This window comes from Aegilops tauschii, chromosome 3, assembly GCF_002575655.3.
Source record: "Aegilops tauschii subsp. strangulata cultivar AL8/78 chromosome 3, Aet v6.0, whole genome shotgun sequence".
NCBI classification, from domain to species: domain Eukaryota; kingdom Viridiplantae; phylum Streptophyta; class Magnoliopsida; order Poales; family Poaceae; genus Aegilops; species Aegilops tauschii.
The window spans coordinates 151719501-151791589 of record NC_053037.3 but is presented as its reverse complement, the minus strand read 5'-3'; the positions used below and the strand labels follow the sequence as shown (position 1 = coordinate 151791589).

At 45.4% G+C, this 72089-nt stretch overlaps 1 long non-coding RNA gene across 11 annotated transcripts; it reads left to right on the top strand.

Moving 5' to 3' along the window:
* The first annotated feature begins 33145 nt into the window (after nt 1-33145).
* LOC109749768 (uncharacterized) lies at nt 33146-41001 on the top strand. 11 transcript variants are annotated; one of them, XR_012204544.1, is made up of 7 exons: nt 33146-33850; nt 33940-34192; nt 34643-34757; nt 36905-38501; nt 38584-38725; nt 38954-39165; nt 39274-41001. It is a non-coding gene; the product is annotated as an uncharacterized lncRNA (long non-coding RNA). The 11 variants fall into 11 exon arrangements; XR_012204547.1 differs by lacking the exon at nt 33146-33850 and having other exon boundaries at nt 33857-34192; nt 39274-39773; nt 39943-41001; XR_012204545.1 differs by lacking the exon at nt 33146-33850 and adding an exon at nt 34457-34551 and having other exon boundaries at nt 33857-34192.
* Nucleotides 41002-72089: the final 31088 nt, after the last annotated feature.

Here is a 72089-nt window from a genome sequence, read left to right as displayed (position 1 = left end):
TGCATGTCTCTGTAGTAGGGGTCGATAATGGCCTCGGCAAGGTGAACCAGTGAGTCCTTCTCATGCTCCTTGCTACCCCAAATCTTGTATTGGCCCTGGATGTCGACAAGATTCTGGCAGGCGATGCCCGAATTCTCGAGCGCCTTTACATCGTTGGTGATGTCCACCGTAGCGAACATGTAGTGGGGGCTGTAGACAAACCTGACGAAATGCTCGCAAGGCCTTGTGGCCAGGCAGTAGTGGTAGACGAGGACATGGTGGCACACACACATCTGGGCGCCGGCGACCTTGGGACGAGACCCGGCACGAGCGCGGGTGTACTCGAGGTCGAACCCGACCACCTTGTACTTCTCCGTGGCAAGCAACAGCTCCATGATGTGGATGGAGTGCTCCACCCATACCGGGTCGTTGGTGTACACAAGCGAGAGGTCCATGAACCTTCTATGGGTGTCCACCACGGCATGCATGGTGAACTGCTGCTCGTCGTTGGCAGCCGCTCGGTGCGCCATTGGAGCCGCGCAGGATACCCTCTAAGAATTTCTCGTGGTGGGTGTGCTTCTTGCAATGGTGGGGCGCGATGGTTGAAGAGACACAAGGGCTAAATGGCCGCTGTAATAAATGGGGGCCGACCGGCCTGTAATTGTCACGTCTTGTCACGGTGTTCATAGCGGAGGACTCCAGTGCACGCTTGACAACACCGCACCGCACGCGTGGGCTCGAAGAGGCACCAAATGTATCATCGATGAGCCTGTTCCCGCGCTACCGCGCTGGTTACTACGCAAGCTTCCCGCCCGGCTAGTTTGGCCACGCGTCGGCTAGAAGAGGGACAAATCATGGGCGTTTATTGGCAAAAAGCTTTGTAAAAACGAAGTGTGTGGAATGACTTCGGTTATAAGTTTACCCTTGGGTGATGAGGTCAAAGTTACACAGAAGGGTGATGATGGATGATACGTCTCCATTGTATCTACTTTTCCAAACACTTTTGCCCTTGTTTTGGGCTCTAACTTGCATGATTTGAATGGAACTAACCCGGACTGACGCTGTTTTCAGCACAATTACAATGGTGTTATTTTTGTGCAGAAACAAAAGTTATCGGAATGACCTAAAACTTCACGGAGATTTTTTTGGAAATAATAAAAAAATACTGGCGAAAGAATCAAGGCCAGGGGGCCCACACCCTGTCCACGAGGGTGGGGGCACGCCGCCCTGCCTCGTGGCCCCCTGGTGCTCCACCGACCTCAACTCCAACTCTATATATTCGTGTTCGGGGAGAGAAAAATCTGAGACAAGGATTCATCACGTTTTACGATACAGAGCCGCCGCCAAGCCCTAATCTCTCTCGGGAGGGCTGATCTGGAGTCCGTTCGGGGCTCTGGAGAGGGGAATCCATCGCCATTGTCATCATCAACCATCCTCCATCACCAATTTCATGATGCTCACCGCAGTGCGTGAGTAATTTCATCGTAGGCTTGCTGGACGGTGATGGGTTGGATGAGATTTATCATGTAATCGAGTTAGTTTTGTTAGGGTTTGATCCCTAGTATCCACTATGTTCTGAGATTGATGTTGCTATGACTTTGCTATGCTTAATGCTTGTCACTAGGGCCCGAGTGCCATGATTTCAGATCTGAACCTATTATGTTTTCATGAATATATATGAGTTCTTGATCCTATCTTGCAAGTCATTAGTCACCTACTATGTGTTATGATCCGGCAACCCCGAAGTGACAATAATCGGGACCACTCCCAGTGTTAACCATAGTTTGAGGAGTTCATGTATTCACTACATGTTAATGCTTTGGTCCGGTACTCTATTAAAAGGAGGCCTTAATATCCCTTAGTTTCCAATAGGACCCCGCTGCCACGGGAGGGTAGGAAAAAAGATGTCATGCAAGTTCTTTTCCATAAGCATGTATGACTATATTCGGAATACATGCCTACATTACATTGATGAATTGGAGCTAGTTCTCTGTCACCCTATGTTATAACTGTTGCATTAATAATCGCATCCGGCATAATTCTCAATCACCGATCCAATGCCTACCAGCTTTCCACATATTGTTCTTCGCTTAGTTACTTTTCTGTTGCTACTGTTACAATCGCTACAAAACTATCACTGTTACTTTTGCCACCGTTACCGCTACTATCATACTACTTTGCTACTAAATACTTTGCTGCAGATATTAAGTTATCCAGGTGTGGTTGAATTGACAACTCAACTGCTAATACTTGAGAATATTCTTTGGCTCCCCTTGTGTCGAATCAATAAATTTGGGTTGAATACTCTACCCTCGAAAACTGTTGCGATCCCCTATACTTGTGGGTTATCAAGACTATTTTCTGGCGCCGTTGCCGGGGAGCATAGCTCTATTCTTTGAGTCACTTGGGATTTATATCTTCTGGTCACTATGAAGAACTTGAAAGACAAGAAAACCAAAATTTATCCATCAACTACGAGGGGAGGTAAGGAACTGCCATCTAGCTCTGCACTTGATTCACCTTCTGTTTTGAGTAAGCTTGCGACACCTAAACCTGCTTCTGCTATTAATTCTGATATGTCGCATGTTATTGATGATGCCACTTCTGCTATGCATGATACTTATGATGAAACTACTTCTATGCTTGATACTATCGTGCCACTTGGTGAATTTCTTGATGAACAACTTGCTAGGGCTAGAGAGAATGAAACTATTGAAACTGATAATATTGGTGAAAGTGATGATGAAGATTCTCCCCCTAGATATGAATTGCCTGTTGTGCCTGAGGGTTATGTTATGGATGAAGAAACTGCTAGAGACTTTCTTGCTTGCAATGATAGGAGTGATCTAAAGAAATTATTAGCTAAGCTGAAAGAAAAATCTCTGAATGCTAGAATGAAATATGATCCTGCTTATGCTACTTCACCTATCATTGTTACTGATAAAGATTATGATTTCTCTGTCGATCCTGATATAATTACTTTGGTTGAATCTGATCCTTTTTATGGCTATGAATCTGAAACTGTTGTGGCACATCTTACTAAATTAAATGATACAGCCACCCTGTTCACTAATGATGAGAAAAGTCGCTACTATTATATCCTTAAATTATTTCCGTTCTCATTAAAGGGTGATGCTAAGACATGGTTTAATTCTCTTGATCCGGGTTGTGTGCATAGTCCCCAGGATATGATTTAGTACTTCTCTGCTAAATATTTCCCTGCTCATAAGAAACAAGCTGCTTTAAGGGAAATATATAATTTTGTGCAAATCGAAGAAGAGAGTCTCCCACAAGCTTGGGGGAGGCTTCTCCAATTACTTAATGCTTTGCTTGATCATCCTCTCAAGAAAAATGAAATACTTGATATCTTTTATAATGGACTAACTGATGCTTCCAGAGACCACCTGGATAGTTGTGCTGGTTGTGTTTTCAGGGAAAGAATAGTTGATCAAGCTGAAATTCTATTGAATAATATGTTGACCAATGAAAATAATTGGACACTTCCTGAACCAACTCCTAAGCCAACTCCGAAGAAAAGGGGTATTCTATTTCTCAGTCCTGAAGATATGCAAGAGGTAAAGAGATCTATGAAAGAAAAAGGTATTAAAGCTGAAGATGTCAAGAATTTACCTCATGTTGAAGAAATACATGGTCTTAATTTACCACCTATCGAAGAAATACACGGCCTCGATAACCCGACACAGGTAGTAAAGGTAAATTCTCTCTATAGATATGATAAAGCTGAAATCCCGCCTACTAAGTTTGCTAGCCAATGTTTGGATGAGTTTGATAATTTTATGGTTAAGCAAGAAGATTTTAATGCTTATTTTGGTAGACAATTAAAACGCAATGCTTATATGATTGAACACTTGAGTGATTACATGTCTAGAGTTAAAGGTGAACTTAAACTCATTAGTAAACATGCTTCTATGGTTACCACTCAAGTCGAACAAGTACTTAAAGCTCAGAACGATTTGCTCAATGAATTAAATAATAAGAATAATGATTTTGCTGTTAGAGTTGCAACTAGAGGGGGTAAAGTGACTCAGGAACCTTTGTATCATGAGGGCCACCCTAAGAGAATTGAGCAAGATTCTCAGAGAGCTAATGTAGATGCACCTAGTCCTTCTAAAAAGAAGAAAAAGAAAATTGATAGGAATTTGCATGCTTCTAGTGAACCTGTTGTAGACACACCTGAGAATCCCAATGATATTTCTATCTCTGATGCTGAAACAAAATCTGGTGATGAAAATGAACCTAGTGATAATGTTAATGTTCATGTTCATGTTGATGCTCAACCTAGCAATGATAATGATGTAGAAATTGAACCTGCTGTCGATCTTGATAACCCACAATCAAAGAATCAATGTTATGATAAGAGAGACTTTGTTGCTAGGAAGCACGGTAAAGAAAGGGAACCATGGGTTCAGAAACCCATGCCTTTTCCTCCTAAACCATCCAAGAAAAAGGATGATGAGGATTTTGAGCGCTTTGCTGAAATGATTAGACCTATCTTCTTGCGTATGCGTTTGACTGATATGCTTAAAATGAATCCTTATGCTAAGTATACGAAAGATATTGTTACTAATAAGAGAAAGATACCGGAAGCTGAAATTTCCACCATGCTTGCTAATTATACTTTTAAGGGTGGAGTACCTAAGAAACTTGGAGATCCAGGAGTACCAACTATACCATGCTCCATTAAAAGAAACTATGTTAGAACTGCTTTATGTGATCTTGGAGCCGGTGTTAGTGTTATGCCTCTCTCTTTATATCGTAGACTTGATTTGAATAAGTTGACACCTACTGAAATATCTTTGCAAATGGCTGATAAGTCAACTGCTATACATGTCGGTATTTGTGAGGATGTGCCTGTTGTGGTTGCAAACGTTACTATTTTAACGGACTTTGTTATTCTTGATATTCCCGAGGACGATAGTATGTCTATTATTCTTGGAAGACCCTTTTTGAATACTGCAGGGGATGTTATTGACTGCAACAAAGGCAATGTCACTTTTCATGTTAATGGTAATGACCATACGGTACACTTTCCGAGGAAACAACCTCAAGTCCACAGTATCAACTCTATTGGAAAATTCCATCGATTACTATTGGAGGTTTTGAATTTCCTCTTCCTACTGTCAAGAAGAAATATGATATTCTTATTATTGGGGACGTGCATATCCCCGTTGAGGTAACATAGTGTTATTCGAAATTTCTCCGGTTCCATGTTATTCGGAATGAGTTTGTTAACAAGACCTGATCAACCTTGTTAGTGGATTCCTTTTGATGAGCATGAGATGGATGAAGTTAGAAAGCACAACCTTCTGTACCCTCCTTTTACTTTTTGTTATTTATATTAAATAAAGCAAAATTAGTATATTCTGTCTGTTTTCTGAATTATCCATGCAATAAAAAATACCCCGAAAATAAAAGTTCTCCAAATGCCTCGAAATTGAAATATGATTTTTTCTGGAATATTTGAGAATATCTGGCACTGAGGACACAACAAGGGGAGTAAGCACCTGGCCACGAGGGTCCAGGGCGCCCACCCCCTGGGCGCGCCCCCTGCCTCGTGGGCCCATGGTGGCTCCCCTACACTTATTCCAGCCACCACACACTTCTTCTTACTCCCAAAAAAATCACCAACCAGCTCAAGCACGAGTTCTAGCTCATTTTGCTGCGATTTTCGATCTCCTAGCTCAAAGCTCCACTCACAAAACTGCTTTGGGGGATTGTTCTTCGAGGAAGAAATATGTTTAGGTAAATGTACCAAGGTGGTTCTTCAAGGAAGCAAGGACCCAGGCCCGCAATACGCGATGCGGACGATGAACCACCAAGAGAAGCTCAAGTGCGGCCTTGTGAATGGCCGTCAGAAAACTTCATGATCCGAGCCGGAATTAAAGAGGAATTTGACGCATATGTGTGTAACACTGATCTTGAGAGCTTCGAGGCAGATAAGTGCCGTCAGTACCACTATCTCACTGATTCCTTTGTGAGAAGGTTTGAATTTTCATCATCACGCAATTCTCAAACTGTCCTGATTGATCTTTATGAAAATTCTTATACTATGGACTTAGAGGATTTTAATACTGCCTACAAACTTCCACAATGGGGTAGCCCTAGTGAGCCTCGCAAATCTGAGTTTAGAGATCTTCTTGCTAGTATAACTGTGGGGGAGTCTAGAGATATTACACAAGCTACCATAGGGAGCATTCATTTTCCTGCTATACATTATTTTGCTCTCTTCATAGGTAGGTGCATAAATGGTAAGGATGAAGCATGTCACATGTGTGTCCCTGACCTCATGTTCTTAGGAGTGCTGTATTAGGAGATAAACATTATAATTTGGGAGCCATTGTTGCACGTAGGTTGCATAATAATAGAATTAATGGAGATTTCTTTGGAGGAATTTATGCAACCCGTCTAGCCAATTTTCTTGATATACCCATACGTGAGTATGATATTGAGTTGCCTCCTGTTTATTTAGATTATGAGGCTATGGTTCGTCATCAGTTTGTTGAGAGGAACGATCAGTTCCTCCAGTACCGACTAATCTTTGGCAGACGACGCACCTATCACGTCGCTCTCCCTGCTCCTACTTTCTTTGACTTTCAGGCAAAAGGGAGAGATGTTATAACCAGGGAGGAGGCAAATGAGTACGAGAGGAGGACTGAGACAGCTCGCCTCCAAGCTGCAACCCACGATGCAATAGCCGCTGCATCTCAGTACGACCCCAACTACAACTTTGGATATCTGCCAGGCCAGCCGTGGCAATAGACCAACTTAGGCCAAAAGCCTAAGCTTGGGGGAGTACGTATTTCTCACCGACATTACATTTATGTTCACACACTCATGCTAGTTCTCGGTGTTCGTACTTTTTCACTGTAATATCCATGCTAGTTTATTTTCCTTTTTCTAGCCTTCTTCTTGTGTGTTTGAAAAACCTTAAGAAAAAAATAGTTGTAGTGAAAGCACAAGTGCTCCCTGGGTGATTTTGGTAATTAATGTCAACATATCTCTTGATGGACTAATACTTCTACCTAGTATGCTTCAGATAAGTTCAACAATGGAGTGGCATGGACTAGAGGATGTGGAACCCCTTCAAAATGCTGAAGACAAAGGATTGGCTCAAGCTCAAAGCTCAGGACTCTACATTTTCTATTTTAGTGATCCAAGATCACATTGAGTCCATAGGAAAGCCAATACTATTAAGAGGGGATGAGGTGTTGCTTAATGGCTTGCTTGCTCAAAGTGCTTAGTGATACGCTCCAAAGCCCTCAACCACTTTCTCACATCCACATATGTCCCAAACCAAAAGTCAAACTCGGCACCACCGAAACTTTCTATCCGGCGCCACCGAGTTCAATTGACATAGCCACTGCCAGAAACCCTAACCATTTCGGTCTCACCGATGGGATCTCGGTCTCACCGAGATGGGCTTGCAAAAACTCTCTGTTGCCTATTGCAATAATTTCGGTCCCACCGAGACATGCAATCGGCCCCACCGAGTTTGCTTGGCCAACTCTCTGATTTGCTTATACCCAAATCGGTCCCACCGAGTTTGAGTAATCGGTCAAACCGAGATGAGGATTTACCCTAACCCTAGCACATCGGTCCCACCGAGTTGATCCATCCGGTCCCACCGAAATGCCTAACGGTCACATTTTGAACTAAATCGGTCTGATCGAGTTTCATGATTCGGTCGCACCGAGTTTGGTGATTTGTGTGTAACGGTTAGATTTTGTGTGGAGGCTATATTTACCCCTCCACCCACTCTTCATTCATGGAGAGAGCCATCAGAACATGCCTACACTTCCAACATACATTTTCTGAAAGAGAACCACCTACACTTGTGTTGAGGTCAAGATATTCCATTCCAACCACATAAATCTTGATCTCTAGCCTTCCCCAAGTTGCTTTCCACTCAAATCATCTTTCCACCAAATCCTATCCTATGAGAGAGAGTGGAGTGTTGGGGAGACTATCGTTTGAAGCACAAGAGCAAGGATTTCATCATCAACACACCATTTGTTACCTCTTGGAGAGTGGTGTCTCCTAGATTGGTTAGGTGTCACTTGGGAGCCTCCGTCGAGATTGTGGAGTTGAACCAAGGAGTTTGTAAGGGCAAGGAGATCGCCTACTTCGTGAAGATCTACTCAAGTGAGGCAAGTCCTTCGTGGGCGACGGCCATGGTGGGATAGACAAGGTTGCTTCTTCGTGGATCCTCCGTGGGTGGAGCCCTCCATGGACTCGCGCAACCGTTACCCTTCGTGGGTTGAAGTCTCCATCAACGTGGATGTACGATAGCACCACCTATCAGAACCACGGATAAAAAATCTCCGTGTCTCCAAATTGCGTTTGCACACTCCAATCCCATCCCTTTACATTCTTGCAACTTGCATGCTTTACTTTCCTCTGCTCATATACTATTGTCATGCTTGCTTGATATGTATTGTGAATGTTTAAAATTGTGCCAAAACTCCACAACAACTTAAGGAAATTAATAGTTGCAACTTTTCTTCTTAGAGTCTATTCACCCCCCCCCCCCTAGACGCCTCTTCTCGATCCTTTCAATTGGTATCATAGCTTTGGTCTCCATTGCTTTGGTTTAAACACCATTGGAGGAAGATGGATGAGTCTATGTTGGGGAGTCTTAGATGTAGAGTACCTATTCTTGATGGAGAATACTTTCATGAGTGGAAAAATGAGATGCTTGAGATTTTCAATGAATATCGTTTGAACAAGTACATTACTAGCCCTTGTGCACCTCATGTTGATCCTTTGCATCCTACCCTTGATGAGTCTATTGACATGATCCGCAACCTTAGAACTATTAATCTTATCACTAGAGGCTTGCCTAGAAACTTGATTGGATGTTTGCCTACTCTTGAGTGTGCCTACACTATATGGAGATTTCTTGAGGAAAGATTTCCAAATTATTCTTTGCAAAACTTAGATGAAATTCTCCACAAGTTGATTGCCTTGAGTAAGATGAGTACTAGTGATCCTAAGTTTGATGTTTGTCTATTTGAGCTTCGTGATCTCATGCGTGCCAAAGGAGATGTTGGAATTATTAGCAATATCATTTCCGAAGCTATTAGAATTCATAAAGATGACCATTGTGATGATCATTTATCTAATGAATTACCCTCTCTAGGAGTTGATCAATCACAAGACGATGTTGAACATGGATACTATGATGAGGACGATGATAGTGACTATGATCTTGATGATGCAATGAGACACTTTGGTCTTATGGCTAATCTTCGCGGCTACATGGCTGGAGGAAAGGAATGGGTCCTTGATAGTGGATGTACTGATCATATGACCGGAGACAAAGATATGTTTTGTGAGCTTGCTGAAAACGACGGCCCTCGAAAATATGTCACGTTTGGTGATAACTCAAAGGGTAAGGTGGTTGGCCTCGGTAAGGTGGACATCTCACATGATAGCTCCATACAAAATGTCATGCTCATTGAATCTCTTGGGTAAAATTTACTTTCAGTATCTAGACTTGCTGATTTCGGTTTCAATGTCCTATTTACTGAAGTAGATTGCCAAGTGTTTCGAAGAGACAATCATAAAATGGTCTTTACCGGTATACGTAGAGGTGATCTTTACATTGTTGATTTCACTAAAGAGGCTCAACCTAGAACTTGCTTAATTGCTAAATCTTCTAAAGGCTGGTTGTGGCATAGAAGGCTAGGTCATGTGGGCATGCGAAATCTTGATAAGCTTATTAAAGGCGATCATATCCTTGGAGTAAAACATGTCATATTTGACAAGGATAGACTTTGTAGTGCTTGTCAGGCAGGAAAACAAGTTGGAGGGAGTCACCCGTGAAGAAAATCATGACCACGAGAAGACCACTCGAGCTACTTCACATGGATCTCTTTGGTCCCAATGCCTACAAGAGTCTCAGTGGTAACTCATTTGGTCTAGTCATAGTCGATGATTTTTCAAGATTTACGTGGGTGTTCTTTCTTGATGATAAATCGCAGGTCCAAAAGATCTTCAAAAACTTTGCTAGGAAGGCCCAAAATCAATTTGACGTGAAGATCAAGAAGGTTCGGAGCGACAACGGAACGGAGTTCAAGAACGCAAATGTGGATACCTTTCTTGACGAAGAAGGGATTTCGCACGAGTTCTCGGCTACGTACACGCCTCAACAAAATGGAGTTGTTGAGAGGAAGAACCGGACTCTTATTGAGATAGCAAGAACGATGCTTGATGAGTACAAGACTCCAAAACACTGTTGGGCGGAAGCGTTTGAGACAGCTTGTCATGCAACAAATCGCTTGTATCTTCACAAGATACTCGGCAAGACGGCATACTAGCTCCTCACCGGTAACAAACCCCAAGTTGGATACTTTCAAGTATTCGGCTCAAAGTGCTACATTCTTGATAAGCATCGTCGTTCTAAATTTGCTCCTAAATCTCATGAAGGTTCCCTACTTGGTTATGGCTCAAACTCTCACACTTACCGTGTCAACAACAATTTCACCCGAAAGGTTGAAGAGACGGTAGATGTGAAGTTTGATGAATCTAACGGCTCGCAAGTAGAGCAATTGCCAATTGATGTAGGAGACAAAGACCCTTCGGAAGCAATCCAAGACTTGTCTATTGGCAAGATTCGTCCAACGGAGGTGAAGGAGAGTACCTCGTCCGTCCAAGTAGAAGCTTCCACCTCACGACAAGGTGAACCAAGAGTTGATACGGAAGCATCCACAAGTGGGACACACCAAGATGAAGAAAACGAGGAAGTACACCAAGATGAACATCAACAACCTCCTTCTCCACCACGACAAGAGAACGACAACGTCAACAATGAAGAAGGCCAAGAAGAAGAACAAGATGATGAGGATGTTCCACCTCGAGCCAAGCAAAAGCTCCCATGAATTCGAGCGAGAGTCGCCAAAGACCATCCCGTCGAGCAAATCTACAATGATATTCAAACCGGGAGAATCACTCGCTCTAAAACTCGTTTGGCTAATTTTTGTGAACATTATTCATTCATCTCTTGCATTGAACCTATGAAGGTTGAAGAAGCATTGGAAGATCCGGATTGGATAAACGCTATGCATGAAGAGCTACACAACTTTGAGAGAAACCAAGTATGGACATCGGTCGAGAAGCCCGACAACAACCACAACATCATTGGTACCAAATGGGTGTTTCGCAACAAGCAAGATGAAGATGGTCAAGTCGTCCGCAACAAAGCACGTCTAGTAGCCCAAGGATACACTCAAATCGAAGGTATGGACTATGGTGAGACATATGCCCTCGTTGCTAGACTTGAGTCCATTCGCATCTTACTTGCCTATGCTAATCACCATGATATCACCTTGTACCAAATGGACATTAAAAGTGCTTTTCTAAATGGTGAAATTGAGGAGGAAGTTTATGCTAAGCAACCTCCCGGCTTTCTCAACCCTAAAGCTCTTTATGGTCTTAAACAAGCTCCTAGAGCGTGGTATAAATGCTTCCAAGTTCCTTATTGAAAAAGGCTTTGAAATTGGAAAAATAGATTCTACTCTTTTTACTAAAAGGGTTAATGGAGAACTATTTGTGTGCCAAATTTATGTTGATGATATCATATTTGGTTCGGCTAACCCTCATTTTAGTGAGAAGTTTGGAAAGCTAATGTCGGAGAAGTTTGAGATGTCTATGATGAGTGAACTCAAATTCTTTCTTGGTTTGCAAATCAAGCAAACTAAGGAAGGTACCTTTGTCTCTCAAACAAACTACACCAAGGACTTATTCAAGAAGTTCAGTATGCAAGAATGCAAAGGTATGACTACACCCATGCCTACTAGTGGACATCTTGATTTGACCAAAGATGGTGAACCGGTTGATCAAAAAGTTTACCATTCTATGATTGGTTCATTGTTATATCTATGTGCCCCTCGTCCCGATATTATGTTAAGTGTGTGCATGTGTGCACGATATCAAGCGGCCCCTAAAGAGTGTCATCTTAAGGCTGTGAAAAGGATAGTGAGATACTTAATACACACACCAAATTTTGGCATTTGGTATCCTAAGAGGTCTTCTTTCGATCTTGTTGGTTACTCCGATTCGGACTATGCCGGAGACAAGGTTGATAGAAATTCCACTTCAGGTACTTGTCAATTTCTTGGTAGATCTCTTGTGTCTTGGTCCTCCAAGAAACAAAACTCGGTATCCTTATCCACCACTGAAGCGGAATACATAGCCGCTGGTTCATGTTGTGCTCAATTACTTTGGATGACCCAAACTCTTAAAGATTATGGGATATATGTGAAACATGTTCCATTGCTTTGTGACAATGAAAGTGCTATCAAGATTTCTCACAATCCCGTGCAACATTCTTGAACTAAGCATATTGAAGTTCGTCATCATTTCATTCGAGATCACGTTGCCAAAGGGGAGATTGATCTTAAGCATGTTCATACCGATAAGCAATTGGCGGATATTTTCACCAAACCGCTTGATGAGAAAGTCTTTTGCCGTTTGAGAGGAGAATTGAACATCATTGATGCTTCAAACTTGGAGTAGGAACTCCATTTGGATACATGCAAGGCATGATCCGTTGACTAATCCTTGATATTTCTTTCATATTGCTATTTATATGTCTTGGATATATTTGCACCCTTGCATGCTATCTAACCCTTGTAGGTACTTGGATGAATCTAAATCCATGAGATTGCAATTCATTCATATCTTGAGCAATCTCTACATCACCAAGTCTCTACACAATGGTGGTTGAAAACAAGGAAGCACAAAACCCGTCAAACATATCCTTTGACAAATTTTATGTTAAGTTTTATGATCGTCATTTTGGACACACAAGTGCTCTTCCTTGCAAAAGTAACCCATGTAGGTAGATGAACTCAAACTTCAAGTGGTGCTCCCAACTCTTGATGAGCTACATCAACCTTGAGCAACCCACACAAGTTCAACTACATGATCAAGATCAACACCACCACCCAAGGTATGTTATTCCATCTTAGAGAAGCTTTACTCAAAGACATGAGTCAAAGCAACTCAACAAGATGTGAATACATCAAGATGCTTAAACGAAAAATGGTAACCCCATTTTGAGCTTAAACGATGAGTATGACCTATGATCAAGTGCCCTCACTTGACTCCTAAGTCAATATACTCTAACATAGGTGACTTTGTCGCCGCCCAATTCTAGATGAAGTTCTCTTGTGTTTCTCCGTGCTCTTGCATTTGTCTCGTGCATATTTATTTTCCCTTTCATCTAGATTCCTTTTCTGTTTATTTGTGTTCTGCATTCCCTGCATCCAATTCATTGCAAATCTTTCAGCTAATTCCTTGCAAATTCTTGTGAGATCTAAATTGCCTAGTGAGCTGAGGTGACAAGTGTTTTCTCTGTGATGGACTCGGTCACACCGGTTTGTTTCCTTCGATCCAACCGAATTATTTCCGTGCAACCGAAGCACACAACTCGGTGCCACCGATTTCACTATAGGAAAGACAGCTTGCCACATATTCCTGCATTCTATTTGCTCCAGCTCCACTCAATGATTCTTGTCCTCTACCAGCATCACATTCGACTTGCTACTTTGCTTTGTGACTCAAGGACCAAACCCATTTGTAATAACAATCCAGAAGAGACCTTCTTGGAAATTGATGTCAAAGGGGGAGAGAGAGATCACATCAAAGCTTAAGCTTAATCATTTCTATAGGGGAGAGCACACTCAGGGGGAGAGTGTAAGAAAGCCCAGATGCTTGGTATTCAAGAGGAGAGAAGTCACATGTCTTCAAGAGGGGAAAGACATGTTCATATTTGATTGTTTGCATTAGCTCTGTTTCTTTTCTTTGCTCTGATTTTCTGTTCCCTATCTTCTCCCAATATCCCATGCAAGATTCAGGGGGAGCAAGACATCTCAGGGGAGGAAATCCTTGAATTCATTGCATATCTTTACCTTTGGGGACATGTCTATATCCAATAGAGTACTCAGTACTCACTCTCTACATGTTATCCCAGTCTTGGTACTCTTGTGGTTTCTTTTGTTTGCTCTGGCTAGTAGATGTATCTGTGTTATCTAACCTTGTTTACGCAGGTTCATTCCTTCCTAAGCCAACTCAAGACCACAAGGTAAGTATATGCATCACAGTCATGTGCATGAGTATTTCTTGCTGATGTACATATTGTTTGCAAGAAGAACTCATGAGCATGAAGGTACATTTCCTATATTCACATCATTTGCTCTGATGCATATAGCCAATATACATGTAACACATGGCTTACTCTGTCATGCTTATGCATTCACATGCTCCTATGTTCCATATTTACATGATTGCATACATGTAGGGGCAGCCTATGCATGTTATATGTCTTTCTAAAGCTTTACTTGTTATTCTCTATATCTTTATCTAAAGCTTTGATGTATGTTGTCATCAATTACCAAAAAGGGGGAGATTGAAAGCACAAGTGCTCCCTGGGTGATTTTGGTAATTAATGTCAACATATCTATTGTTGGACTAATACTTCTACCTAGTATGCTTCAGATAAGTTCAACAATGGAGTGGCATGGACTAGAGGATGTGGAACCCCTTCAAAATGCTGAAGACAAAGGATTGGCTCAAGCTCAAAGCTCAGGACTCTACATTTTCTATTTTAGTGATCCAAGATCACATTGAGTCCATAGGAAAGCCAATACTATTAAGAGGGGATGAGGTGTTGCTTAATGGCTTGCTTGCTCAAAGTTCTTAGTGATATGCTCCAAAGCCCTCAACCCATTTCTCACATCCACATATGTCCCAAACCAAAAGTCAAACTCGGCCCCACCGAAACTTTATATCCGACGCCACCGAGTTCAATTGACATAGCCACTGCCAGAAACCCTAACCAATTCGGTCTCACCGATGGGATCTCGGTCTCACCGAGATGGGCTTGCAAACTCTCTGTTGCCTATTGCAATAATTTCGGTCCCACCGAGACATGCAATCGGCCCCACCGAGTTTTCTTGGCCAACTCTCTGTTTCGCTTATTACCCAAATCGGTCCCACCAAGTTTGAGTAATCGGTCAAACCGAGATGAGGATTTACCCTAACCCTAGCACATCGGTCCCACCGAGTTGATCCATTCGGTCCCACCGAAATGCCTAACGGTCACATTTTGAACTAAATCGGTCTGACCGAGTTACATGATTCGGTCCCACCGAGTTTGGTGATTTGTGTGTAACGGTTAGATTTTGTGTGGAGGCTACATATACCCCTCCACCCACTCTTTATTCGTGGAGAGAGCCATCAGAACATGCCTACACTTCCAACATACATTTTCTGAAAGAGAACCACCTACACTTGTGTTGAGGTCAAGATATTCCATTCCAACCACATAAATCTTGATCTCTAGCCTTCCCCAAGTTGCTTTCCACTCAAATCTTCTTTCCACCAAATCCTATCCTATGAGAGAGAGTTGAGTGTTGGGGAGACTATCATTTGAAGCACAAGAGCAAGGAGTACATCATCAACACACCATTTGTTACCTCTTGGAGAGTGGTTTCTCCTAGATTGGTTAGGTGTCACTTGGGAGCCTCCGTCAAGATTGTGGAGTTGAACCAAGGAGTTTGTAAGGGCAAGGAGATCGCCTACTTCATGAAGATCTACCCGAGTGAGGCAAGTCCTTCGTGGGCGACGGCCATGGTGGGATAGACAAGGTTGCTTCTTCGTGGACCCTCCGTGGGTGGAGCCCTCCGTGGACTCGCGCAACCGTTTCCCTTCGTGGGTTGAAGTCTCCATCAACGTGGATGTATCGATAGCACCACCTATTGGAACCATGGATAAAAAATCTCCGTGTATCCAAATTGCGTTTGCACACTCCAATCCCATCCCTTTACATTCTTGCAACTTGCATGCTTTACTTTCCGCTGCTCATATACTCTTGTCATGCTTTCTTGATATGTATTGTGAATGTTTAAAATTGTGCCAAAACTCCACAACAACTTAAGGAAATTAAAAACTGCAACTTTTCTTCTTAGAGTCTATTCACCCCCCTCTAGACGCCTCTTCTCGATCCTTTCATGTAGCTTTTAGCTAGTTTACTTTTCATCCTGTAGTAGTAATAATTAAAAGAAAACCCAAAAAGATTTCATGTTCTTCTTTTGTTTGTTGGGAGCTTTCCCATGTAAATAGTTTTGTTTCTTTTCTTTTCTTTGGGGGTCGAGAGGAGAAGACCATAATGCAAATGTTGAAGTGGCTCTTATATGCATTATTGTTGATTTAACCAAGAGCCCATATTGCCTTGTCTTCTCCTGTTTATTGAATGCCTGCAGATCCAGCTTAGTTCAATGCACGTGCACTATTATTCACATCGTTCGGTTGTGCAAGTGAAAGGCAATAATGACGATATATGATGGACTGATTGAGATGAGGGAAGCTGGTATGAACTCGACCTCTCTTGTTTTTGTAAATATGATTAGTTCATCGTTCCTGATTCAGCCTATTATGAATAAACATGTTTGCAATGACAATTAGAGATTATAGTTGCTTATGCCATGCTTAATTAGCTAGGAGTTTATAATGGTTTACCCTGCATTCCAACATGCTTTTAAAATGGTTGTGATGTGGTATAGTAGGGTGGTATACTCCTTTGAATGATTCAAGTGACTTGACTTGGCACATGTTCACACATGTAGTTGAAACAAAATCAACATAGCCTCCACGATATTTATGTTCATGGTGGATTATATCCTACTCATGCTTGCACTCAATGTTTATTAATTTTAATGCATGTTCATGACTGTTGTCGCTCTCTAGTTGGTCGCTTCCCAGTCTTTTTTCTAGCCTTCACTTGTACTAAGCGGGAATACTGCTTGTGCATCCAATCCCTTAAAACCCAAAGTTATTCCATATGAGTCCACCATACCTTTCTATATGCGGTATCTACCTGTCGTTCCAAGTAAATTTGTATGTGCCAAACTCTAAATCTTCAAATAAAATTCTGTTTTGTATGCTCGAATAGCTCATGTATCAACTAGGGCTGTCTGTATCTTCCATGCTAGGCGGGTTATTCTCAAGAGGAGTGGACTCCGCTCCTCACTAACGAGAAAATGGCTGGTCACCGGGATGCCCAGTCCCATGCTTTATGCAAATCAAATCAAAATAATTGCAAACAAAACTCCCCTGGGACTCTTGTTAGTTGGAGGCACTCGTTGTTTCGAGCAAGCCATGGATTGATGCTTGTTGATGGAGGGGGAGTATAAACTTTACTATTTTGTTTGGGAACCGCCTATAACGTAAGTAGCATGGAAGATATCGAGATCTCTCGGTTGTTACATTGACAATGAAAGTATACCGCTCAAAATATTATTTGTCTCTATTTCAAAAACCGAGCTCTAGCACCTCTATAAATCCCTGCTTCCCTCTGCGAAGGGCCTATCTATTTACTTTTATGTCGAGTCATCACCCTCTTATTAAAAAGCACCAGCTGGAGAGCACCACTGTCATTTGCATCCATTACTATTAATTTATATTGAGTATGACTATGACTGGATCTCTTTTACCATGAATTACAATGTTTAGTCAGTCCTTGATCTTCAAAGGTGCTCTGCATTTATGTTTTGCGGTCTCAGAAAGGGCTAGCGAGATACCATCTTGTTATATCATATCATGATTGTTTTGAGAAAGTGTTGTCATCTGAGATTTATTATTATTGCTCGCTAGTTGATTATGCCATTGATATGTGTAAACATGAGACCTAAGTGTTATTGCGAATATGATTAGTCATAATCTTTGCTGAAAACTTGAATGCCAGCTTTACATATTTACAACAACAAGAGCAAACAGAGTTTGTAAAAGTTTTTCTTTATCACTTTCAGTTTATCAACTGAATTGCTTGAGGACAAGCAAAGGTTTAAGCTTGGGGGAGTTGATACGTCTCCATCGTATCTACTTTTCCAAACACTTTTGCCCTTGTTTTGGACTCTAACTTGCATGATTTGAATGGGACTAACCCGGACTGACGCTGTTTTTAGCAGAATTACCATGGTGTTATTTTTGTGCAGAAACAAAAGTTCTCGGAATGACCTAAAACTTCACGGAGATTATTTTTGGAAATAATAAAAAAAAATACTGGCGAAAGAATCAAGGCCAAGGGGCCCACACCCTGTACACGAGGGTGGGGGGCGCGCCTGCCCCCCTGGGCGCGCCCCCCTGCCTCGTGGGCCCCCTGGTTCTCCACCGACCTCAACTCCAACTCTATATATTCATGTTCGGGGAGAAAAAAATCAGAGAGAAGGATTCATCGCGTTTTACGATACGGAGCCGCTGCCAAGCCCTAATCTCTCGGGAGGGCTGATCTGGAGTCCGTTCGGGGCTCCGGAGAGGGGAATCCGTCGCCATCATCATCATCAACCATCCTCCATCACCAATTTCATGATGCTCACCGCTGTGCGTGAGTAATTTCATCGTAGGCTTGCTGGATGGTGATGGGTTGGATGAGATTTATCATGTAATCGAGTTAGTTTTGTTAGGGTTTGATCCCTAGTATCGACTATGTTCTGAGATTGATGTTGCTATGACTTTGCTATGCTTAATGCTTGTCACTAGGGCCCGAGTGCCATGATTTCAGATCTGAACCTATTATGTTTTCATGAATATATGTGAGTTCTTGATCCTATCTTGCAAGTCATTAGTCACCTACTATGTGTTATGATCCGGCAACCCCGAAGTGACAATAATCGGGACCACTCCCGGTGATGACCATAGTTTGAGGAGTTCATGTATTCACTATGTGTTAATGCTTTGGTCTGGTACTCTATTAAAAGGAGGCCTTAATATCCCTTAGTTTCCAATAGGACCCCGCTGCCACGGGAGGGTAGGACAAAAGATGTCATGGAAATTCTTTTCCATAAGCACGTATGACTATATTCGGAATACATGCCTACATTACATTGATGAATTGGAGCTAGTTCTGTGTCACCCTATGTTATAACTGTTGCATGAATAATCGCATCCGGCATAATTCTCCATCACAGATCCAATGCCTACGAGCTTTTCACATATTGTTCTTCGCTTAGTTACTTTTCCGTTGCTACTGTTACAAGCGCTACAAAACTATCACTGTTACTTTTGCCACCGTTACTGCTACTATCATACTACTTTGCTACTAAATACTTTGCTGCAGATATTAAGTTATCCAGGTGTGGTTGAATTGACAACTCAACTGCTAATACTTGAGAATATTCTTTGGCTCCCCTTGTGTCGAATCAATAAATTTGGGTTGAATACTCTGCCCTCGAAAACTGTTGCGACCCCTATACTTGTGGGTTATCAATGGACACTCGAATGCGATAATTAATTCTGCGCTCTAGAGTGCACACGGTGGAAGAAACTAACTATGTGCAATAATGTCGAAGATCGCAGTCGAGTTAGCTATACAGATCGTGTGCTGTGAGATCGACAAGGTAAACTGATTCCAGAATGGTTAATAAAATCTAAGACCATTGCATATTAAGGTCAAAATAGTGCTAGCAATATACGAGTCTCATACGATGCCATTTAAACGATTGTACCACAAAAGCTCGAAATGTTACAAGGTTCAAATTCCAGAGTTATATGGCTCAAATTCAAAGATTACAAGGTTCAAACTGATATTTGAAATGAAATTCAGCTCATCAGCTGCAAACGCTCCCGCTGATCCGCTGAACATGGATATCAGAGAGGTTCAAACTATCATCGCTTCTAAGTCTGGTTTCGAAACCTCACAATTTCTGCAAAGGGGTCAGCCACTGAGAAGTCATGTATGGGGTTGACACAATGACTTCCTATTACTCTGTCATATGAAGTTCCAAAATGAAATTCAGCATTTTTGGAGCCTACTCTATTCTGCCGCAGGCGCCAGCGCTGATCAACAAACCATTCATTTTTGCGAAATAAATGTAGGGCAAACCTCATTTCCTTCAGCACCCTTGCTATGAGAACAAAGAACCTGGAGAATATAATCTCCGGTAAGGTCCCTCGGTAGTTCTTCAAAGTAATTTTTGAGAGATGCAGATCTAGGCATTCGACGTGATTGTTATATTGTATCACATTATCCACCACTGGGCCTAATCTTATCTGCAAAAGAAGAGAACGTGTTAGTGCCTACATGCAGTTTTGAACATTACGACAGGCCTATTTGGTTTGCAGGATTTGTAAAATGCACTAACATGCCATCTTTGATCTGACATGATTAACATGTGCATTTGGTTACATTCTAGAAAAATGTGGCCTTCTTCACAAGAGGTTGGAGTGGATGAAAAGTTCCCTAAGAAAACTAGTACAGATGAATCCAAAGGAGAAATGCTTATTGATTGTAACCATATGGATCAAGCAACCAATATGGGGGGATATGTATGTACTGAAATCCTCCAAAAGAACCTTCAGAAATCGTAGTACGTTGTCATTGTAAACTTGGAAAAAGGTGTCACAAATTGAACTCCCTTATGGTTAACATTTAATAGGAAAGGAACATCACCTCAATATATAGCTTCTCCAGGCACGGAAAGCATCTCAGGAAACTGACAACTTGCTCCAGGTCGGGGCCGATAGATTCTAGTGCCAAGACCTTCACTGTGCGTAGTTTCGGGGTCAAGCTTGTCGGAATCATTTTCTGAATGACAGACGAACAAACATCTTCAAAATTAGAAATAATTTTAATTTGTAGAAGGAGAGGTAGAAGGCGGCTGTTGTACCTGAACGGGTGTGGATCCAATAACAAGTTCGGAGTATTTGTCAGACGAGTATCCCACCACTGTCAATTTCGGCGCAGAAATGACACTGATTCTTGGTGGACCTTCTTGATCAGCTACAAGTAATCTCTCAAGTGCAGGTGTGTCCTCAGTGACCATACCGTGGTACACATCTTGTGATGTCTTCCTGCCGCACCAGCACCACACATAAATAGTCCGAAGAGTCATGGAGGTGATGTGGAAGGTAGTCAACCCATTGATCACCTGAAGACGAAGGTACTTGAGTGAAGTACAGCCACGGAGCAGGCGCTCCATGTCACCCTTTGAGAGGCAGACGGCGACGAGCTCGAGGTGCTTCAGTCGTGGTAGAATAAGAGCGGGCGCGTCATTAAGGGGCGGGAAATGGCAGTTCCTGAACTTGGCGACGCGCAGCGTGGGCGCGAGGCGGAGTGTGGACGTTGGCAGCAACCGCATATGCCCATCATCAAAAGTGAGCTTCTCGAGCTGATCTAGGGCGGGGGATCGGAACTAGTCGTCAAGCTTGGCTCGGTCCTTGCCGTTGGAACGGAACTTGCCCATTCTAAGGCCTTTGGTTGGGCCAAGGTGACTGCCGAGGATCTTGGAGAACGCATCCAAGCTTTTGCGATAGCCATGGCAGAGCTCGTGGGTGTCGATGAGGTCGAGAGGGCTGGAGTTCCATAGGGGGCGCCACCGCCGGTAAAGGAGGGTTGTCCGTGCCCCATATTTGATTGGGAGGAGGGATATGATGACTCTCAACATATCATCGGGGAGGCTGCTGATGAAGTCTAGGCCTGCTGGAGTCGCTTGCGGTTCTAGCTCGCCCCGCCTCCGCTTGTTGGCAGCCCCATTCTCCACCTCTGGAGTCTCCTTGTCAGCGTCGCTTCTGATAGAAATGGGAGTACAGGGAATATTTAGTTAAAACAGGGCAATAGAAAAGTGTATTAGTAACTAGAAGTTATTAGGTAGGAATATAGTAAGAAAAGGGAATAACAATTTGTTGCTTAAGTACTACACAATTCATTTGACATTGCTGGGTAAGTCAACATGCAGATAGTTGAAAAGAAAACTTACTTCGAACAAAGTCTGGACGGATGATTTTGTCAGGGAAGTTAGCATATATCTCATGACCAGGCCCTTTTATGTGCAGTGCAATTTTAGTGCCAGCTTTCAGTACATAAAACTTTGCAATTTATTTCCAAAAGCCAGTGCCAAAATAGGAGTCACCACGTTCATCAAGTCTTACAGTAGCAACGATTGTAAATCCATGGTTTGTGTGCAGTATGACATCCGTGGAGCCTTGATCTATGTAAAGGGAAAAATTGTGCACTACATAATCTGTTGCATAGCAAGGGATGTTCTGCAGAAAATTGTCGGATTGTTAAAGAAAATATGGTAACATGCAAATATGGGCCCAAATTGAAAGAACTGTACAACCGTTGAAATCGAAGGACAAAAATCTATAATTAAACAGATGGGGTAAACATGATGTCATGGAAATATGAGAGTAATCAAAAGAACAATACATCATTAATTTGCCTAATATAGAAAGAAGAGGGGAAAATCCCCTTTGACGTATATGGTGCATGCGGCACCTTTTATCCAAATGTAGCAATATTTACAATATGTTCAGGAAAGTAGGCTGCCAACCGATTTAGGGTGAGATTGAACATACCGCGTGCGTCCTCAAGTTTTATGGTACGGTGAGATGGAATTGCTGGCGGCGGTCACAAAGTCCTAAAGTGTCGGTGCACTGTACATTCTATGAATGAAAGAAAACCATCCAATCAACTCGAATAAAAATGAATTCACGGCGATTTCCGCGGGGTGATTAAAGGAGGCAGATGAACTGGGATAAGAGATGAGATAATATCTCGTTAAATTAGTTACCTTGTCGTCCATGAGAAAGAACCCTCAGTACGGCAGATTCCCCAACCGAGCGGAGCTGGGTCGACTGCGAGTAGCATCGACAAAGTCGATGGCGATAGGCGGCGACAAGCGGAAGTGGCGAAATGCGGTGGGCTTTGTCGGCAGCCTGGCGGCGGCGGTAGGCGTCGAGCTAAATGTTTACCGCCACGATAGGCGGTGCCATGGCATAGACGCGGAGGAGCTTGTGCAGGTGTGAATGGGGAAAGTACCGGAGGGGCTGAGGGGGTGGCCGGCGGGGTGAGGGTTTTTGTGACGTGGGGATGGTGAGGTTTTTCTTTTTTGAATTGGGTGGTGAGGGTTTTCTGTCCCACAAAGAATTTTGGGGGCGACGGTTTACTAGAGCGAACCGTGCGTGATTGACGCAGCAGGCAAAATGAAAGTCATTGCACCTGGTTCCAATTTTGGGAACCGTGCGTGATTGACGTACTACCTCCGTCCTAGTTTATTGGTCCCCTTTTGTAATTTGTACCAAATCTTGACGAAATATTTAACATACTCAGACATAGATAATAAGCGTACACGTACATAAGCATAGTTCAACCATAAGTACATAGTTCAACCGTCATTAAGCATACTCAAGCGTACATAGTTCGATCCATCCCACATCTCATGTCACATGCGGCCGACACGATCCTAAAGCTTCTCCAGGTTCTCGGCGTACGCACCGTGCGCCACCCTGCGAGAATACTTCTACTTGAAGGAGCCAACGGCCCGTCCTCTTGCATGCGCCAGAACACTTAGATGTGTGTCATGAAGCTTGTGGTTGCAAAATGGGCATCCATAGCCGCTGTTCCAGGTCCTAATACGTCTGTTATGCATTCCCGCATAAAGCTCCCTCAAGATTCGCCTCTTGTACCTCCTCTGGGCATCTTCATCCTCGCGGTCCACATCGTCAGACAACACCTATACAAATAGTAAAACAAATTTGGCATCAAATCACTGATTACATGCCGTGAAGTAGGATTAGGAATTTATGGCTATTTATCTATACATATCCAGAGATTATGGTTTGATTTTTAAGCACAGTCGTCTATGTACAGACCAATCTTGAAGAAAATAATGGCACAAACATATGTAGGTCATTCAAAATCAATTTTCAAGTCCTGGCTAGGAATTATTAGCACGAACACTAACCCTAGTCAGATTACTAGCAGAAATCATTTGCACAGATGAAACAACTAATCACTTATCACATGTACCATTCAAACAATCAATACACTACACGGATCTAATGAAACTTACTCAGATTTCATGGATTGGGAGAACATAACCACATGATTTCTATTCCAAAAAGGGGGAGGCAGGAGTAACCAGAGAAACCCTATGATCTATTTGATACATAAATGGGTATAGATGACTAACCGGCTGTCTGTCGTCGTCGGAGTCGTCGCCGGAGTGGTCGTCGGAGTCATCGCCGGAGTGGTCGTCGGAGTCGGTGTGGAACTCCGCCTCCGGCTGTGGAAGCTCGACGCCGTCGACGACGTCAGGGTGCACCGATAAGTCACCGGCGGTGACGGCAACCTCTGTCTCCATCTCCACGCCGTGCTCCGGTGCTTTAGCAGCCCCGGCGTCGCCACTCCCTCTGATGGGGCGCTTCAGCGGCATCCTCATACACTGACGGCTTTGAGGACTGAGAGCGGTGTCGAGGATGCAAGCGGAGAGAGAGGATTGTGTGTGTGGCGAGGATGGGAGTGTAGCCGCTCGAGCGCACCATTAATATGGAGTAGTGGGAGTTGTGGGAGAGAGGCGGGCGGCGGTCAAACCGATGGCTCGCCTCCCGGTGAGCCTACGCACTGGACTGCTGGCATGCCTACCAAAGTTTCACACAGCTACTCGCACGCCTCCCGATGACACTGCGCAGCGAGCACGCCTCCGTCAATTCACACACCTGCACGCATGCCTCCCCGTCTGCCTGCGCGGCGGATTGCTCGCATGCGTCCCGTCAACTCACGCCTGCTCACATGGCACACGGGTCGCGCGGCGGCACGTTTATTGTTTTCCTATTTGGATGATTAATGTTGCCGCTTTATTGCTTAACCGAAGCATGGCACGTATCCATTGTTGGTCTAACGGTCACGATTCGAATAAATAATCCGTTTGGGATATTGGTTCCCAATTATTAATAATCTCCTGTCTGTAATTAGATAAAGATTACATCAAAACTGGTCTCAAATTTGACAAAAAAGTACAATGCCACTTTGTATTGGTGTCCATATGACAACATGATAAGTTTCATGAACTTCAAATAATTTTTGGATGTACTAGAATTTAAAAATCAAGATTCTCAATGTTTGAAATTTGTTGCACAGGGAGTAAACATGCACCCAGTGAGACACATGTGTTTTTGCAATCCATTTAGGTGCACTGTCACGTGTTTATGTAGCTCAAATTTTATTTTTGCACATTATATCCATAGAAAATCAATCAATTAATGTACTAAAACGTCTTAATGATCTCTATGATTTTTTTTGAAATTAAAAAGTCCCTCCTTTGGTAACATATATGTTCACCACGGGATAATTAATTTAACATGCATCGTAGTTGAGGTGGATTCGCGGTGTGTGTGTGGGTGTGTGCGTCTGGGGGTGGCCGGTGGCTCGCAGTACACTACGAGTTGTGAGCCACCGTGTGAGTTGGCCGTTTTGTTAGGCAGGCCGGTTCCACATCAGAGTCATGAAATCGTTATTTAAAACATTAGACAACCCTTTCATACACACATGTTTTGGCCACATGCAGTCGATGGTTGTCCTACACAACACTCGATACTCGCGTGTGACGCTTTCTGTGGGCCCGTGAGGTCGTCGTCCATCACTTTGATGAACAGCCGGCAGTGAGGTTAATTTGACCAGCAAGGTAGAATCTTTTTTGTTTGTGTTATGGTGGTAGGGGACTAGCATATATATTATACGTACGTGTCCGTGCACAAGTACACCTCACTCTGTGTCGGGACTTTTTGGTTTCCGAGGCACGTGCCACATCAAAATTGTGAAATTGGCTATTCAAACATCACACAACCCCTTTTTGGGCCACATGCATATCCTAGCTAGGACACTCACGTGTGACGCTTCCATCTGTGGGCCCATGAGGCCATCGTCGACGCATGCATGCATCACTTACCTTCATCGGGAGAGGTTAATTAATTTCACCATCGATGAGGATTCTTTTGGGTTGTACATATATTATGGCAGGAGCATATAGTATGAAGTAAAGAGGGGGGAAGGGGACCATCATATGTAGTATGCTTGATGAACCTCGCTCTGTGTGGGTGCATGGTTTACGGTTTTTGAGGCATGTGGCACATCAAAGTTGTGCATTTTGGGTATTCAACATATATATGTTTGGCCCACATGCAAAGCGGTGGTGGTTGACCTCTCGCACCCACTTAAGCGGTTATCAGCGATATCGATACTTTCCATCTGTGGGCCCGCTTGGTCCATCACTACTTTTTGCTTGACAACAAGAGAGGTTAATTTGACTTAGGAGGAGATTATTACTTTTGCTCTCGGATGACATGCATGATACAGTTTGAGCACACACACATGCATGTGTACGCATGAATCCCTCCCATCGAGTCGAAGTGGCTAGTACAACGACACATCATGAACCGATCTCGCTCTGTGTGGGGAGCTAGTGTACGATTTTTGACGCACGCGCCACATCAATGTTGTGTATTCAAACATGCATGCATGCATCACCTCCATACATATGCATGTAGTGGTTGCCTTCGAACGGTACACTCCCTCGACTGGTTATCGGCGACAAGCCTATATATTCGTGGGCCTACTTGGACATCCATGATCACCTTGACCAACAACAAGATAGGTTACCATGGCGCATTCTTCATTTGGTTCGTGTTATCATAGTATAGTTCATGGTGAGATTCAGACCTTAAGTTTGAGCGCATATACTATGCACGCATGCATGCATGCATGAATCCCCGTCGTTGGCTTGAAGTGTGGTGTAACATACATATGCATCGTCAACCTAACCCTCACTCAGTGTTGGGATTTCTAGTTCGAAATCACGGTGCCACATCAAAGTTGTTCCATTGTTACTCAAAAACACACCTCTCCTACATATGATTGGGCCACATGCATATAGTGGTTGTCTTCGGGGACTAGCTACTTGCATGATTATTGGCGAGCTAGCCCATCTCCGGGGTCACATGGACGGCCATCACTTTGACCAACAATAAGAGAGAGGTTGTACGACCAAGGTGGATTATTCTTGGTCCGTTTTACGATCCATCTTGGTGAGATATGCCTCTCTGGCCCGCCGACTGAATGTGTGTGTGGGGGGGTTGCTACTTCGCACTTTGCTGAGTGAACCTCGGTTGGGGGGGCATGCATTCATAGCTTAGGATTCCCTTCGTGGAGACACGAGGGGGGGCTGCTAGCTACTTCGCACTTTGCTAGGTGAACCTCGATTGGGGGGAGGGGCATGCATTCATAGATTAGGATTCCCTTCGTGCCGACATGAGGGGGTGGGGGCTGCTAGCTACTTCGCACTTTGCTAGGTGAACCTCGGTTGGGGGGGCATGCATTCATAGCTTAGGATTCCCTTCGTGCCAACACAAGGGAGGGGGGCTGCTAGCTACTTCGCACTTTGCTAGGTGAACCTCAGTTGGGGGCATGCATTCATAGCTTAGGATTCCCTTCGTGCCGACACGAGGGAGGGGGGCTGCTAGCTACTTTGCACTTTGCTACGGTGAACCTTGGTTGGGGGGCATGCATTCATATCTTAGGATTCCCTTCATGCCGACACGAGGGAGGGGGAGGGGCTGCTAGCTACTTCACACTTTGCTAGGGTGAACCTCGGTTGGGGGCATGCATTCATAGCTTAGGATTCCCTTCGTGCCGACACAAGGGAGGGGGATGCTAGCTACTTCGCACTTTGCTAGGTGAATGAACCTCGGTTGGGGGGGCATGCATTCATAGCTTAGGATTCCCTTCGTGCCGACACGAGGGAGGAGGGGGGCTTCTAGCTACTTCGCACTTTGCTAGGTGAACCTCGGTTGGGGGGAAGGGGGCATGCATCATAGCTTAGGATTCCCTTCATGCCGACATGAGGGGGGTGTGGGGCCAAGCAATACCGTGCGCTTTGCGAGAGAGGTGCCACATCGAAGTTGCATTTGGTATTTGAAAATCAAACCATCCTTTTGATACATAAATTTGGTCCACATGCAAGTGTGTTCGTGTTCTGACCCTCTCCTGCATCATTTTTCGCCAAATTTATGAACATTAGACAAGTCGGATAACGCAACAGACACGGTCCACTCAAACAAACCGTGTGCCACACCGGTGCACCTGTCACACACACATCTACACAGTACATTAGGCTCCGCGAGGCTCCCCCTCTCAAAAATATCTGCCCGCCTCGAGGGTTTTCTATTTCATAACACACGGTTGTTATCTCTGGACCGTGTGCGATGTTTCTTGTTCCGAGTCCCGCCTGCATCCCTAGAAAATATCTACCCGCCTCGAGGGTTTTTCTGTTTCATAACACACGGTTGTTATCTCCGGACCGTGTGCGATGTTTCTTTTTCCCAATCCCGCCTGCATCTCTAGAAAATATTTGCCCGCCTCGAGGGTTTTTCTGTTTCCTAACACACGGTTGTTATCTCTGGACCGTGTGCGATGCACTATCATCAAAATTATCAATAGCCTAGCATTTCACTCCCGCGTTTGACTCCCGCGTAGTAAATTTTTTAGTACCCACATCATTTCCTCAAACACCCCCCTCCACACACACACACACAACACACACACACACACACCAAAACCTCCTCGGGCGTGCGCGCATACACACACCCACCCCCTCCCTCGCTTGAAACCCTAGCAAGGTCCCCGCCGCCGCTGCCGCCACCGCCGCAAGGCCTCCATGGTCAACATCTGCCAGTTTTCACGTGCAGCTTACCCACCGATCTCCATACCCAGGCTGCCCTGAGTTTCTTAGATGACGCCTGCCAAACGCCCCCTTTCCCACAGATCCCCATCCCCACCCCCCACTCCAGAGCGTCGCAGCCTAAGCCCGGCTACGCTTCCCATGGAGCTCGAGGAGTGACTGGCCCAAAAGAGATGTATAGCGGTCTCTTCGCCTGACGTCACCAAGGAAGCTGACGACCATTACTGGCGGCAGGCACTCAAGCAGCGGGCTAGAGCAGGCGGGCATGTCTCGGCCGCCGGCTGTGACATCGAGGTCATCGACAGCGACGACCTGAGGCGGGCTGTGTCACAGGTTAAGTGGCCCACCCCCAACCCCTCGGGTTCAACCGCCGTCGATCTCATCCATGGCCCCGCCCCTGATCTCCTCTGGCTCGCTGTCAACAATTTGCCATTCTACATTGCCATCGAGCCCCTTTTGTCATTTCTGAAGGACAAGTTCTGCGACGCTGGCTTGGGATCCACAGCTTCCAAGTCAGACCTCATCGACGGCGACCACGAGGAGGGCACCCTCTCTGGCTCTTCTAAGGGGAAAGAGCCCATCTGCTCTTCCAAGGGGAAAGCGCCCGTCGGCAACATCAGGGAGGGCACCCTACAGCCGTGCTCTTCCAAGGGGAAGGATCCCATCTGCGGCAACATGAAGCGCATCCAGGGTTCGTGCTCTTCCCACGGGAACGAGCCCATCTGTGACAAGTGAGGAAACCCATGATTTGTTGCTATGCCTCTTCACAGGGGGAAATCCATGATTTGTTTTGTCGAGTCCCTTTTGTAGCGTAGTGAGAATATGTCCAGTTTTAATTGCTATCTCTGTTTGTTTGCAGTATGCCTTCTTTATTTCAGTTGTTCACGATGTGATGCTCTATATGTGCAATTATCACTACAAAAAAAAGACACATCCGTGACATTTTGGGCCGAACAATTTTTTTTCTGTCATACTTATGACACTTCTATGACGATAATTGTGACAAAACCCGGTATCATCATAGATGTGGTGGGGTCCTACTTCTATGACAAAAAATCATGACAGAAAATGGGCTTTTCGTCCTGGGCGGGCCGGAGACGCAGATGCATGACATTCTTTGGGCCGTCCATGACGGAAAAACCATGGTAGAAGTCAGGGCGAGGAGAATATCGGGGTGTTCCCGGTTACGGTGGGTGGTCGGGGCTGAGCGATGCGCGTTTCTCTCATACACGCACGCGCATGGGTGCGAGGTGTTGGGCTCTAACTGAACCCGAGCGAGGCGTTGGGCTCGAACTGAACCTGAGCGATTGCACTGCAGGTTACGCGTTACTGAACCCGAGCGATCGATCGATGGCTGTTAATTGAACCCGATCGAGCAATTCCTTCGCTATTGCTGCTAACTGAGGCCGATCGATGCTGCCTCTGGATGAACAGTGAGCGTTGCTGGGGGGGTTTGGATGAACAGTTCTCGGTGAGGGTGGATGAACAGGACCCCGTGGTGTTGCCTTTGGATGAACAGGACCCTGTGGTGTTGCCTTTGGATGAACAGGACCCCGATCGATCGAGCCGGTTGGGGCTGGATGAACAGGACCCCGTGGAGGGCAGGATGAACAGGACCACCCCGTGAAGGGCAGGATGAACAATAGACGGTGTAGGGCTGGATGAACAGTAGCCCGTGGAGGGGTGGTTGAACAGGAGCCCGTGGAGAGGGCTGGTTGAACAGTAGCCGGTGGAGTAGCGCGCGGTGGAGGCTGAATAAACAGGAGCCCGTGGATGAACAGTCGCTGGTGGAGGCAGGAGGAGGTCGACGGTGGATGAACAGTAGCCCGTGGAGGCTGGAGGGGGTCGACGATGGAGATGAACAGTATCCCGTGGAGTCCCGTTTTGCGGTACGCCACACCCCTCCCGATGAACAGGACCCCCGTTTCGACCGTAGCGCTCCAACACAAGTCCGTTTCCTCCGTTTTGCGGTATGCCACACCCCTCCCGATCAACAGGACCCCCGTTTCGACCGTAGGTGGTCCGTTTCATCCGTTTTGCGGTACGCCAGACCCCTCCCGATGAACAGGATCCCATTTCGACCGTGGCCGGTCGAACACAAGGCCGTTCCTCCGTTCTGCGGTACGCTAGGCCTTATTTCCATCGGCTGTTCCGTCCAAGCCGGTTGGCTCCCACACGTTCCGTTGCCTCCCGATGAACACGACGCATTCCGTTGCCTCCCCATGAACACGACGACGACGCAGTTTCTCCGTTCCGACCCAGCCATGTACACGAGCCCTGGCCGTACGTATGTGCGAGTAGGCATTCGAGACCCTGCCCGTATGTACGTACGTGGCCGTATTTTCTTTCTTGCACACTGGCCGTTGTACGTACGTGTACATGCTACGTGCGCTTCGACCAGGTGGGTCCCGATTGTCAGGCACTTCCTTGCCTGTGAAGATGTAGCTGGTGGGTCCCAGCAGTCAGGGGGCGAATCTTTTTTTTGCCCGGACGCACTTCCTTGCGTGCGAAGATGTAGCTGGTGGGTCCCAGCAGTCAGGGGAAACATTTTTTCACGAAATGCGGTGGCCCGTCCGGTGGGTCCCCGCTGTCAGGTGGAGGAATAATTATTTTGCGCGTAATAAGGTGGCACTTCCTTGCTGCGGCCGTGGACCCAACTGTCAGCCTCTCCACGTACATTCCACGTCCGATGGAAGCCGTTCCTTGACCACGTTGACCACGCCGTGCCGAGAGCACCAGGATGGTGGAAGACGGCAAGGCCTAGGAAGGGGACGACGCGAAGCCGGGGAAGACGCGGCAGTGGAAGCCCGCGCGGAGAGGAGTACGAGGGTTCACTGGTTCGGCTGCGGTGTGAGGCTGCTGTCGCCGTAGAATAACAGGGGGTGTGGGTGAGTGGAGGGATGGCCTGGCCAGCGGTGGGAGTAGTAGGGGCGGTGAGGCCTCCGCGGCAGCACAACCGGCCACAGGAGGCAGGAGCACGAGGCACGACCGGCGCTAGTTTGGGCGGCTGGAGCAAGAAGACCAGAGGTTGAAGAAGCACTACGGCCGTTGGATGGACATCGTACGGTCACTGGAGCTAGAATCGTGCATATTGAGTAAGTTGACAAAGCCCTCCGTCCCCGTCAACTGAGTAGGCCCACAAGTCAACCTGCCACTATACTGGGTCCCAGCTAACAGGGTGAGTATTCATTTTTTTGTGCGTAATAAGGAGGCACTTCCTTGCGTGCGAAGATATAGCTGGTGGGTCTGAGCTGTCAGCGGCGGTAACATTTTTTTCGCGAAATACAGAGGCCCTTTTGGTGGGTCCCAGATGTCAGGTGGAGGAATCATTATTTTGCGCATAATAAGGAGGCATTTCCTTGCGTGCGGCCGTGGACCCAGCTGTAAGCCTCTCCACGTACAGTCCACATAAGATGCATGTCGGTCGTTGAGCACGTTGACCAGGCCGCGCCAAGAGCACCAGGGCAGTGGACGACGGCGAGGCCTAGGAAGGGAACGACACGGAGCCAGGAAAGACTCGGCAGTTATTTCCCACGCAGAGGGGAGTACGACTGTACGAGGGTTTACTAGTTCGTCTGCCTTCGCCGAAGAATAACAGCAGGTGTGAGTGAGTAGAGGGATGACTAGGCCAGCGATGGGAGTACGGTGGGGCGGTGAGGCCTGCACGGCAGCACAGCCGGCCACGGGAAGGAGAGAGCAGGCAGTCCCGCCGACGCTTGTTTGAGCGGCTGGAGCAGGAAGAGCAGAGATTGAAGAAGCACGACGGCTGTTGGATGGACATCCAACAGTCACTGCTTGTGTGTGAATCTTTTTTTTTAGGAAAGCCTCAAATCTGTGGAAAACATCATATAGCCCATCTGCCATTATTTCTAATTAGCAAAGTGGCCCGCTCGATGCGCGGGCTAGGATTTTGCGAAGTTGAATTAGAAGCTATATTTTATTTGTTATTTTCTGAAGTAATCTAAAAAACAATTGTTGAGACATTTTTTAAGTATTACAATTTTGGAAACTTTATTCTTTGATTTTTTATTGATTTTTGAATATAATTATTTTCCAAACACCCTTTATGTGCTAATTATTCATTCCATACTAATTTGATACAGTATGTTTGATTAGCATGTTTATTTTTTTTATAACAAGTAGCAAGGGTGATCGCTTGCATATGTGTTCTGTCTAAAAAATAATATTCGTATATTTCAGTGTTAGATATATTCTTTTGAGTGACAACTTATATAAAACTGAGTGAGTACCTTGCTAATGTTCTTTTTCAAGAGTAGTATCATGCCATGGTTGGAGTGCAGCATTTTGGAGGACGAGCTCCATCAAGCTCGTTTTTCTTGAATAATTCAAAAATCATATTTTTTTTAAGTTTTGAAAAATTGTTGAAAAATCCATAGGCGTTCATATGGATGTGTTCTACATGTGTGTAAAATCTGACGATGAACATTATGGCGAGAGCTACATAAAAAGATAAATTGAAGTATTTTTTGTAGTGAACAGTGTGTACTGTTCATCATTTTAAAATCATGATTTTGTCTTTTTTATATAGCTCTCATCGTAACGTATATCATCTTCAAATTTCACACACATATATTACACATCCGTATGAATGCGTACACTTTTTTCAGATTTTAATTAAGCTACTAAAATGTGATTTTCAAAATTTTCAAAATAAAAAGCTCCATGGAGCTCGGCTTCCATTTAGCATTTTCGCCATGGTTGTAGCTATACACATATTGTCTTGTGTTATTCTCCTGGGGCTAACCAATCATCATCAGGTAATATAGGTTTGACTGGGATAAACATACAACTCTATTTGGAGAATAAGCAAATTAATGCTTGTAGTTATAACTTGATATAGGTAATGTAGATTTCACCTGGGTAAAGGTTTTTTTAGTTTTATGTTCGGTTGAATTCTTCAAATTATATTTTTCCCCTAACATTTTTATCATGTCGCTTTTTTGTGCGTGTAAAGTTTTTCTTCTTGTTTTTGTGTAGTCATAAATTATTTCACTAACGCTATGAAATATTGGCATATTTTTTTATTGTTTTTGTAGAGTAAATGTTTTATTATTTTTATATACAGTATACGTGTATGCATAAAAGGTTTGTTGGTGTTTGCTTCCATACACGTGCGCTCAACAGTACTAATACCAAGTTTTGTATTTAAAAAAAAAAGCTCGGCAGTACCAAGTTGCCTTATATTTTGACGTTATATTGTTTTGTCTCACAGTTTCCACAGTACCTAATTGGTGTCATGGGTCCCACCAGTATTACTCTTCACTTTACCCATTCTGTAGTCTTCTGGACTTCTCCGTTCTTCTTTCCTCACACAAGTGAGAATGTTCTTGGCCGATCCCCTTTCTCCTCTCCTCTTATTTTTCTTCTCAGTTAAAATTTGCTGATGTTGAATACCACCCATCAGGTTGCTCTCTTGATTCACTGCATTCAGGATGCTCGTTCTAACCTGAAGCCACCCCCGCACCTGGTGCTTCGACGGGGTGACCATCGACGGCGATTGAGGGTTAGCAGGGCCCAAGGATCTACGACACCAGAGTGTAGGCGAGATCATCGATCTGGACGCTGCCGTTGATGCTGTCGTCAGTGCAGTTGATTTGGTCTTGGATTTCATCTCCCGCAGGCCTGCAACGGCAACATTGTTCCAAGTTGAGCTGCAGGTCCTTATTTTTCCTTTTCCTGACTGTAATATTTCCCCTTTCTCCTAGCCTTTTCCTGTCCTTGTGCCATTCAACCAATATAATTTAATTAAGGAAATGCTTGTTAGCTGTAAGTATTTCATATTTTCCCCTTAAATTCGTGAATAGCATGTTTTTTAAAGTGATCTATAAGTGTTGAATGAGGTATAGAGTAGATACTAATAAGTTAGTGTACATTTTAAAAATGTAAGTATATACTGTATAAGTTAGTGTATACTTTACCAGGGCATCTTGTGCGTCACCATATGGTGTGTGTTGGCGATGTACACGACTTCTACTCTGCCGAGCATCAAAGCCAGCACCCATCTAGAAGTTTTATAGTAATCGCAAAATGTTTTCCTTTAGTCTGTTTTATAGTAATTTAATGTATTATCTTGTTTAGATATCAATTTTTTTATTTGATTTGGACAGGTGATATCATATTTGTGACATGAAGAGTAAGAGAGCCACATGGCAATCTTAAGGAGGTGTTTTCTAGGAATGTTTATATATTCCAATCATGCTATGTATCTTCATCTCCAGTTGGGTATGCCTCCTTCGATTTTCTTCAATTCAATGTTTATTTCTTTATGGGCGTTGTTAGTGTTGAATGAGGTAGATCCTAAAGAAGACACAAGCGAGTGTAACTAAAAATAATTTAAGTATATGTCTGAGTACACATGATAACTTCAATCCGTACTCTCGTGGAGCATAAAATAAACATAATTGTTTATCAATGCAAATTACTACTAAGTATAGAGTGTGTATAGTATATTCTTCAACTCTTGCAGCTATTGGACGTATGTAAGCACTTGCTGCTGTATAATGCCTAGCCCATGTATCTCGCTGGTTCTCTCTTAATCCTCTTAGGTCTATCATACAAGGTTGGCTGCATGTCTTCAGATGATATTTTCCTCCTCTTTATGCAATCGGTCCTTTCCTTCTTTGTTCTGCTTCTAGTTTTGGTGTTCCATTCTTCATTATGGTCATCTGTGCTGGTACAGTTGTTGTCGGCGTGACTATTGTTGTCTCGCTGCATAAATGCAAGAACAATGGTATTATTGAAACATTCATAAATTTCCGTAAATGCATGGTAGATATTAAGCTTGTATATCATTGTCATATTTAACAATGTATTCTGCAATACATATATAAGATCAAATGCATACAAAATTAGACCAAAGTGGGAAATGACCGATACACTGTCATGGATTATTATTTTTAGTACATATAGATGAGGGTAAGTAATTTGAAAGAATACCTCATTATCGAATAGATTGCTCTCTATAAGAACTTCTTTTTATTTCGCAAAGCCTTTCTTTTCAAATCCTGTTTACATCTCTTATGTTTGGTCTCTCCTTTTATCTTCGGCGAAACAGTTTTTGGCTCTTCCTGTGTGTTTTGTGATGTCATAAATAAATAGGCTGTAAACAATTATCAATGCATATACAGGAAGATAATTTTTTCCAATTTGTTACCTCGTCATCAGGAGCTTTGATTACAATTGGTTTTCTGCTATTTCTGGAAGCAAACATTGTCACATCTTTTTCATATATTTTGCTAGACTTATGTCTCTTTGTCCTCCTTTGTTGCTTTTTGTTAGATGATTTAGAGGTTTCCTTTCAGCACATATCCTCCTCATCATTTCTTGCATTCTTGGAGGAGTGGTTGACCTATATTTTTTTTAATATTTTAAAACAAAAATTGCACACTCGTGATAGCAAAACCATTAATTAGTGGCAATACCTCGTTATCGGACTTCTGCATAGCAAAATTTGAAGAACCTTGTGTGTCTTGCCTTTCCAGTATGCCCTATAAAGAATGTACTCGCATTATAATTTTATAAACCATTTAAAATACTGAAATGTGCATGTGCATACCTCTTCAACTATTTCATTTGAATATTCCATTTCAAGTCTGTCATCAACTTCAAAAGTGAAGCTCACTTTAATTTTTTCCATACACTCTTATAAATTCCTTGAATTTAACTTAAGTCGGAATATGAGTGTTCTGCCATAAAGGTCTTGGATAATATCTGGTACTATGTTGTTGAATCCCTCCTGCTCTAATAGGGTTGATGCAGATATGTTGCCTAAAAGACTCTTTGCTACCTCATTAAACATAACGAAAGTTGTTGTTGTCCTGTCCTTGCGTACCTTGAGTTTAATTAGGTACCTAATATGATAGTGTCAGTTATTACTGGTCTATTATTAAAAGAAATGGCACCAAAGACAATCTAGTGCATAGCATGCTCACCTTATGTTGGGATTTTCAGGTACTTAATGACAGGAAGTGCAAATATAGTTATGGTGTTTCTGTTATAATATCATCAATTGTTGCTTTTGTTCTGCATACAAATTCCTATTAAAGATAAAACATACGAGTTTACATAATAATGTAAAATAGAGAAGGTGTAAGATTTTTATGATCAAGGTTAGAGGGAAACCTTTCTTTTAACATCAACATATCGTAGTTCTATAATTTCCCTCAATGTTTTTTTATTGTAGAACATTTGCTCTTCAATCGTTCCTTGGGTGCTTTCGTCAATTCCAATCATTGTTGGAATAACATCGCTTTCACAATGCCTATAATACATTACAATATGAGCACATAAACTTGTAACTTCAAAAACATACATAATTGCATTATTATATGCATACCTCTCAATAATTTGGTCTGTCTCTATAATTTCAGGGTCCAGGAAGACTTTAGATGCATTTGTCGTGCGTAGTGATATCCCTGGTAATAAATTGTCAGTAATCTGGATTCAGGTTTACACATAGAGATTATAGTTCTCACCACTGAATTTTCTGACCAAATTTGAAGTGACAATCACTATTGCTTATTTGTTTAAAAGCTTTTCATTCACCATATTTGCAAATACCCCCCATAGCGTGATTCTGATTATCTCACCACTTCATGCATTTAATCACGAAAAAGTGATATAAAGATCATATATGTAATTCAAAAATATCTATAGAATATAATCACTTACTCGGACTTCAATCTCACGGACGTTTGAAGTTTGCGCCATGCCCGTCCCTTTATTTATTTTTGCACTTGCTATATTGGCTTCATTGCAGTAAGCAGTCCAATGACATCTGCACATAATAATACTTAAAAATCTCGTTCACCGATGCTTGTTCTTTGATATGGATTTTGATTGTACCTGAGCACTATTTATCAATAATCACCCTACTATCCAAGGTATCACCATCAGCAAATTCGAAGTGGTAGTCCAAAAACTTGGATTTTCCTTCATCCACTTCCTTCACCGTTGTATCATAGACAAAACTTATTTTGAGATTGTTCTAAAATGGTCGGTATTTTTCATACTCCCAGACTTTGAAGGTCTTAATTTTGTACCTCTTTAATTTTTGATTTAAATTTATTGACCAGTTTGCTCCCAATAGAAGCATCGATTACATCACCTTACATAGAGAGAAAACATCAGCAAACTTTGGAAAGGGTAAATTGAAGAGACATTATATATGTAATACTTGCACCTTTTTATCTAATAAAATCATACCAGAGTTCATTAGTTAATAAGTTAATTGTGTCCCAAAGTCTTAAAACTTTGACTTTGATCGTCCATGTCTCGTTTCCTGTAGTCGATGCATTCAACGGTGTGTGCCATAATCTTTGAGGCCCTAAAAGTATAAGAACAAAGTGTTGATTGATAAAGTAAGTAATATAATGACATGCAAGCTCTATAAATACAAAATATTTTTGTCGCTTTTAGATTAGCACTGCCTACAGTGTAAATTGATTATTATTGATCTCTACTCCTAATGGACGAGTTGGTTGAATAGTCCCCCCATTTTCGTCTGGTTTTTTTTCGACTGGTTTTTTTTCGTCCCCCACACCCACCACACGCACGCAAAAAAAAAACCACCCCGCACAAACACCTCTCGTATCGATCCCCTCGAGGAGAAGCCGTCGCCCCCATCTCCCGCTCCGCCGCCGCCGCCCCCATCTCCCGCTCCGCCGCCGCCGCCCCCCGCCTTACCGTATCTCCCTCCACCACCCCCACGCTTCTCCCCATCGCCGGATCCGCTATCAGATCGCCAAGGTTAGGCGGCAGAGCTCCACGTCCGCGACGCGCTCGTGCTCGTCAAGGAAGGGGCTCCCGATCGAATCTGCGCTCACGCGGCTTGTGTGCCATGGCCGCCATGGCATCCATGGCCGACAAGAGGGGACCCTCGGCCTCGGCCATGGCCGCCTGCTTTGGACACGGGGTCGCCACATCCGACGCTGCCAGCGCCTCGTGGACCGCCATCAGGAGCTCCAGGTCCGCCGCTATCGAACTCTACGGCCATGGTCACCACGTCCATGGTCGATCAACTGATCTGATCTGATCACAAGTTCCACAGGAAGAAAATCTAGAAATTCTTGCGCTGGATGCAGTAGACGAAATTGAATGTACACGTACGTGGATCCAAGTCCGAGTTGGGAGCGCCATCGATCCGACGAACGTGCAAGGAATTTCTGAATCCAGGACTTCTATTTGAGCATGTATGTTCGTTGGTTATTCAATTCAATTGTTCGTACAACAGCAAAAAATTAGCACGAATTCCAGTAGTTGTGTTTGCTTCTTTTGAAGGTGGATCTTCTATTCTTTCTAATAGTTGTGTTGCGCAAATTTCCAATTATCTGAGTATATGTCCTATAGTTTCCTTTAAAGAAGAAGAAGAACATGAGGCTGGTACTGCATCTGTCCTAGCATGATGAACTTTGCTACAGTCTTTGTGGACAGGTTGACGACAGGAGCTGAAGTACGTTTGAACAAACGTTTTCTTTCAGTTTTCCCAAGAAGAACATGAGGCTGGTACGACAGGGGCTGGTACTGCATCTCGTCAGCGGAAGGCGAAAAGAATGGCGGCGGCGGGCAATATGGGAGAAGACGGTGCCCTGCCTGACAACGGACTCGAATTTCTACTGGATCCGGTTGACAGGTAATTGATCCGTCGTATTCTTCCGATCTTTTCGCCCTGCATACATGAGAGCGGACTATGGCAACCACGGGCCTTTGATTTTTTAGCATGCTGTTGGTTTCCGATCAGAGAGGTGGTTGCGGACGTTGAGGTGCCAGATCCGTTGGCGGCGAGGGACTTAGTGGCGACAGACATGGCTGGCGCCGATTCCTCATGCGCGGTTGTGGTTGGGCACCTCGGCGGAGCTGCTGAGCCCCGGGATTCTGGCGGCAAGAGGAAACAGTAGTCAACCCAGTCCGTGGAATCGACCGGGAAAGTGAACCCGGAGGCGCCCAGGTCGACCAGAAGGTAAAAAGTAAAATTAGAGTTCTGAAACTTTCAGACAGAATGGTTTTGATTTTTGCAAGCACTGTCACATACTTGTGCATGAGCATATATGCCTGGTGCTGTGATTACTCGTTTCAGCTGGGTATCCTCGTGATTTTTCTGGTCATACTAATGCGAATTGGTGTTTCATATATACGACTAGCCAAGAAGTTTTTAGATGGATCATGTCATAGATGGACTAGCCAAGATTGTTTTTAGATGGAGTGACGAGTGGCACCTGCAGTTCTAAAGGAAATGTTAGGGTAAGAAGGTTTAATTCAGCACGCAAAACACATAACCATTGTACGACCAGACAGTTGTGGCACAACAGAAAACTATAGCTACAACTTTTCTATTTAATTAAATTTTTAGTTGACGATAGTATTATCTATTTTATAATTTTTAATGTTATAAGACTCCAATCCAATGCAGAGCTTATGCCCGTCATTGGCTTGTCTCCCCTGGGCTGTGCATCCAGCTCCAGCGGGTTCAGCACGACTGAGGCAGCAGTGGGAAGGAAGATTATTCGGTAGGATGGCGCTGACAACATATCGGAGATGCGCCAAGCCTTGCTGCGACCTAGCTTTCTTGTGCTTGCTCTCCTTCCCCAACAACAGACCATCATGGCCCTCCCTTTTGTTGTTCATCAATGGGGGTCATGTTCACATCAGAACCTTCATCAGCACAATCTTCATGAATTTTCCATATTTGTCATATCTCTCTGATTGTCCAATGCAGATCATGTTGTTAAAAAGTGAAACTTCTGGGTTGATTTCAGGTTTAAGGCGTAAAGACTTTTTTAGGTTCTGTTCGTGCTGGAAAATTTATGTTCATTGTCGCACCAATCATGTTGGAACCGAATTTATTTTCATTGTTTCAGTCCAATTCATCCTTAGAGGGAAAGTGTGGGCCTTGAACTGAAGGAGAGGCAAATATGTTTCTGTTCATAGTTAAATTGGTTCTTGATTTGAAGAGATTATAGAGCCACGTAATTTTGTACCCGAGCACTGCCAACTGTCGACGATTTGTATTGTGTGTTGTTTTACAGTACCTACTTGCCAATATTATTGTGTTGTTTCTCCTAACAATTGTAGACATGAATACATTTTTGACGAGGTGAAGACAACAGAGATTGGAGGTATGCGCTGGGCTCTTTGACACAAGCTAGGGAGGAGTAAGCTGACTGGATAATGAGAAATGTTGAAGTAGTCCAAGGAGGAATGACACACTGGCTGTGTGTGTGATGACCTTAACTCTGAAAAATGAGTTTTTCTTTCTTTCTAAAATCTAGAGTGGATTAATTCTACAAGTATCCTGAGTTTATGATATGCTTTGCACATCCACATACGTGACAGCTGCAAGTTTAACCTGCTCTGAAATCTCAGAGTTTGTTAGAAGAAACTATATTGTTGATGTGGCTCTTTCACAGTTTTCATTTCTAATAAAATGTGAAGGTGCAACTATCCTGAAGAATGATTATGTAAAAAGAAAGTTGTATCAGCATCGAAGTGAAGAACTGGTGCGGCAGAGCGCACCTTTCCTTCTTGTAATGATACCATGTCCAGTGAATGCAACACCTAAAACGTCTGCATATAAAATTGCAGTTCGTGGCCGTGCACCTCTTGATACAGCACCTTGTCCTGGTAGAGTCAGTCCGCTGGAAGAAATGATCAGGAGGTATGCTGATAAGCCCATCCGATAATGTAGGAAGCCAGAGATTAGGATGAGTTTTGACTCCTCGGGGGAAGCTTACATTTCTATAACCTGTATTCTTGGGAGCTTGTACTTGGAATAATATGTGAAAAGAGTCTATAACCTGTATTCTTTGGAGCTTGGGTTTCGAATAATATTTGGCAAGAGTGTCTCAACGTCGTGCGAACAAAGTGTATGAAGGAGATCGTTTGTGTAGCACTCAAAACTGGAAGACCACAATTTTTTTTTTCAAGGCTTGCACTGAATTTCACTTCTAAGCTTAGCCAAAAATAATTGTGTCTTTCTTTTTTGAGGGGTTGGTATTCTTTTTTGAACAACAGCGGCTGGTAGGTGGGATTCACACACACAACCGAACAGGCAGGCCCAGAAAATTTCCTGATCCATCCACGATTTCCCGGGGACGACGGACTTGTTGAACGATCAATTATTGCGTCGGGTCCATCCTGGAATACCACCACAATACTTCTGCCGAATACGAGACTAAATACAGAAAACACACAGATCCCGAGTAAAGTGGGTGGGCGTGATTTCAGGACCAGATGTGCTGAGGATCAGAAACGAATTTTCCCATATTATTGTATAGATATTGACTACAATATAGGAAAGTCTCGGATTCATAGAAGCGAGGGGAGCAGCTGACCAATGGAAGGTGGCCTGCGGGTTGAGGAGCTCGGCGGCGAAGAGAAGCCGTCGGCGTTGGGGTGCACCACATGATCCAGGTGTGCACGGCGTGGGGATGGTATCCAGGACACCGAGCTGGTTCCCTGAGCGCATGGGACGGAGCCCACCTCGCGCTGCAAGGTGCGTGCGAGTCGCCGGGCGTGGCCACGACCAGAATCAGACATTGTGCGCCACCGCGCTGGGGGCGGGATGAAGGAGTGGTACAACAATGTAGGGCCAGCGGGAGCCGGAGGCGCTGCCTCTTACTGGAAAGAGAGCCACCGCCCTTGCCCATCGTTGCCGGCCTGCCGCGGCGAGACGAAGGGGAAAGAGTGAGTGGCCAGGGAGGAGTGAGAGCGTTTTTTTTTGAAAGGAAAGCGGTAGGGGAAGCCCCCCACAGCGAGTTTTTTTTAAATAATAAGAACCCAAATTCACGCCCGTGAGGACTTGAACCTGGGTGGCTGGGTTGTACATCCACTCCACTAGCCAAGTGAGCTAGGCTCACCTCCCTAGGAGTGAGAGCGTTGTGGTTGTTTTAGATTTTTTTCCTTCTTTTTTTGTCCCATGGCTGTAAAATTTCCTTTATCTTTTTTTGCTGGAGGCACATAACATAACATGTGAACTGAGGTTTTTGAGCTGAAGTTGACGAAAAAGGGTTTCCCTCGCTTTATATATAAAGCAACACTGAGTACATCAAAGAACCAATACAAAACACACAAGACTACCGCACACAACACACACACCCAAGGCAAGATACAAAGGTGCCGGGCACCAATAAACCACTCCACCCACACCAAGCAAACTATGGAGATCGCTTGGCGCCGATGGAGACCTGCACCGTGAAAATCGAGAACGAAGCCAGGTCTCCAGAACGATGCCTCCTAGAAAGGTACGACCATCGAAGTCGCCACCGCCTGATCCAGAGGATGAGGTTTTCACCTGGAGCAAAACGACCGGAGTGAGAACGCCACGGCGGGGCCTTCAGGAAGGGGTACGACGTCGATTGTCGTCACCACAGTCGGCCAGTAACGGAACTGGGCAAGTTGAATACCCCAGCGCTCACACACCACCGTCACATCTAAGCTCTGTCAACCTCCCGCCACCCACGTAGCCATGGTTGCTTACTCGCACCCAAGACGCACGCTCTGCCCACAAACGCCACGCCTCCCACAATCAAGGCCGCCACCCTACAGTCCAACATCCCCACGACCCACCAAGGCACTGGCTTTGGCCTTACCAGAACCACAACCACCGGCGCACTCGAAATAAAGCAACCCGGCTGAAATTCCAATATATATATATTGGGTCGCGCTATTCGTCACCCTGGATGAGGAATAGTTATTCTTCACCCCCTCTCTATTTTGACATCAATGCACCATATTTTTACGTTTCATAAATTTTGTCTTATTTCATACATAAAAAGAGAACGTAAGAAAATGTGTACTTGCTGAAAAAATAATTTATGTTACATAAAATTACGAATGTAAAAAGATAGTGTAAAACATACATAAAATGTGATTTTTCTGGTCTTATAACCTATATTTTTGTTTTTTTATACCAAATTTTACATATTGAATCAATATGCATGTAACTATTTATATTCTAAACGTAATTTAAACGATCGTAAGATTACCTCAGGTGAAGAATAACCTATATATATATATATATATATATATATATATATATATATATATATATATATATATATATATATATATATATATATTACAACGGTTATTTTCGCCTGGTATTCGATCAAGCATGGGCGGTAAATTTATACATTCCATTATCATAACATTCAAAACACAAGAATTTATTTTTGTTTTCACTATATTCAAGATAATATTAATTTAGGAAATTGCAAGGATGTGTCTGGCCATTTTGTTTTTTATTTTATGCCCTGATGGAACGGTAAAAGACTGGTTCATCCGGTTTGCATGATGAGTATTCTTCGTTACACATTGTAAGACCTTCGATGTGAAGTATTCATATATTGCTTGATTATGAAGTTTTCAATATACTTGCTCAAATATCATGCAAATGAAGCTAAAAATAACATTTCTAATATTGTGCGAGAATTACTTAAACGCGTCAAGTAGATCTTAATTTGTAACCGATTTTTAGTTGGATCATCACTGTATGTATACATCGTCAAAGTGCCTTTTTATCAATTTACATTACATGTGAAGTGGACTTATATTATTATCAGATTATGCCTGTGTTTTTTTTTCTCTACATGTAAAATTTAACATGCATTATGTTTTATATAACACCATAAAAATATTTCAAAAGCCCGTAGCAACGCACGGGCATTCTACTAGTCCATTAATAGGTTTGATCTATAATATGAACACCATCTGATGCACCATATATGTTTATCTATATCACAGCAAGCAATCCCACTTCTTTCTGTTATAGTTGTATGATTCTAGACTTGGATTGTATGTTATCTTAACGTGAAAACACTTGAAGCAACATCCATGGCATTAGCCTTATGTAGATGAGTCTATATGAAATCATAGTAGGTGGATCGATACAATTTTATTAACAATTGGTCTTAAATTTTGTTTCAGATGGAGCTGCTGGAATTACGACAGGAACCCACCATAGCATCTAAGGTTGACCAAATACAGGAACCATCTATGTATGTATAGATGAGTCTATATCAAATCATAGTAGATGAAACAATACAATTTTATTGACAATTGTTTTTTTATTTTTGTTTAAGACGGAGCTGCTAGCATTATGAAAGGAAACCACTATAGCATATGAGGTTGATCAACACATGGAAACCATCTATGTATGTTTCTCCATATCTGTTTGTACATAATGAAACTTGTGAGCTAACATGTGAAATCTTTTTAGATTAGCACTGCCAACAGTATAATCTAAGTATCATTGATCCATTAATAGGTCTGATCTATAATATGAACACCATCTGATGCACCATATATGTTCCTCTATATCACAGCAAGCAACATCCATGGCATTAGCCTTTTGTAGATGGGTAAAAAGTATGAACATGACACCACTAAGACATGAACCCACACCTATAGGATTCTACGTAATCAACCTTCTGAGGTAACATGTCAAATATTCTTAGATGAGGACTGCGTAGAGCATAATTGAACCATCATTGATCCATGAACCGGTATCATTTATAATTTTGTGCAGATTGAACTTACTTGATGTTTCCTGATTGCTCGACAGAGCTATCCTGTGGCCACTGGAGGAAGACAATTCTGAAGTTGATCTCGAAGTTTGGGCCACCAGAGGAAGATGATGTGGGAGGAAGATCATGTAAAAGTTGTAACCTAAAATCTCGAGGACAACGAACCTATGAGGTCGTGGGGGAAGGTCTTATATATTTTTTTTGAAGGAAGGGGGAAGGTCTTATATGGATGGTTAAGTTTCTCATGTTTGCATGATGGAAAAAAAAATTGGATTTCGATTTGGTTAGGCACATTAGACCTTTTTTTCTGGGATGGCCTCATCGCTGATGGTATGGTCCATCACGTATGCGTGTGATGGCCACCTGCTGGTTAGGCACATTAGACCTTTTTTTTTTCTGGGATGGCCTCATCGCTGATGGCCCAACCTGTATGTTTTTTTCTTCTTATTAATGGTTGCATGCATGCATATATCACGGGATGGTCCAACCATTGGGGTTGTGATTGGGATCGTGAAAATCAACCTGAAGCCGTCATTGGACGCGATGACGCTATGGACCCACATCATTTACGAAGATCTAATGGTTGGACTTACCTTTATTCTGAGCCACCTCGTTTACAATATCTAATGGTTGGATTTTGTTGTCTCACGGCATGGACCCACCTGGTTTACGAAGATCTAATGGTTGGACTTTGTTGTCTCACAAAATTAAAGGTCGGATCTTTCTAATTATTGTGGGATTTACTAAGCTAATTATCTTTATTCTGATGACCCTGTCAAGTACTTTTTATATAAAAATAGATAATTTACAGCCCATTTGCTAATTCTTAAGGTTTTTTGAGCCCATATTCTTTTTGTTAGCATTACATCCCATATTGTGGTCACGATTAAAAAATTATATGAAATTTTGCATATTTCGGTGCGGTCCGAACTGTTTTTAATCCCGAAATTTCGAGTCACATTCAAACTGATTTTAAAAATAAATGTATATCAATATAAAATTCAACAAATTGTCCACGCATAAAAATCAATGCAATTTAAAATCTCGAAATGAAAAAAAGAAATTTGAAACTAATTGCCGGTTTGATGTGTTTTAAAAATGTACATCCCATTTCTCATTACTGATAGGCCATTTTCTCGGCCAGCCGAATGAAGCTCTCCTCATCTTGAAAGATTTGCAGCCCAACAGGCCTGACAAAGCGACTTACTTGGCAAATCACAAAAAAACTGGGCTGTGGTCGTGGACCCAGCTGTCAGCCTCTTCACGTACAGTACTCTTACGATGGAAGTCGGTCGTTGACCACATTGACCACACCACGCCGAGAGCACCAAGGCGGTGGACGACGGCGAGGCCTAGGAAGGGGATGACGCGGAGCCGGGGAAGACGCGGCAGTGGATGCTCACGCGGAGAGGAGTACGAGGGTTCACTAGTTCGGCTGCGGTGTTGTAACGCCCACGATGCGGCTATATCTCCCACGTGTCGAGGCACGACTTAGAGGCATAACCGCATAGTGGTTTTTTCGCAAGAAGGGTCATCTTCACACAATCCCATGTAATGAACAAGAATGGGATAAAGAGTTCGCTTACAATCGCCACTTCACACAATACATAAATATAATCCATACATCATCCAAAATACACACATAGACCGACTACGGTCAAGATCCAAATGAAAATAAGATAACCCCAAATGCTAGATCCCCGATCGTCCCAACTGGGCTCCACTACTGATCATCGGGAAAAGACACATAGTAACGACCACGTTCCTCATCGAACTCCCACTTGAGATCGATCCCATCATCTGCACTGGCATCGTCGGCACCTGCAACTGTTTTGGTAGAATCTGTGAGTCACGAGGACTTAGCAATCTCACACCCGCGAGATCAAGACTATTTAAGCTTATAGGAAAGGATGGTGTAATGAGGTGGAGCTGCAGCAGCAATAAGCATATATGGTGGCTAACATACGCAAGAGAGAGCGAGAAGAGAAACAACGGAACGGTCGTCATCTAGCAATGACCAAGAAGTGATCCTGAACTCCTACTTACGTCATACATAACTCAGACCGTGTTCACTTCCCGGACTCCGCCGAGAAGAGACCATCACGGCTACACACACAGTTGATGCATTTTAATTGGGTCAAGTGACAAGTTCTCTACAACCGGACATTAACAAATTCCCATCTGCCTCATAACCGCGGGCACGGCTTTCGAAAGATAATACCCTGCAGGGGTGTCCCAACTTAGCCCATCATAAGCTCTCACGGTCAACGAAGGATAAAACTTCTCTCGGAAAGACCCGATCAGTCTCGGAATCCCGGTTTACAAGAGATTTCGACAATGGTAAAACAAGACCAGCAAAGCCGCCCGAATGTGCCGACAAATCCCGATAGGAGCTGCACATATCTCATTCTCAGGCACACCAGATAAGTCAAGCTACGAGTAAAACCAGACCTCGAGTTTCCCCGAGGTGGCCCCGCAGGCTGCTCGGTTCGGACCAACACTCGAAGGAGCACTGGCCCGGGGGGGTTAAAATAAAGATGACCCTTGGGCTCGCGAAAACCCGGGGTAAAAGGCTTAGGTGACAAATGGTAAAATTAAGGTTGGGCCTTGCTGGAGGAGTTTTATTCAAGGCGAACTATCAAGGGGGTCCCATAAATCACCCAACCGCGTAAGGAACGCAAACTCAAGGAACATAAACCCGGTATAACAGAAACTAGGGCGGCAAGAGTGGAACAAAACACCAGGCATAAGGCCGAGCCTTCCACCCTTTACCAAAAATATAGATGCATTAATTAAATAAGAGATATTGTGATATCCCAACATATCCATGTTCCGACATGGAACAAACTTCAACTTCACCTGCAACTAGCAACGCTATAAGAAGGGCTGAGCAAAAGCGGTAACTTAGCCAAACAACGGTTTGCTAGGAAAGGATGGTTAGGGGCTGACATGGCAATATGGGAGGCATGATATAGCAAGTGATAGGTAGCGCAGCATGGCAATAGAACGAACAACTAGCAAAGCAAAGATAGAAGTGATTTCGAGGGGTGGTCATCTTGCCTGCAAGGTTCTCAGAGTTGTCGAAAGCTTGATCCTCGTAAGCGTACTCAACAGGTTCCTCGTTCACGAACTCGTCTCCCGGCTCTACCGAAGACAAGAACACAAGCAACGGAACCACAATCAATTACGAGAAATGCACAAGCAACATGATGCAAAACATGTATGATATGCGAGATATGATATGCGATGCATATGCGTGCTCCGGAAGGAAAATGATGAACAAGGCAGTAACTTGGCAAACCAAGCATGCCACTGGAAAGATGAGATGATTTCGGTCGAAATCGATATAAAGATCACCGGAAACGGATGCACGGTTTGCAAATGGCAAGCAAAACAAGAATGACACGAATCTGTGATTAACAGCATGATAGCACTTAAAATGCAACAAGTAACAAAGCTACAGCACTCCAACATAGCAACAAAGCATATGGTAGTAATCTACAGGAGATGCTTGACAAAAGATGAACACTGAGCTACGGCTAGTTCACAACATATCAAGCTCAAACAAGCATGGCAAAGTGCAAAAGATAACAGGATCACAGACTTAGTGAAATTACTGGACATGACAGAAAACAGCATCAGGTAGCAATGTTCAGAGCACGAAATCAACATGCTACGGGAACTGAACATGGAAAATTAAGGCATGACAGTATTCTAATAAATGCAGATGACAAAAGTCCCTTACTGTCCATAAGCCAAAAAGGAACAGAAGATATGATGGCAAGCATGTAAACATAGCAAGTTTCGTTAACAGGTTTCAGACTTGGCAGAAAACAGAGCATGACAGAAACTACAATATGAAGGCCTCTTGGTGAGCTTGATGCACTCACCACAAAGCTATGCATGACAAAAAAAGCATACCTACAGCAATATTGCATGTTTATTAAGCTATCCATGGCAAGATCAAATACATAGCATGTATGGATCAACTACAATGAGTTTGGCAAAATTGCATATAATGTTAAGAATCTGCCAGAAATATTTTATAGCAAAAGTAGAGCAAGATTGAGTGATGCTATGGCACTCCATAATTGCAAACAAAGGCAGGAATGAATCAATTACAACTATAGCTACAAAACATCCTTAACGAATATCTCCAAAATATGCATGGATCTCTCTGTAGCATCAAGTTTACATGGCAATAAAATAACAGCAGACAAAGACTTAGAGAAATCAAAAGTCCCTGAAATCAGAAACATTACGGAGCCTAGTTTGCATGCTTGTGCTAGTCACCACAGAGATCACAAAAATACATGGCATACACCACTGGAAAATAGCATGGCATACAACAAAACACATGTAGAGCTCATGCCCATAAGATGCACAGATTAAAAGATACAAAAATGACAAATCTCCAAGTTCTGCTAAGAACCAGCAGATAACAGCAACTAGCACTTTTGCAATAGAGATTTGGGCATCAAGATGACCTCTAATGAACATGGTGCAATTGAACAAAATATAGAGCATCACGAGTCGAACAATTTGACATATTACACGCGCGAAACTGAGCTAAATGCAGAGAGTTATGCACTGTTGAACATGGGCACATGCTGTAGAAATATCATGACTTAGAGAAAATCGGGGTCTCGGGAAAGTCAACCTGCTACAGTGGATCTAGATCGAGATCTCAGGGAGCTCGCCGGCTCGGGCTCGAGCTCGGCCGGAGCGGGCGCCGGAGGAAGGAGAGGTGGCCGGCGGGGCGCGACGAGGAGGAAGGAGACGGCGGGGGAGGACGGCGGCCGGAGGGGCGACGACGCTCGCCGGCGACGCGGCGGCGGAGGCGCGCCGGCGGAGGCGGCGGTCGCGGGCGGCCGGAGAGGCGTCGGCGGGAGGAGCCGCGGGCTCAGGCGGCGGCGGATCTGGGCCGGGAGGGCCCCGAACGGGCCGACGGGCCGCGACGTACGGGCGCGGGCGGCGACGACACGTGGTGGCGGCGGTGCGGGGATTTCGTCCGGCGCCGGGCAGACGTGTCCGGCGCGCGGAGGGACGAAGGGCTAGGGTTGGACTGCGAGTGTTTTTCGGGAGGGTCACATATAAATAGGTAGAGGGAGCTAGGAGGCTCCAAATGAGGTGCGGTTTTCGCGCACATGATCGTGATCAAACGACCTAGAGCATGCAAGAGAGTTTGGTGGGTTTTGGGCTGTTTAGAGAGGGGTTTTTGCTGGAGCACACAAATGGACTTTGCGGATACCCGGTTAACCGTTGGAGTACCAAACGACCTCCAAATGGAACGAAACTTGACCGGTGGTCTCCGGGTGGTATACTAAGGCCACTTGACAAGCCTCGGTCCATTCCGAGAATGTTTGACACCCGCTCATGAAAGAAAACAAAAGGGGTGCACCGGAGGAGATAGGAGCGCCGGATTGCAAAACGGACAACGGGGAAAATGCTCGGATGCATGAGACGAACACGTATGCAAATGCAATGCACATGATGACATGATATGAAATGCATGACAAGAACAAAATGCAAAACGAAAAACAAAACCCAACCACGGAGGGAAATATCATAGCACATAGCCGAAAATGGCAAGAGTCGGAGTTACAAATATGGAAAGTTACATGCGGGGTGTTACAACACTCCACCACTAAGAGAGGATCTCGTCCCGAGATCTAGGACTGAAAGAACTCCGGATCTTCGGAACGGAGATTGTCGTGGAATTGTCACGGCAGATGTCCTCGCGCAAGGACTTAGTCGTGGAGCCATCGTAGCTAGGAAACTTAAAGGGGTTAAGCGGGACAAGGAACACGAGGGTTGTACTGGTTCGGCCCCTTACGGTGAAGGTAAAAGCCTACGTCCAGTTGAGGTGGTATTGATTAGGGTTTCGATGACCAGGGAGCTTAATTGCTATGCCTGGCTCTCGATGAGATCTTACTTGTCCCTAAACCGCCGCTGGGTCGCCCCTTTATATAGAGAGGTTGACGCCCAGCGGCTCTCAGAGTCCTGGCCGGCTCATAAGAGTGTCAGGCCCGGACTCTCAACTATTCTTGCCTTACACTACAAGCCTTGCCATACGGCGGTTTATCACTATGGGCCTTAAGCCTCCTTCGGGTCTTAAGCCCATTATCTAACCCGCCGTCTTCAAGCATGGTACTGGGCTTCGCGTGCGGACCATCATGACGTAACCCGGCCCCTCCTAGGCGGGTGACTCTAATGGTTATATCCTCAACATTAGGCCCCAGATTGATTTGAACCGGTTCATGTCAATCTTCAATTCTTTTGAGAGAAAAAATCTTCCGGCTTATGGTCGCGTGAAGGCTATAACCCGCCGTGACGTCATCTTCTGGATTCCTGGTAACCCGCCATGACGTCATCTTCCATTAAGTCCATTTTTTTATTCCACCATATCCTCAACGGATCTTATCTTTAAAGGCCATCCCGAAAATCGAGGCGTTTTTGTGGTGAGATAATCACGCCGTGACCTCCTCGTTTCTCGCGCCCACTTATGAGCCTCGTCTTATAAATAGCCCGGCCCAATGAGCCTCCAGTCACTCGTCGCCTCCATCTTCTTCCTCCTCTCGCTACTGTGCTGTCGCCCGAGCTCCACTGCCGCCGCCGCCGCGGGTCTCCTAGTCTTCCCCGACTCCGGCCGCTGCATCAACCTGACGTGACCAGAGAAACGACGGCGATGTCCGCGACTCCCCAACACCCGTAAGCCCTTGTCACTCCGTAGAATAGATCTGCATTAGGGTTCTTTCCTGTTCTTCCCGTGTTCATCGCCGTTCATCGCGAGCTTCTTGATAGATTTCATTATTACCACCTTTTCTTAATCTTTAGACTGTACAGAACTGCTGCGGTAGCTGTTTCACTCCCATTCCCAATGTACATAGATCCCCTTTCATTGCATAAAGGTTCCGTTCAAACCCTCGAACTTCTTCTGCGTCAGTGCTAGGTCTAGAAAATTTTCTCTTTAGCCGACCGTTTTGATCCAAAATAATTACGGCGATCTGTGAAACTTGTTTTCACCACACTTAGTAAAAAACTGCATCTGCTGAGCTATGGCGGCTTACATTTCTGGCTCAAAAGAAGCCACGCGCCGTAAAATTTTCCGGCTCATTTATGATAAAGCTGTAGACAATTTGAATTACTCTCGATGCCTTCAGCGGCTTAGATAACCCGATGCACTTAACCATATGTCATTAGGCCCCTCTCATAAGCCGCCATTTGAACATTAAACTATAAACGTCTGCCGGCTTATAATTGAACCGAACATTTTCCTTTTGTCATAGGCTTCATCTTTCACAATGCCTCCCAAAGCTCCCAAGGCACCCATCACGTGCAACTGGATGAGGTCCAATGTCACCGACGATACCTTAACTGATTTCGTAAAGACGGGTTACTTGCCCAAGAAGGAAATCATGTCTTATCGTGCCCCTGACCCGTCGGAGGAGAGACCTCAACCCAGAGATGGTGAGGTGGTTATATTTGCTGATCACATGAGCCGGGGCTTCGCACCGCTCGGATCAAAATTCTTTAGGGATGTTATGAACTTCTTTGATCTGCGGCCACAAGACATAGGACCCAATTCCGTGTCAAATATATGCAATTTCCAAGTATTCTGCGAAGTCTATCTTGGAGAAGAGCCCAGCCTACTGCTTTTTAGGGAGCTGTTCTATCTGAACCGCCAGAACGAGTGCGCCAACGGGCCGAGTCTGGAACTTGGTGGAATCTCCATTCAACGACGGAGAGATTGCCTTTTTCCTTACGCTGAGCCGCCAAGCCACCCAAAGGACTGGAACCAGACGTGGTTCTACTGCCAGGATACTTCTCCGGCTGACGAGAGCCCTCTGACCGGCTTTCGTGCCGTGCGTTTGGAACCAAATCACCCTCTGCCAGACAAATTATCTCAGGCGGAGCGTCAACCTCTGATCCCCACCATCAATAAGATCAAGGCTCTCCTGGGGAACGGTCTCAACGGCATTGATCTGGTCCGGGTTTGGATCTCCTGGCGGGTGATCCCTTTGAGCCGCCGCCCCGGCTTAATGTGTGCTTATACGGGCCGGAAGGATGACCCTCTGCGGCACAGTCCCAATGATCTTCCTGAGGACGTTGTGGACGACATGACTAAGTCTCTCCTGAATGAGAGCTTAGCCGACTGTGGGAGGACCGGCTTGAACCCCTTGTGCCAAGCTAACCCGGCTCCGGCGGTAAGCCACTGACCTGAACACCTTGGTTTTCCTTTGAATAGTTTCCATCTGAACTTTAAGAAATCTTTGTTGTATGTTTCAGGCTAATGACAAGTTCTGGAAGGTCAAATATGACCATGAAGCGGCCAAAAAGGCCAGGAAGGCTAAGAAAGCCGCCAGGAGAGCCGCTCCCCGCAAGAAGGGAAGCAGGCCTACTGCCTCAGAGCTGCTTCAACTAAGCGACAGCTCCGAGTCAGAGGTAACCCCTGAATCTGTAAGCTCTTGTTTTGTTTCTTGTTTATTCCTATCCACCTTACTGATACTGACCATCAGCAGGATGACACTGGAGCAAGTAACCCGGTGACTGAAGAGGTAATGACACTTTCCTCCGACTCGGAGCCCTTGCCCAGGCTGAAAGTCCGAAGAGTAACCCAGAAAGTAAGATTTTCACATCCTTTAGCTTATCAAGATCCTCAATTTCTTTTGAAGCAACAGATTCATGAGAACCGGCGGCACACCCGGACCAACAAGGATGCAGACCTCTCCTCCGGCTTACCTGAAGCATCAAGGAAGCGCTGGACCGAGGTTATCTCCAACTTATATCCTTTTCACCCTTTGGCGGGTGTTACTCGTCAACCGCTCAATTCTTCTGATTCCAATTATCAGGAAACTTCACCTTCCTCTGGTGATTCTATGCAATCTACCCTGCCGGCTTTCAAGACCGCCCCCGGGTAACAATGATCATCTTATGTTGTATTTATCTTTACTCATGCTTCTGTACTAACCTTTTGTCCTTTCAGTGCCCAGGCAAAGCTCAGCAAGAGGGCGAAGAAGAACAAACCGGTCGAAGAGCCGGTCTTGGCTGAGCCGGAGGTTTCAGCTCAAGAGCCGCCAGCTGTCTCTGCTCCTGAAGCCACCGCTCCAACCGACGAGCCAATCACGGAGACTTCTGCTAACCCAGAGACCTCCAGCCCAGCTCAGCCGGCCGATGACCCGGACGTGGTAATCACCCGGACGGAGTTTGTCGAGCCGGGGAGACCCACTGCGCTGGCTAAGTGCTCTGCCAAGGAAGAGTTGCTAGAGCGCCGCAGGGCCAAGCTGGACATCACCAACTACGCCAACCTGAGCATTGGAGATATCATCTCCGGCTATGTCCATCAGGTGCACAGCAGCCGGGACCTGGAGATTGACATGGTAAAGCAGATACAGCAGAAGTCTGAGGTACCACTCTATTGCTTACTGCATAGTCATCTTTACCATACTAGCCCCCAAGTCTACTACTTATGATAGAATGTGTTGTAGACTTAATTTCCGGCTTACTTCCATGAACCGGTAATTTGTAGATAGAAACTTTCGACATGCATTAGCCCCCAAGTGCCAAGTGTCTTTGCTTGGAAAGTGCTTGGGACTTTAAAGTTGCATAATAATTATTCATACTATAACCCAGAAATTGTGCAGGCTGCTTGCAAGAAATTTGAGGCTGATATATCTGAGCTGAAGAACCGCCTGAAGACTCAGGAAACTGAGACCCGGAAGGCCAACGCCAAATTTGAATCCAGTATTGCTGCTCAAGAGAAGCTGAAGAAGAAGTTTGAAGCTGAAAGGAAGACTTGGGCCGAAGAGAAGGCCGCTCTGGTAAGCCGGGCCGAACAGGCGGAGAAGGCTCTGACGGAGAGAACCGCCGAACTCTCCGGCTTAAAGCGTCATGTGTCACAGATGGTCGCCGCAATCTTCGGTAAGTCATTCTGCCGGCTCTCGACAAGTTTATAGTCTATGTCTCATAACTCCCATCAGTGCTAGCGGCTTATCTTACTGTGTTAAACAGGTCCCAGAAGCGCTAACGTCAATCAAAATGTGCTGACCAAGTTGAAGGCCGTGTACACTCTGGTGGAGCAACTCTACACCGGGTCACAGCGTGCCTTGGCCGTTGTGGCCCTATCCAATGAGGTTCCGACTCACCTGGCAGACGTACTTCGCCGGCTTGCCGTTCTTCCTCAGCGTTTCCAAGAGCTGCGACGGGCTTCTGCAAGAGCCGGAGCCATAGCTGCTCTGAGCCGGGCCAAGGCTTTCCTTCCAGAGCTAGACCCGGCTGACATCGCACTTGGATATCCCAGCTTGAAGGAAGACGGCACCCCCTTCGACCAAAAAGACTTTGCTGCCTGTGTGAAGATCGTGCGCCCGGTGGCCACCCTGATTGGGAACGACACCGACCTTACCAAGTACCAGCCGGGCTACGACGCAGAGAATTAGAGGATCCCCACTCCGCGTTATGAAGCCATCAGCTTGGTCCCGCCGACTCGTAAGCACACCTTTGCCCCAGAAATTGACCCGGCCGGGTTAATTGACGAGGAGGCTCAATTTGAAGCTTTGAGCGGCATTGACTGGAAATCGTCAACCTTCCAGGTCATGGGAACAGCCGGAGGAGCGGAGAGGGATGAGCCGGAAGCTTCAACTCGACAAGCATCTTGACTTGTAGGCGGCTCATGACTACATCTTAAAACAATGCCTCATCTTTTAGACTCGGGGAGTCTTGTAATAGAGTAGGACAAATACTTAATTTTGTCGTGCCATCGAGTACGTGTTGAATGCTTAGCTCCATTGAAACTGCTTCTTCTTATTCCTCAGGGTTATAATTGATCAGTTATTTTCCTTAAGCTCGAATAGCTGTATTGAACCATCCTGCATAGAAAACAAGTCACAAGTCTCTAGGCGGCTTACCGCACTGAGAATCATAAACCATATATATATAACCCGAATATGAACAAAGTCACCAAAGACTGGCCCTCAATTATATCCTTGATGTAACTGTAACGGCATACTTACGAGCCGTCAAGTATAGTTCCGGCTTATGTAACCCGAATAATGAGGTGAAGATCTCAACTCCGGTTTACCAGCGTCAAGAATGTTTACTGCATGCTATCAACATTGTGAATCAAAAGTAAGTCGACAAAGGAAAAGCCGCCCTTGCACACTGTTGATGTGACCAACAGAACTTATTGTAAGTCAAAAGATCAAAAACCTAGGGGCTTCCGGTTCGAATATGACCAGAGAACCGTCCCAAAGGGGTTAAGCTAAGATTCGAATGCGATCATATAGCCCCCAGTGGGTTTGGCGATGCCAATCAAGAGGGTACCGACAGCTATGTTCTCTTTGGTTCGAATACGACCCATGTTTGAACAGGAAGCCCCCAAATGACCTTAAGAGTTGTTTAACGACGCTGATTCGAATACGATCCACGTCGGTTCCCAAAGGGGGTTGAGCTATGATTCAAATATGATCAAAGAAAACTCCCCAATGAGCTCGGCACTTTGCCAATCAAGTGGGTATCGACAGCTATGTTCTCTTTGGTTCGAATACGACCTATGTTTGAACAGGAAGCCCCCAGGTGATTATATTGTTTAACGGCAAGATTCGAATACGATCGTAAGCCGGATCCACCTCCAAGTTATCTTGTGATCTTGTAATGGAAACAACACATTTACCTTTGGAGGAGAAAAAAGGACAGAGGTCCTGTTTTATTGCTTATCATGATATATACATGGCTATAGAAATATGTACATCAGGAGAGCCGGTGGCTCAAGTGTAATAAGGCCGAAGCTGAGCTATGTTCCACGGCCGACGGGTCTTCTCCTCCGACTTGCGTGAATCTTTGTGCTCCCGAATGTCAATGAGGTAGTATGACCCGTTGTGCAAGTTCTTGCTAACCACAAAGGGCCCTTCCCAAGGCGGGGATAACTTGTGCGCATCTGTTTGATCTTGGATGAGCCGGAGCACCAGATCACCTTCCTGGAAGACCCGGGACTTAACCCGGCGACTGTGATAACGACGCAGGTCTTGTTGGTAAATTGCTGAGCGAGCTGCTGCCACGTCACGCTGCTCGTCCAACAAGTCAAGAGCATCTTGGCGCGCCTGTTCATTATCCACCTCAACATAAGCCGCCACTCGAGGCGAGTCATGACGGATGTCACTGGGGAGGACTGCTTCCGCTCCATAAACCATGAAGAAAGGCGTGTAACCCGTAGACCTGTTAGGAGTAGTATTGATGCTCCATAACACGGAGGGTAGCTCCTCCACCCAACAACCCGGCGTCCGTTGCAAAGGGACCAAAAGCCGGGGCTTAATGCCCTTCAAGATCTCCTGATTAGCTCTCTCAGCTTGACCATTGGATTGAGGATGAGCCACTGATGAAACATCAAGTCGAATATGCTCTCGTTGACAAAACTCCTCCATAGCGCCCTTAGATAGATTGGTGCCATTGTCAGTTATAATGCTGTGTGGAAAGCCAAAGCGAAATATCACCCTTTTCATGAACTGAACCGCCGTGGCTGCGTCACACTTACTAACTGGCTCTGCTTCAACCCACTTTGTGAATTTGTCAACTGCCACCAAGAGGTGGGTCTTCTTATCTTTGGATCTATTAAAAGGCCCAACCATATCAAGCCCCCAGACCGCAAATGGCCAAGTAATTGGAATCATCCTGAGCTCTTGAGCCGGCACATGAGCCCGTCGTGAGAACCTTTGACAACTGTCGCATTTACTGACCAAGTCCTCCGCATCAGCATGAGCTGTCAGCCAGTAGAAACCATGACGAAAAGCCTTGGCCACAAGGGATTTTGAGCCGGCATGATGGCCACAATCCCCTTCGTGAATCTCACGTAAGATTTCTTGACCCTCCTCAGGGGAAACACAATGCTGGAACGTTCCAGTAACACTGCGGCGATGCAGCTCACCATTGATGATGACCATTGACTTAGACCGCCGGGTTATTTGTCTGGCCAGAGTTTCGTCCTCAGGCAAATCTCCCCGGGTCATGTATGCCAAGTATGGTACTGTCCAGTCTGGGGTGATGTGGAGAGCCGCCACCAACTGTGCCTCCGGGTCAGGGACAGCCAAGTCTTCCTCTGTAGGTACCTTAACAGAAGGGTTATGCAGGACGTCCAAGAAAGTATTAGGCGGCACCGGTTTTTGCTGAGAGCCCAGCCGGCTTAATGCATCAGCCGCCTCGTTCTTCCTGCGATCGATGTGCTCTACTTGATAACCCTGAAAGTGTCCAGCAATGGCATCAACTGCACGGCGATAAGCTGCCATGAGAGGGTCCTTGGAATCCCACTTGCCTGATACTTGTTGAGCCACTAAGTCTGAGTCGCCGAAGCACCTTACCCAGCTCAAGCTCATCTCCTTTGCCATCCGAAGACCATGGAGCAAGACCTCATACTCAGCCGCATTGTTAGTGCAAGGAAACATCAACCGTAGCACATAATGAAGCTTGTCACCTTTAGGGGAAGCCAATACAACTCCAGCCCCCGAGCCCTCCAATTGCCTGGACCCATCGAAGTGAATAGTCCAATATGTATTATCCGGCTTTTCTTCAGGCACTTGTAACTCTGTCCAATCGTTGATGAAATCCACCAAGGCTTGAGATTTAACAGCAGTGCGTGGCACGTATTTCAGACCATGAGGCCCGAGCTCTATAGCCCACTTAGCCACTCTTCCTGTGGCTTCTCTGTTTTGGATGATATCTCCAAGGGGAGCAGAACTAACCACAGTGATAGGGTGACCCTGGAAATAATGCTTAAGCTTCCGGCTTGCCATGAACACACCATAAACAAGCTTCTGCCAATGTGGATACCGCTGTTTGGACTCGATGAGCACTTCACTGACGTAATAAACCGGCCGCTGAACCGGATGCTCCTTACCCTCTTCCTTGCGCTCCACCACCACAGCCACACTGACGGCCCGTGTGTTAGCAACTACATACAGTAATAAAGGCTCCTTGTCAACCGGAGCAGCGAGGACTGGGGGCTCCGCCAGCTGTCTCTTCAAATCCTCAAAAGCAGTATTAGCAGCATCTTTCCAGACAAAGTCATCAGTTTTCTTCATCAGCTGGTATAATGGCATGGCCTTCTCACCCAAACGGCTTATAAACCGGCTTAAAGCAGCGATACGACCCGCCAGGCGCTGGACGTCGTTTACACACGCCGGCTTAGCCAGAGAGGTGATTGCCTTGATCTTCTCCGGGTTAGCCTCAATGCCTCTGTTAGAAACCAGGAAACCCAAGAGCTTGCCTGCAGGAACACCAAAAACACACTTGGCCGGGTTAAGCATCATCTTGTAAACCCGGAGATTATCAAAGGTTTCTCTCAGATCATCTATCAAGGTTTCCTTCTCTCTGGATTTAACCACAATATCATCCACATAGGCATGAACATTGCGCCCAATCTGGTTATGAAGACAGTTCTGTACGCAACGCTGATAAGTCGCCTGTGCATTCTTGAGCCCAAAAGGCATATACACATAACAGAAAGCTCAAAAGGGAGTGATGAACGCTGTTTTCTCCTGGTCTTTAACTGCCATTTTAATCTGATGGTATCCAGAATAAGCATCCAAGAAACTTAAGCGCTCATAACCCGCCGTAGCATCAATGATTTGATCAATACGGGGGAGGGCAAAAGGATCAGCCGGACATGCTTTGTTTAAGTCCGTGTAGTCCACACACATCCGCCAGGTGCCATTCTTCTTGAGCACGAGCACCGGGTTAGCCAACCACTCTGGGTGAAAGACTTCAACAATAAAACCGGCCGCCAAGAGCCGGGCCACCTCTTCTCCAATGGCTTTCCGCCTTTCCTCATTAAAGCGCCGAAGGAATTGCCTGACCGGCTTGAATTTCGGGTCAACATTGAGTGTGTGCTCAGCGAGTTCTCTAGGTACACCTGGCATGTCAGAAGGTTTCCATGCAAAAATGTCCCTATTCTCACGGATGAACTCGATGAGCGCGCTTTCCTATTTTGGATCCAGATTGGCACTGATGCTAAAATGCTGAGATGAATCACCTGGAACGAAATCAACAAGTTTAGTCTCATCCGCCGACTTAAATTTCATTGCCGGCTCATGCTCCGTAGTCGGCTTTTTCAGAGAAGTCATATCTGTTGGGTCAATATTGTCCTTGTAAAACTTCAATTCCTCTGTTGCACAAACATATTCTGCATAAGCCGCGTCGCCTTCCTCACACTCCAAGGCCACCTTCCGGCTGCCATGAACCGTAATGGTCCCATTGTGACCCGGCATCTTGAGCTGCAAATACACGTAACACGGCCGTGCCATGAACTTGGCGTAAGCCGGCCGCCCAAATATGGCATGATACGGACTTCTTATCTTGACCACCTCAAAAGTCAATTTTTCCACCCTGTAGTTGTACTCGTTTCCAAAGGCCACTTCCAATTCGATCTTTCCAACTGGATAAGCCGACTTACCAGGCACCACGCCATGGAAAACAGTATTGGACTGGCTGAGGTTCTTATCAATCAACCCCATACGACGGAAAGTCTCATAATAGAGGATGTTGATGCTGCTGCCTCCATCCATGAGCACCTTAGTGAACTTATATCCTCCCACCCGAGGAGCCACCACCAGGGCCAAGTGACCCGGATTGTCAACCCGGGGAGGGTGATCCTCCCTACTCCACACAATAGGCTGCTCAGACCATCTTAAATAGCGTGGAACCGCCGGCTCAACAGCATTCACAGCCCTCTTATGAAGCTTCTGATCTCGCTTACACAGACTGGTGGTAAATACGTGATACTGTCCACCGTTAAGCTGCTTTGGATTGGTCTGATAACCCCCCTGCTGCTGTTGATGACCCTGGCCAGACTGCTGATTAAAGCCCCCTTGACCGTTCTGAGGATTAGGATTTGAGCCGCCGCCCGGGCCATGAAAACCGCCAGCGCCCGAGCCACCGCCCGGGCCATTGTTGCCATTAAAGGCATTGGAATTCTTAAAGGCCTTCATGATTACGCAATCCTTCCATAGATGAGTAGCTGGCTTCTCCCTGGAACCATGCCTTGGACAAGGCTCATTCAACAACTGCTCTAGCGTTGGGCCTGAACCGCCGGCTCGGGGAGGTGGCCTCCCTTTACGTCGCTGGTTGTTACCCTGTGAGCTGGCATTGGCCACAAACTCCATGCTGCCATCAGCCTTACGCTTGTTACCTCCTTAGTTTGCCGGGTTATGCTGAGGACCCTTGCCATTGCCGTTCCTTTTTCCCTTCCCTGTCCTTTCATCATCTGAAGCGGGGTCCTTGGTACTATCAGAGTCGGCGTACTTGACGAGAGCCGCCATCAGCGTACCCATATCATTGCAACCACGCTTGAGCCGCCCGAGTTTCATCTTCAGGGGCAAGAAATGACAATTCTGCTCCAACATTAAGACTGCAGAGCCGGCATCCATCTTATCAGATGAATGTATTATCTCTTTGACCCGGCGAACCCAATGTGTCGTAGACTCACCCTCCTGCTGTTTACAGTTAGTCAAATCCACAATTGACATAAACTGCCTACAGGTATCTTTGAAGTTTTGGATGAACCGGGCTTTCAGCTCAGCCCAAGACCCGATAGAATTCGGTGGCAGCCCTTTCAACCAAGTGCGGGCAGTCCATCTAACATCATGGTGAAGTACTTGGCCATCGCCGCTTCGCTGACCTCCAGCAATTCCATGGCCATCTCGTAACTCTCGATCCAGGCTCCGGGTTGTAAATCAGCCGTGTAATTAGGCACCTTCCTAGGCCCTTTGAAGTCTTTGGGTAGACGTTCATTGCGGAGAGCCGGCACTAAACAAGGGACACCTCCAGTCCTCGTAGGGATACCCACGTCGACGGAAGTCGTCGGATAAGCCGGGGGTGTCTGGTAAGCCGTCAACTGAGGCACCTGCTCCGCCTCTTGCCGTGCTCTGTCTTGATCTGCTGCGTGAAAAGCCCCGTTATGAGCCGGGCCGTGGCCAGGTGGCAAGTCATGGCGTCGGACATTACTTGAACCGGTCGCTGAAACCATGTGTCTGCTATAACTCGGGCTCCGGCCTGGACGAGGGGTTGAATGGATCCTGTCCCGGCTGTAAGAGTATGCCTCTTGCTGCGCCAGAGCTGTCTGAAGGAGCTCCCTGACCCGGCGGGTTTCAACGGCCGTTGGAGAGTCGCCATCGATTGGGAGAGCCGCCAGCCGTGCCGCCGCGGCGACCATGTTTTCCAACGGGTTGGCATAATGACCCGGTGGTATTGGCATGCACTGAGGTGGGGCAGGGTTCACCCGGGGAGGCCCCATCACTTGGGGCTGAATAGGTGTCCCAGCCCCAGGCACTACGATCTCTGGCAGGTTACTAGACCCTGCACCTGGCATGTTGAAAAGATTTCGAGGATCGTAAACCGGAGGGAGTCGAGATTGAGCCTTTTGATGCCTCCTTCTCATGACCTCATTGGACGCATTCTGATCCATCGTGAGCCGGAAGGACTGCGCCTGAATCAACTGAGTCTGGGCGTCGAGAGCCGCCCTCTCTGCAGCCATCCTGATCCCTTCCGCCGCCAGATCCTCCTTGGCTTTTACTAGATCTAACTTTAACTGCGCCACCTCCGCGTCATGCTAAGCTTGATCTGCCGGGTCAACCGTGGTGGCCAACAGGGCCGTCATCTTGTCCATAAGATCCATCAGCACCTCAGCCGGCGAGGGTACCGGGTTTCCTGACCCAGCGGCAGGGTTTTGAACAGGCTGTGCACCGGCCATGAAGATTCCAACCCGGCTCGGCGGCTCAAAAGGGTCCGGAATACTGTCACCATCGGAACAACCCCTGAGCCTGCCATCTTGAAGTTGATACAACGAGTTTGACTCATCTGTGGACGACTCGCCGTCAGAGCCGGCGGCCGTCTCATCACCAGATCCAGACCCTACAGAGAGTCCTCCATGAACACATCCCACAAAAGCGTGCTTCAAGACAGGTAGAGCCCGGGCGGGTCGTGCACGCTGAGACGTCTCGATGAGACCGGCGCAGAGATCCGGCTCAGGGCCCGGCTCACCAATCTTGCCAATGAAGACATGAATTCCGCCGAAGGGGACCCGGTACCCGTACTCAATTGAGCCGGCGTCGGGGCCCCAGTTTGCATCGTCGATGTAGAGCTTGCCGCGACGACTCTTGGTCATCCGGCCCACAGCGTATCCCTTGAGCCCTTCGAAGCTGCCCTTCAAGAACTCAAATCCACCGTGCGCTGGCCCCACGGTGGGCGCCAACTGTCGTGGAATTGTCAAGGCAGATGTCCTCGCGCAAGGACTTAGTCGTGGAGCCATCGCAGCTAGGAAACTTAAAGGTGTTAAACGGGAAAAGGAACACGAGGGTTATACTGGTTCGGCCCCTTACGGTGAAGGTAAAAGCCTACGTCCAGTTGAGGTGGTATTGATTAGGGTTTCGATGACCAGGGAGCTTAATTGCTATGCCTGGCTCTTGATGAGATCTTACTTGTCCCTAAACCGCCGCCGGGTCGCCCCTTTATATAGAGAGGTTGACGCCCAGTGGCTCTCAGAGTCCCGGCCGGCTCATAAGAGTGTCCGGCTCGGACTCTCAACTATTCTTGCCTTACACTACAAGCCTTGCCATACGGCAGTTTATCACTATGGGCCTTAAGCCTCCTCAGGGTCTTAAGCCCATTATCTAACCCGCCGTCTTCAAGCTTGGTACTGGGCTTCGCGTGCGGACCATCATGACGTAACCCGGCCCCTCCTGGGCGGGTGACTCTAATGGTTATATCCTCAACAGAGATGGTCCTCGCGTTCCCAGGTGGCTTCCCGGTCGGAATGGTGCGACCACTTCACTTTCAGGAATTTGATTGACTTGTTGCGAGTCTTGCGCTCAGTTTCTTCAAGAATAGCAACGGGGTGCTCATGATAAGACAAACCTTCTTGGAGGTCAATCTCTTCGAAGTTGATAGTGCGCTCAGGCGTCTTGAAGCACTTGCGGACCTGTGACACGTGGAACACATCGTGCACGTTCACGAAGTTGGAAGGAAGCTCAAGTTGATAGGCGAGGTCGCCTCTTTTACCAATGATCTTGAAAGGACCCACATATCTAGGGGCAAGCTTCCCTTTGATACCGAAGCGACGAGTACCTTTCATTGGAGAGATGCGGAGGTAGACATGGTCTCCGATCTCGAAAGCCACATCACGGTGCTTACTATCATAGTAACTCTTCTGGCGCGATTGCGCGGCTTTGAGATTATCACAGATGACTTTACACATTTCTTCAGCTTCAGTGATTAAGTCATTGCCAAGAAGTTGGCGTTCACCAGTTTCTGACCAATTGAGAGGAGTACGGCACTTTCTGCCATAGAGAATCTCGAACGGGGCCTTGCCCGAACTCGCTTGGAAGCTGTTGTTGTAGGAGAATTCAGCATATGGAAGACAATCTTCCCATTTCATGCCAAAGGAAATGACACAAGCCCTGAGCATATCTTCAAGAATTTGATTGACTCGCTCGACTTGGCCACTAGTTTGAGGATGGAAAGCTGTGCTGAAGCGAATGTTGGTGCCCATGGTCTTCTGGAAGGAGTCCCAGAACTTAGAGGTGAAGATGCTTCCACGATCTGAAGAAATCAATTGTGGAATGCCATGCAAGGAGACAATTCTGGAGGTGTAAAGCTCTGCCAACTGAGTTGCTGTGATGGATTCTTTGATTGGAAGGAAATGAGCCACTTTAGAAAGCTTGTCGATGACAACGAAGATAGCATCATTTCCACGCTTGGACTTTGGAAAACCAGTCACAAAGTCCATTACGATATGATCAAACTTCCATTCTGGGATAGCAAGAGGTTGGAGGAGACCAGCTGGTCGTTGGTGTTCTGCTTTCACTCTTCGACAGACATCACATTCATTCACGAATTGAGCAATTTCTCGCTTCATTCGAGTCCACCAATACGACTGCTTGAGGTCATGATACATCTTCGTACTTCTAGGATGAATGGAAAGAAGAGAATTGTGCGCCTCGTTCATTATGACTTTCCTTAGATCACCTTTAGGAACCACAATCCGGTCCTCGAAGAATAAAGTGTCTCTGTCATCAATGCGATAGCACTTGTATTTGGAAAGACCCTTGTCGATACCACGTTTCACCTTCTTCACCATGGCATCAAGGAGTTGTGCCTCACGAATTTGATCTTCCAAAGTAGGAGAGACTATGAGGTTGGCAAGAAAGCCTTGAGGAACAACTTGGAGATTCAGCTTGCGGAAAGCTTCACAAAGATCCGGTTGGAAAGGCTTGAGAATTAAGCTGTTGCAATAAGCCTTCCTGCTTAAAGCATCTGCAATGACATTGGCTTTGCCTGGAGTATATTCAATACTCGGATTGTACTCTTGAATCATTTCGACCCATCGAGTCTGCCTGAGGTTGAGGTTGGGCTGAGTGAAGATGTACTTGAGACTCTTGTGATCGGTGAATATGTCCACTTGTCTTCGTAACAAGAGATGTCTCCATGTTATTAATGCATGGACAACTGCCGCCAACTCAAGATCGTGAGTGAGGTAGTTCTTCTCGTTGGGCTTCAACTGACAAGAGGTATAGGCCACAACTTTCTTCTCTTGCATTAACACAGCACCGAGTCCTTGGAGAGAAGCATCACAGAAAACTTCAAATGGCTTGGATTCATCAGGAGGAGTTAAGACAGGAGCTGTGACAAGTTTCTCTTTGAGAGTGTTAAAAGCAACGTCACACTCAGGAGACCAGACATACTTCACATGCTTCTGGAGGAGGTTGGAAAGAGGCTTTGCAATCTTAGAGAAATTCTCAATGAATCTTCGGCAATAGCTTGCAAGACCAAGAAAACTGCGGAGCTGCTTGACATTCTGAGGAGGTTCCCAATTCACAATTGCGGACACCTTCTCGGGGTTAACAGCGATGCCCTTGGCAGAGATGATATGACCAAGGAAAAGAACTTCATCGAGCCAAAACTCACATTTTGAGAACTTCGCATAGAATTGATACTCTCTGAGCTTGTCGAGCACCAATCGCAAATGTTTGGCATGGTCCTTCTTATTCTTGGAGAAGACCAATATATCATCGAGATACACCAGGACGAATTCATTGGTATAGGGGTTGAAGATGAAATTCATCATCCGAGAGAATACTGGAGGAGCATTGACAAGGCCGAAAGACACGACAGTATATTCATAAGAACTAAAGCTTGTTCTGAATGCTGTCTTGGGAATATCTTCTTCATGAATGCGAATCTGATGATAACCCATACGGAGGTCAAGCTTGGAGAATACTTTGGCACCTTTGAGTTGCTCGAATAGCTCATTGATGTTGGGAAGTGGATACTTGTTCTTGATTGTCTTCTCGTTCAATGGACGGTAGTCGACACAAAGTCGGTCCGTGCCATCCTTCTTCTTGACAAAAAGAACACCACAACCCCATGGAGATGAACTTGGTCTGATCAAACCCAGACGCTCTTGTTCATCGAGCTGTTTCTTCAATTCCTTCAGCTCGTTGGGTCCAAGCTTGTATGGACGCTTGCAAACGGGTTCAGTGCCAGGCTCTAGTTCGATAACGAACTCAACTGGCCGGTGAGGAGGCATACCCGGAAGCTCTTCTGGAAAGACATCTTGATACTCACAAACGACTGGAATTTGAGAGATGGCATTCAATTCGCCCTTCTCATTGAGGGAAAAAAACCGAATGGTTTCATCACGAGCGGCAAAAATAATCACATCCTCAGAAGAGTGTGTCAATTGAATTTCCCTGGCTGCACAATCAAGTTGAGCCTTGTTCTTAGAAAGCCAGTCCATCCCGAGAATTAGATCAATATCCGAGTCACCAAGAACAATTGGAGAAGACAGAAATTCATAGTCGCCCATCTTGATGGAAACATCCGGAACCATCATACTAGAACTCAAACGTTTACCCGGAGAAACGACATCCATGGGTTTACCCAGATGAGAACAAGTGAATTCATGCTTGGCAAAAAAGGTCTTGACATGAAACAAAGCGATGCACCAGTATCAAAAAGAACTTTTGCAGGAATATCATTAACAGGAAGATTACCCATTATCACATCAGTAGATTCCTCTGCTTGAGCTGCATTCATCATGTTCACCTTTGCAGACTTTGGATTATGCTTGACCACTGCATTGCTGGAAGATCTGACAGGAGGAGGAGGCGGAAGGCGCCTTTGGTTGAAGCACTTGTTAGCATAGTGACCTTTCTGCTGACATTTGTTGCAAGTCACCTCTGAGAGTGGACAGTGATAAGGAGCATTGAACTGCAGATCCTCTCTAAGGCCACCTCTGAAGTGATAGATCATGCTCTTTTCATCAGGAACGTCTTGTTTAGCGAAGCGAGCAAGTTTCTGAAACTAAATGTTGTATTGATACACAGACATGTTGCCTTGCTTGAGATTGCGGAACTCCTCACGCTTGCTCTCAACAACACTTTGTGGAATGTGGTGCGCTTTGAAGTCCCGATAGAAGTCAGTCCAAGTGATCACACGACCTCCTCTGGAAACTTTGTATTGCTGAAACCAATCAGCAGCTTGGTCCTTGAGCTGGAAAGAAGCGAACTTGACATAGTCCTCAGGCCTGACATTGCTACATTCAAAATGCTTGTTGATGTCCACGAGCCAATCATCGGCATCCGTGGCCTCGGCACAGTAGCTGAAAGACTTGGGCTGATTTGCGAGAAACTGGTTGAGGGTAGCGAAGTGAGGCTGATTGTTGCCTTGACCTTGATTGCCTTGATTTCCTTGCCCTTGGGTGCGTTCTTACAAGAGTTACAGAATCATCTGAGCATTGGCGTTGGTGGCTGCCATGATAGCTTGCCATGCCTCCGGAGGTGGAGGTGGTGGCGGAGGGTTTGCTTAACTCCCTTCATTGCGATCCGGATTCTGACGCGTTGGCGGAGCCATCCTGAAGAGGGTGACATCCATTAGCATCTTGATAGACAAATAGACAAGTAGAATCAACGGATAGAAATTGCAACATATAGTCTTCACAATAAACATTCGAACGAGGATGAACGAATGAATTCCATAGTAAATCATCACACTTCCATAAGTTGAGAAGCCACTTAGAAAAAGGTATGGAATCAACATCTGACTTCGAAGCAACTCGAATATCACAATTCAAAACAAAACAAGTATTGGCTTGCAGAATAAGCCGGAACAAACATATGATAGAAATTTCGTCCGAAGTTTTCGTGGTGGGGCCCACACGGGCTCAATCGTACAGCACCATCATGTACAAGGCTGTGCACATGACATACGAAGCGTCCCCGAGTCGGCATAGCCAAGGACTCTTTAAGACACTATGAGACCACTGTAAAACCAACCGTGTACAGGCGGACCACTAGACGTCGAACCCCAATCCCATATCATGCGTCTGTCGGAAAGATATCCTAAGGCTACTAGAATTCCCACTTATAAACTCCCGAAACTTTCTGGTTATGCAATCTGGTGTTGGGGATACAGGGGACACAAAATATATCACACAAACTAGCAATCCCTAAATCCAGCTGTATCCATCCGTCAACACATAACCAAGAAACCTTCGGAAATCGTTTACCTCAACCTTCGAAAAACATCCGTTATACAAGTTATGGCAATACTCCCGAACTCCCGCCCCAGTACTGGGTGGCGTCGAGGTGATCTCACCAACAACTGCATAAAAGAGATTTCGATGTCGGCGAAACTCAGGTATTCCAGAACTGCAACGATAAAATTGTGACGACACACCTCGGAGCTCAACTCCCCGGGACACTGCCACAACCCCTAAATGTCAGGAGGCACCAAGAACAATGTTCTCGTCACAAAACCAACGGAACGATTCCAAGATACCCGCGTGATCCTAAATTTTTTTTAGTGAAATTTGAGGAGAGAAGAGTCAAAACTTCTATGTCAGGAGACCTCACCAGAGCGACGAAGGGACTGAGGAGTAAAAAGAATCCTACTCTCCGATATATATAATCCTAAGACTCAAAACATTTTTGTTCTAGACTCAACAACGCCAGCGATTCGATCAAGCAGGGGGGCTCCTAAGTCGGGGATGGCTCTGATTACCAACTTGTAACGCCCACGATGCGGCTATATCTCCCACGTGTCGAGGCACGACTTAGAGGCATAACTGCATAGTTGTTTTGTCGCAAGAAGGGTCATCTTCACACAATCCCATGTAATGAACAAGAATGGGATAAAGAGTTGGCTTACAATCGCCACTTCACACAATACATAAATATAATCCATACATCATCCAAAATACACACATAGACCGACTACGGTCAAGATCCAAATGAAAATAAGATAACCCCAAATGCTAGATCCCCGATCGTCCCAACTGGGCTCCACTACTGATCATCGGGAAAAGACACATAGTAACGACCACGTTCCTCATCGAACTCCCACTTGAGATCGATCCCATCATCTGCACTGGCATCGTCGGCACCTGCAACTGTTTTGGTAGAATCTGTGAGTCACGAGGACTCAGCAATCTCACACCCGCGAGATCAAGACTATTTAAGCTTATAGGAAAGGATGGTGTAATGAGGTGGAGCTGCAGCAGCAATAAGCATATATGGTGGCTAACATACGCAAGAGAGAGCGATAAGAGAAGCAACGGAACGGTCGTCATCTAGCAATGACCAAGAAGTGATCCTGAACTCCTACTTACGTCATACATAACTCAGACCGTGTTCACTTCCCGGACTCCGCCGAGAAGAGACCATCACGGCTACACACACAGTTGATGCATTTTAATTGGGTCAAGTGACAAGTTCTCTACAACCGGACATTAACAAATTCCCATCTGCCCAATAACCGCGGGCACGGCTTTCGAAAGATAATACCCTGCAGGGGTGTCCCAACTTAGCCCATCATAAGCTCTCACGGTCAACGAAGGATAAAACTTCTCTCGGAAAGACCCGATCAGTCTCGGAATCCCGGTTTAGAAGACATTTCGACAACGGTAAAACAAGACCAGCAAAGCCGCCCGAATGTGCCGACAAATCCCGATAGGAGCTGCACATATCTCGTTCTCAGGCACACCGGATAAGTCAAGCTACGAGTAAAACCAGACCTCGAGTTTCCCCGAGGTGGCCCCGCAGGCTGCTCGGTTCGGACCAACACTCGAAGGAGCACTGGCCCGGGGGGGTTAAAATAAAGATGACCCTCGGGCTCGCGAAAACCCGGGGGAAAAGGCTTAGGTGGAAAATGGTAAAATCAAGGTTGGGCCTTGCTGGAGGAGTTTTATTCAAGGCGAACTGTCAAGGGGGTCCCATAAATCACCCAACCGCGTAAGGAACGCAAACTCAAGGAACATAAACCCGGTATAACAGAAACTAGGGCGGCAAGAGTGGAACAAAACACCAGGCATAAGGCCGAGCCTTCCACCCTTTACCAAAAATATAGATGCATTAATTAAATAAGAGATATTGTGATATCCCAACATATCCATGTTCCGACATGGAACAAACTTCAACTTCACCTGCAACTAGCAACGCTATAAGAAGGGCTGAGCAAAAGCGGTAACTTAGCCAAACAACGGTTTGCTAGGAAAGGATGGTTAGGGGCTGACATGGCAATATGGGAGGCATGATATAGCAAGTGATAGGTAGCGCAGCATGGCAATAGAACGAACAACTAGCAAAGCAAAGATAGAAGTGATTTCGAGGGGTGGTCATCTTGCCTGCAAGGTTCTCAAAGTTGTCGAAAGCTTGATCCCCGTAAGCGTACTCAACAGGTTCCTCGTTCACGAACTCGTCTCCCGGCTCTACCCAAGACAAGAACACAAGCAACGTAACCACAATCAATCACGAGAAATGCACAAGCAACATGATGCAAAACATGTATGATATGCGAGATATGATATGTGATGCATATGCGTGCTCCGGAAGGAAAATGATGAACAAGGCAGTAACTTGGCAAACCAAGCATGCCACTGGAAAGATGAGATGATTTCGGTCGAAATCGATATAAAGATCACCGGAAACGGATGCACGGTTTGCAAATGGCAAGCAAAACAAGAATGACACGAATCTGTGATTAACAGCATGATATCACTTAAAATGCAACAAGTAACAAAGCTACAGCACTCCAACATAGCAACAAAGCATATGGCAGTAAATACAACATAGCAACATAGCAACATAGCAAAAATGCAACAGGAGATGCTTGATAAAAGATGAACACTGAGCTACGGCTAGTTCACAACATATCAAGCTCAAACAAGCATGGCAAACGTGCAAAAGATAACAGGATAACAGACTTAGTGAAATTACTGGACATGACAGAAAACAGCATCAGGTAGCAATGTTCAGAGCACGAAATCAACATGCTACAGGAACTGAATATGGAAAAATAAGGCACGAAAGTATTCTACTAAATTCATATGAGAAAAGTCCCTTACTGACCATAAGCCAAAAAGGACCAGAAGATATGATGGCAAGCATGTAAACATAGCAAGTTTCGTTAACAGGTTTCAGACTTAGCAGAAAACAGAGCATGGCAGAAACTACAATATGAAGGCCTCTTGGTGAGCTTGATGCACTCACCACACGGCAATGCATGACAAAACAAGCATACAGCAATATGGCATGTTTATGAAGCTATCCATGGCAAGAGAAAATACATAACATCTATGGATCAACTACAATAAGCTTGGCAAAATTGCACATCATGTTAAGAATCTGCCAGAAATATTTTATAGCAAAAGTAGAGCAATATTGAGTCATGCTATGACACTCCATAATTGCAAACAAATGCAGGAATGTATCAATTACAACTATAGCTACAAAACATCCTTACTGAACATCTCCAAAATATGCATGGATCTCTCTATAGCATGAAGTTTACATGGCAACAAAATAACAGCAGACAAAGACTTGGAGAAATCACTGTCCCTGAAATCAGAAACATTACGGAGCCTAGTTTGCATGCTTGTGCTAGTCACCACAGAGATCACAAAAATACATGGAATACACCACTGGAAAATAGCATGGCATACAACAAAACACATGTAGAGCTCATGCCCATAAGATGCACAGATTAAAAGATACAAAAA